At 49.2% G+C, this 70,523-nt stretch overlaps 1 protein-coding gene and 2 long non-coding RNA genes across 4 annotated transcripts in view; 2 read left to right on the top strand and 1 right to left on the bottom strand.

Moving 5' to 3' along the window:
* LOC133228886 (uncharacterized) overlaps positions 1–8,659 on the top strand; it is an 18,512-nt gene extending 9,853 nt beyond the window's left edge. Inside the window, exons 2-3 of the long non-coding RNA XR_009730406.1 lie at positions 6,520–6,666; positions 8,141–8,659. This is a non-coding gene — a long non-coding RNA (uncharacterized LOC133228886). The remainder of the gene's footprint in view (positions 1–6,519; positions 6,667–8,140) is intronic.
* A 19,291-nt stretch (positions 8,660–27,950) lies between these two features.
* On the bottom strand, positions 27,951–42,205 carry TBX3 (T-box transcription factor 3). 2 transcript variants are annotated; one of them, XM_061384913.1, is made up of 8 exons: positions 40,758–42,205; positions 38,854–39,121; positions 37,891–37,950; positions 37,485–37,631; positions 35,156–35,232; positions 33,903–34,060; positions 31,820–32,496; positions 27,951–30,031 (listed from the first exon to the last, which is right to left on the bottom strand). In XM_061384913.1, exons 1-8 carry the CDS (start codon positions 41,144–41,146, stop codon positions 29,561–29,563), a joined length of 2,247 nt encoding a protein of 748 aa, XP_061240897.1. In that variant the 5' UTR covers positions 41,147–42,205; the 3' UTR covers positions 27,951–29,560. The 2 variants fall into 2 exon arrangements, with proteins under 2 accessions (XP_061240897.1, XP_061240898.1); XM_061384914.1 differs by lacking the exon at positions 37,891–37,950 and having other exon boundaries at positions 40,758–42,174.
* A 520-nt stretch (positions 42,206–42,725) lies between these two features.
* LOC133228885 (uncharacterized) lies at positions 42,726–69,489 on the top strand. The gene is made up of 3 exons (XR_009730405.1): positions 42,726–48,182; positions 65,869–65,962; positions 67,446–69,489. It is a non-coding gene; the product is annotated as an uncharacterized LOC133228885 (long non-coding RNA).
* The last annotated feature ends 1,034 nt before the right edge of the window (positions 69,490–70,523 follow it).

Raw genomic sequence — 70,523 nt, 5'->3', positions numbered from 1 at the left:
GGTCTTCCCTGGGTCCAGCCAAGGCTGGGAGGGGTTAGATGCAGTCATGACGTGACCTTAAACCCAGAGAGGTGGAGTGAGTGTGGAAAGGATAAAAATAAAACTAACATGCTTTGCCATAGGAGAGGGAAGAAGGGATCCATTGGTGGATTCAGAGTTTATGGGAAGGTGAAAGGAGGAGTAAAGAGCTTGACAAGAGAGACTTCCCTGGTGGTCCAATGGTTAAGACTCCGTGGTTCCAATCCAGATGGCATGGGTTCAATCCCTGGTCAGGGAACTAGGATCCTGCATGCCTCCAGGTGGAACAAAAAAGAAAAGCTTGACATGAGTTGAAAAAGACACTCATAAGCCAGATCAAAATTCAATCAGTTATTGGCACATCCTGGCTAAGAATATGTGGATCCCAGCTTGGGAAAGAGATGTTAGCCTACAGTGGCCATTCTCCCTTCCTCCTGAGACATCATGCAATGTCTGGAGACATTTTCTATTGTCAGAATAAAGGCGAGAGGGTGTTACTGCTGACAACCAGTGGGTGGAGGCCGGAGATGCTGCTAAACATCCTCCAATGCACTGGAAGGTCACCACCCCAAGGCAAGAATCACCTGACCCAAAAAACCAATGGCACAGAGAGAGAAATTCTGGCTGGGGCTGGAAAGGTGCTCCCGACATCAGCCACCTGCAAGCTAAGGTGTCTGGAGAAAACTCACTTCATCTCACCCAGCCTCACTTTCCTTCTCTACATAATGATAGAGAACAGTGGTACCTACTTCACAGGTTAGTGAGAAGGGTAAACTACTTGAAGAAGCTCTTGATAAATGTTAGTAGTTAAAAAAACAAACATGCATGGTAATTCCCTGGTGGTCTAGGGATTAGAACGCCGAGCTCTCACTGCTGAGGCCTTGGGTTCAATCCCTTTGGGAAACTATGATCTGTCAGACTGGGTGGTGCGGGCCAAAAGAGGAAAAAAAAAAAAAAAGTGGAGATGAGGAGGAGTTTGCAGAGATGTAGCAAGACTTCAAATGCTACAAAGAAAAATCTGGACTTTCTTCTCTCGGTATGTTCCAGGCCTTGAAGGTGTATGAACATTTGCAAAATTTGATATTCAAGATAATTCACCAGTTAAAAAAAAAATTCCTTTAAACACACAACAGTTACTCCTGAGCAGCTGGCATATGGGAGGCGTGAACCTGATGTTGGATAAGGGTGGGGAGTGGATTTAAATTTTTTTTTTCTTTTTGGCCGAGCTGTGTGTCATGCAAGATCCTCATTGCCAAGGATGGAACCCATGGTCCCTGCAGTGGAAGGGTGGAATCTCCTCCACTGGACCGCTGGGGAAGTCCCTAATTTTTTTCCTTTTTTTAACAAGGCATGTATTATTTTCGCAGTTAAAAAATATGATTTGGAAAGCGCCCAGTGATGGTAAAGATATTTAAATGGCAAAGCAAAACAATAAAACACATTGCAAAGAAAATAGAAACCAAAAGTGAAACAGATTAATCTCTAAGTTGATTCAGACACTGAATCCATGGCTCATTCACATACAAGTTTTGGCCATTGCAAAATTGACTGTGTTGCCATTTAAGAAAAAAAACCTGAAGGTTCCTGATGTTGGATACGTATGTGGTGGTGGAGAGGGCAAGTGTGCCTCCGCACGTCCCCCGTAAACTACTTTCGGGTGGTTTTGGAGCTGCATTTGTCCAGTGCAAACCAACCACCGATGCCTATGAACAGCCAGCGACTATATTCTTCAGACCTCCTCAGGCTCCTCAGAGTCTTTGAGTAGGCCAAGGCCAAAGAGACCTGCTGATCCACAAACAGCTTGAGACCTGTTTGATTCAGAACCAGCAAAAGATGAAGAAGTCTTTCCTGAAAGTCATGCTTACCCTCAGCAGATTTTAAATGTATCAGGTTCTGGGGACAATTGGATCAGGCCCTGTCACTCAGAAGACTAAACATCAGAAGCTGGAGCTCACCTGTCGTGTGGCAAGTTGTGAGTGTGCTTCCTGGCTCCACCACTTAGGTGGCCTTGGGTGTGTTACTTAACCTCTCTGAACCTCAGTATCTTCTGTTTCAAAGGGTCGATAGCCTGACGGCCCTGGCAGGATGTTATATAAGTATAGAGAAACCATGGAAGCTAGAGAGTTCTGAAAAATGCCTGATGCCTGCTCTTGTGGGCTTCCCAGGGGGGCATTAGTGGTAAAGAACCCGCCTGCCAATGCAGGAGACATAAGAGACATGGGTTTGATCCTGGGTTGGGAAGATCTCCTGGAGGAGGGCATGGCAACCCACTCCAGTATTCTTGCCTGGAGAATCCCATGGACAGAGGAGCATGGCGGGCTACAGTCCATAGGGTGGCAACGAGTCAGATAGGACTGAAGCAACTTAGCATGTACGCACGCACCTGCTCTGGTAAGAGGCGATCAGTGGTGACACCTTCCACCCACTTTGCCTCCTGGGCAGGCATAGAGGCTTCTCAGAGGCTACTCCTTATCAGCTGAAGTGCTGGGAACACCCAAAATAAAGCTTGTGGAGACTTGTCTTCACTAGCATAGCTGAACCGGCTTTGGAGGTTTGAAATGACTCGATGATTCCTGGATTCTCTCTCGCTCATTTTTTTTTCCCATAGTTTTTCTTTAAAATGTTTCTATTTTTTAAATTTGTTTTTTATCTTTTTATTTTCTTTCTTAAATCTTTTTATCTCTTTTTCCCCTTCTTTCTTTCTCTTCATTCTTTGGATTCTCTCTTGATTTGTCTTTGAAACGGTTGGTAAGGGGCATGATTTGCTATCTGCAGCTCTCTCCTTGCCTACGTACACAGGCAGGAAAACATGAAACAATGCCAGTCATATTCAATGGCAGTACGCAGAAGATGTGACCCGAGAAGAAGCTGAGCGAAACAAAGAAAGTGGACGTGGGGGACTTCCTCGTTGGTCTGGTGGCTAAGACTCTGTGCTCCCAATTCAGGGCACCCTAGGTTCTATCCCTAGTCAGGGAACTAGATCCCATATGCCAGAACTAAGACCTGGTGCAGCCAAAAAAGAGAACGTTTCCCCGGAGGGTCCCAGTCCTGAGGGGCAGAGCCGTTGAGAGGTTAAGGTCCCAGAATCCCAAACAGGATGCTATTTCTCAGTCAAGGCGAGGTGTTCATGTCCTATTGTATTTGCACAGGGAACTCTGCTCAGTGATACGTGGCAGCCTGGATGGGAGGGAGCTTGGAGGAGAGTGGATACCTGTATATGCACGACCAAGTCCCTTTGCTGTCCCCCTGAAATTATCACACATTGTTAATTGGCTACACTCCAATATAAAATAAACAAATTTTAAAGAAAGAAAGAAAGGTGTTCATGAACCACGCTGGGCTTTCTTGACTCAAGTCAGGCCTCTTGGGAGAGCCATCTTGTGGCCTCCTTTAGAATCAGACTTTTTGGGTGATTTGTTTGTCTTCCTTGCCACTGGCTTTTTCCTTCTCAGAGGAAGAGAAATGAAATCCAGAATGGAATTGGAGGTAAATACTGTGTGGGTCGGCGGTGTTGGAGGTTGGCACAGACCAATGCAGTGAGTACTAGTATCCAACTAGCTGAGTAAGTCACTTACTGTCATGACAACAAAAATAAGGGATGGTAATAAGGAGGAGTCGCTATGGATGGCGCGTTGGAAACTGAGGCAGCCCACAGACACAGGAAACAAACATCTTACCCAAGGGGAAGCAGTGGGGAGGGATAAATTGGGAGTTTGGGATTAGCAGATGCTAGCTAGTATATGGGCTTCCCAGGTGGTACTAGTGGTAAAGAACCCACCTACCAAAGCAGGAGACCCAGGTTCAACCCCTGGGTCGGGAAGATCCCTTGGAGGAGGGCCTGGCAACCCACTCCAGTATTCTTGCCTGGAGAATCCCATGGACAGAGGAGCCTGGTGGGCTACAGTCCATGGGGTGGCAAAGAGTCAGACATGACTAAAGTGACTTGAGCATGCATGCTTGCCACTAGTATATATAAGACAGATAAACAACGAGGTCCTACTGCTTCCCTCGTGGCTCAGTTGGTAAAGGATCTGCCTGCCACGCAGGAGACCTGGGTTCAGTCCCTGGGTTGGGAAGATTCCCTGGAGGAGGGCATAACCACCCACTCCAGTATTCTTGCCTAGAAATCCCCATGGACAGAGGAGCCTGGCGGGTTACAGTCCATGGGGTCTCAAAGAGTTGAACACGACTGAGCGATTAAGCACAGCACTGTATAGCACAGAGAACTATATCCGATATTCTGTGATAATGGAAGAGAATGTGGAAAAGAATATATATGTATAACTGAGTCATTTTGCTGTTTACAGCAGAAATTAACACAGCATTGTAAATCAACTATACTCCAATTTAAAAAAATAAATAAATGTATTTTATCTGAATCCTCATAAAAAGACTTCTGACCTGAACAGTCTTATTCTCTTTATTTAGAGATGAGGAAAAATGGATTTGCTCCTGGAGATTCTGAGAAGCCACTGTGGGTTCCTCAGCAAAGGAGGGAGTGGGGGGAGGAGAGAAACAGGAGTGGGATCTGGATAGGTGGAGTGAGAGGGAGCAGCCCTCCAAAGTCTGGGAGACTGCATCCTGCTGGTGCCAGTGCAGCCCCTCTGTGAAGAGAGTTTTAAAGGTGAAAAAACAAACAAACAGATATTTAAATCGAAAATTGAAATGTATTGCCCGAGGCCATAAAACCAGCAAGGTGAGCAGGAAAGTCTTGACCGTGGGGGGTAATCATCCAACCTAGCAATACAACTAAATAGCTCATCTCTCTAATCGCAAGAGGCCTTTTGGAGTCAGAAACCCCATAAATAAATCCAAGTATCCCTTTCTGATCTCCAGGCAAACAAATGGAATTAGCACATCAAAGGCTTGGGTCCCTGTACTGTATGTAAGTAATCCTGCCCCAAGGTGGGAGGTGGGGCAGATGGAAGATCCAGGAGTTCAGAAATGGTTAACTCACTTATTTCTTGGGCTCCATTCCTGACCAGATGTGTGACTCAGGAAAACTTACCTAACCTCTCTGAGCCTACCTCATAAACTTGTTATGAGGATGAAATGAAAATGATGTTATCATGTTGAGTGGTTTATATGTGCCAATCCCAGTTCCAAGATCATTTCTTACATTCACTCAATTCTCCCGATAACATACCTCTTAAATGAGTTACTGCTGCTGCTCTGCAGTCGTGCCCAACTCTGTGCGACCCCATAGACGGCAGCCCACCAGGCTCCCCCGTCCCTGGGATTCTCCAGGCAAGAACACTGGAGTGGCTTGCCATTTCCTTCTCCAACGCCTGAAAGTGAAAAATGAAATCGAAGTCGTTCAGTCATGTCTGACTCTTAGCGACCCCATGGACTGCAGCCTACCAGGCTCCTCTGTCCATGGGATTTTCCAGGCAAGAGTACTGGAGTGGGGTGCCATTGCCTTCTCCATAAACAAGTTACTAATACATTACGTAATGATTAAAATGATTATAGGAAATCTATCTAGCAACATAGGAGACACATTATATTAAGTAGTAATAACAATCAAAATAACAAGAAAAATTTTGGGAATTCCCTGGCAGACCAGTGATTAGGAATCCGCACTTTCACTGCTCTGGGCCTAGATTCAACCCCTGGTTGAGGAACTAAGATCCCACAAGTCCTGAGGTGTGGCTAAAAAAAAAATAAGCAACAAATAAATTTCAAAATACTGTCTACTCTAAGTCAACATTCAAATTCCTGAATGCAAGGATGAAAAGAGAAAGTGGAAAAATAAACCCTCAATTTTTGGTGGAATTGTGCATGGTCCATTATGTCTTTCGGAGAAGGCAATGGCAACCCACTCCAGTACTCTTGCCTGGAAAATCCCTTGGACAGAGGAGCCTGGTAGGCTGCAGTCCATGGGGTCGCGAAGAGTTGGACACAACTGAAGCGACTTAGCAGCAGCAGCAGCAGCAGCAGCATTATGTCTTTGGTTGCTGTTACATAATGAATTTTTCCAGAAATGAAATTTTTATTTATAATATTTATATATAACTATACAAGAACAATTGAATAGGGTTTGAGAAGCAAACATACATACATATAGACACACGTGTATCCCCAGCTCAATCCGGATGCCCCCTGGTGTCCTCACTTTGGGCTTCCCTGGTGGCTCAGATTTGTAAAGAATCTGCCTGCAATGCAGAAGACCTGGGTTCAGTCTCTGGGTCGGGAAGATCCCCTGGAGAAGGGAATGGCAACCTTCTCCAGTACTCTTGCCTGGAGAACTCCATGGACCGAAGGACTCCATGGGTTACAGTCCATGGGGTTGCAAAGAGTCAGACACAACTGAGAGACTAACAGCTTCACTTTCACATAGCTATAGCTATTTAATCACATATAATTGCATCTATAGTTATTTAATTACGTCTCTATACAAATATATAGAGATAAATGTATATACGCATATATATATAAATTACATTTGTGTATTTGTTTTTCTATCTCCCAAACCCTGTTCTTATCACTTTCTCCTCTGAGGAAAACTTTACCAGGAGGCAAATTCTGCGGGCAAATACTGCTGTGAGGGCTTGATCTCACATTTTTGTGAATCATAGACCCTTTGAAGATCCCAGGAATGCCTGTTACTCTCAGTGCAGGGAAACACACACACCCAGAACCCAGAAGGTAGGTGGCTTTCTCTTCATGGGAGCTCATAGCTGTTCCCACAATCCACCCCCTTGAGCCTCTGTGGTTCACAGCTTAGGAATCCATGTTTTCATTTAGAAATCTATCCCTTTTTATTTTCCAGTAAATATTGATTGAGCACCTATTATGCACCAGATGGACCCTGTCTTGAGACATTAAAGTGTCACCTCATGGCATTCACAGGGGATCATTAACCCCCTTTTTATCTGCTTCTGACCTTTCCCTGTGAAAATAGCAGGAGAGATAGAGGGGTAGCTCACATCTAAGGGATACTTTGCTGATTATAAAGGACTTTCTAACATATTCCTTGATGTAGGCTTGTGGCCACAGGGTAAGTAGATACTACTATTATCTCTGTGCAACAAAAAGGTACATTAAAAGTTGGAGAAGGTGGAATGGATGACAGATTTATCTGCATGTAGAGGAGACAAAATTCTGCACCCAGGGGCTTGTTTTAGACGGCAGAGATCACAAGCGATCTTATCGGTTACTGGATAAGGCCAGAGCTTGAATTCAGACCCCAGCAGGTTCTGTGTTACCTTAGGCAAGTTTCTTTAACTCTCTGAGCCTGTGTTTCCTTATGAAAACCGGTGACATCATGGATGTAGAAAACAAAATATGATTGCCAGGGGATAAGGGGGGTGGGGAGGGACAAGTTAGAAGATTGGGACTAACATATATATAATACTGTATATTAAATAGATAACTAATAAGACACTGCTGTATAGGACAGGGAACTCTGTGCTCTGTGATGGTCTGTATGGGAAAAGAATCTTAAAAACAAACAAACCCCACGAAATTCTCCTGACAATTTTAAATGGAATTTTCTGAATCTATAGACCATTTTAGGAAGAATTTACATCTTAACAGTATTGAATCTGCCAATTTATAATCATGGTATGTTTTCTTATATGTTGTGTACTTTTAATGTGGAAGTGTTGCATATCTTTTGTTAAATTCCTTTTAAATGATATTCTAGTTTTTGATGTTTCTGTGTCAGATTTTAATTTCATTTTCCAATGATTTGCTGATAGCTAATAAACATTAAACTGGTTTTTGAAAAAAAAAAAAAGAAGAAAAGAAAACCAGAGACAGGAGTAACATTGACTCATTAATAAAAACAGCAGAACAATAGGGACAGTATTAATACCCAGTAGTCTATGATGTTTTATGATGATAAAATGTTCATGGCAAGAAATTTCCCCAATCTGGAACACATAGAGAATGCTCAAGGCAGGAAAACAAAAAAAGAAATTAATAAATGAAAAAAAAATTTTTTTAGGTAAGGTGGTAAATCTCACCCCTTTGATATTCTTCCCCCCCATTGGTATGGAAAGTTTGGGTTGAATTTTGACAATTCTTCTTCTAGACCCCCTGAACCAAACCCTTACTGTCATAAGAATTGTCGTAAGTAGTTTTTAATGAGTGAAATTATTCTTTTTTCTTGATCCAGGTATCATTTTGCACATCTAAAGCAGGGCCTGTCTAACCACTGGGCATAGTGGACACCCTTTCTCAGATGACCCCAAGAGAGTAGAGCGGGGTGGATCTTGCCAAGTTAAAATGAATGCCTGGGCTTCTCTGGTGGCTCACTGGTAGAGAATCCACCTGCCAAAGCAAGAGACGTGGGTTTGACCCCTGGTCCAGGAAGATCCCACGTGCCGAGGAGCCACTACATCCGTGCTCCACAACCACTGAGCCTGTGCTCTAGGGCCCGGGAAACACAACTACCGAAGCCCATGGGCCCTGGAGCCCATGCTCCGTAACAAGAGAAGCCACCGAAAAGAGAAACCTGCAAGCCACAGCTAGAGAGCAGCCTCCACTCACTGCAACTAGGGAAAAACCCATGCAGCAGCGAAGAACCAGCACAGCTGTAAACAAATAAATAAAATTATTTTAAAAAGATAAAATGAATAAATGCTTAAATGTCAACAAAGTGTAATTTTATGTGAACTTGCCAAGGCATACAAAATTGTATTTATTACGTAATGTCTGTACATTCTAAGATATGGGGTGAAGGCCCCCAAAAGTCAGAATGTGAGACGTTATGCCCCAAGTAATGATAATTGTTGAAACTAGATGAGCACAAGAGAGTGCATTATATTTGGATATTTGGACATATTTCAGATTTTTCAAAACACTTCAGTAAAAAGGCCCTCACCCTTTGAATTCCAGTTCATTGCCAAGTCATGATTCTCAGACAACTTCTGCTTAGTAAAGTTTGAAATATTTCATTGAGTTCATTCCTCAGATCACTAGCCCTTAAAAGGTGGCTTGAGCTCTCAGGAGACAGAAGATTGGATAAACAAATATTTGTTTCCTGGAACATATCCAAATATAATGAACTCTCTTGTGCTTCTCTTTCAGTTTCAAGAATTATCATAACTTGGGCAGGGACCTTTTCAGCATTCTGACTTTTGGGGAGTCCTCACCTCATATCTTAAAATTCACCCATATTTCATAATAAAGACAATTTTGTGCAGTTCCATGAGTTCTGCTTTGGCAAACTGACATAAAATTACACTGTGTCCACATTTACGCATTTATTCATTTTGATTTGGCAAGATCCCCCCTTCCCACGCCATTGCCCGCTTGGCTGATTCACTTCATTGTGAAGCTAGAAACTAACACGACATTTTAAAGCAATTGTATTTCAATAAAAGAAAAGAAAAAAACACCAACAAAGCCCAAATATATGTTTTCTGCTTTTAAAATTCCCGAAGGCACGAGGTCATAGATGAATATATTAGGAAATCTTGGGAGGGGTTTTTCTAAGACTCTGGTGCTATGGTCTCCAATCGGCACAAAGCCATCCCACCCTTGTTTTCAAAGAGAGGTGGTTGCATTTTGATGCCAACCCAGTATCTTTCTTCCCAGGCTGGGAGCTGCCCCCACCTCTCCTGGCAACCCAGTGGCATCAGCTGTCCTCACAATGACATGAGATCTTTATCCCCAATTCAGTCCCCAGCAGGCCAGCTGGGATTGACGAGGAAAGGAAAAAGGTCTCTTTGGATGTTTCCCCTCTGAGTTGGTGCAAGTATGAATTTGTGAAGGTCAGTTTGGTGAAAGGGATCATAAACCTTCAGAATATGCTTATCTTCCCTCCTGACTTTCCAAATCTTGGAATTTCTCCTGGGGAAATCTCTGAGATGGGAATGCTAAAGTGAATGTTACAAAGGTTAAAAGGCAAAAAAAAAAAAAAAACCAACATCACAGTGAAATACTATCACTTGGATAGAATGGTGATATAGCCCTAAAATACATTTTCCAGATTTCACAAGTATTAAAATGAGGGAGGGAGAAGGGCATTGTGGGTAGGGACTTGGAAAAATCTTTTTCCTATTCTAAAGAAATAAATTCAATTACAAAACAGAACACTATTTTTTTGAGGGGAAGCCAAACCATGCATCATGTGGGATCTTAGTTCCCCCACCAAGGATCAAATCCGTGACTCCTACAGTGGAAGTGCAGTCATACCCACTGAACCCCCAGGGAAGCCCCACAAAACAATGATATTTTCACTAAAGACAAAATACACCAGGGTTGTGCTAAGCACCTCAGGGGTGCATTCTTCCAAAAAATCTTTTATCTTTAGATTTCTTTTTTTTAGGAAAAAAACAGTGAGCCCTGTCTACATTTAATAACAAAAGGACAGAGTGATTGGGAAAGAAGTGTCAGAAAAAGTTCTGATTTTGATGCAGGCTCTTACCCTGGTTGAACTGATGCTTTTGAACTGTGGTGTTGGAGAAGACTCGTGAGAGTCCCTTGGACTGCAAGGAGATCAAACCAGTCAATTCTAACGGAGATCAGTCCTGAATATTCATTGGAAAGACTGATGCTGAAGCTAAAACTGCAATACTTTGGCCACCTGATGCAAAGAAGTGATTCTTTGGAAAAGACCCTGATGCTGGGAAAGAATGAAGGCGGGAGGAGAAGGGGACAACAGAGGATGAGATGGTTGGATGGCATCACCGACTCCATGAACATGAGTTTGAGCAAGCTCCGGGAGTTGGTGCCATTATGGACAGGGAAGCCTGGCATGCTGCAGTCCATGGGGTCACAAAGAGTCGGACATGACTGGGTGACTGAACTGAACTGAACTTACCCTGGTTGTCTACAGTTTTTAGATTTTTGCCTCTAATGTCATCTCCTGGAGGGTCTTCTGGTCCCCCTCTGCCTAAGCGGCCCCTCTCACACATCAGTCTGTTCAGTCTTCAGAGCACTTATCACAATCTGTAGTTATCAGGTACATTTTTACTTGATTTTCAATCTCCCTGGCCCCTTTAGAATTTAAGCTGTGACCTTGACCGTTCATGGCTACAAGGCCCAAGAAACTATATATAATGCACAAAGTATGAGGAGCAATGTATTAAATATTGTAGAAGGAACAAATCAGACAAGGACTGTATGAATGGCTGAGTGTACGAGTGAATGAATGAAGAATGAAGGAGGGAGTAAATGAATGAGTAAATGACTGTTGCTGCTGCCACTGCTGCTGCTAAGTCGCTTCAGTCATGTCCGACTCTGTGCGACCTCATAGACGGCAGCCCACCAGGCTCCCCCGTCCCTGGGATTCTCCAGGCAAGAACACTGGAGTGGGTTGCCATTTCCTTCTCCAATGCATCAAAGTGAAAAGTGAAAGTGAAGTCCCTCGGTTGTGTCCTACTCTTTGCAACCCCATGGACTGCAGCCCACCAGGCTCCTCCATCCATGGGATTTTCCAGGCAAGAGTACTGGAGTAGGGTGCCATTGCCTTCTGTGGAATGACTGTTAGGTGAGTCAATAAATGAGTAAGTGAATGAGTGAATGAATATCTGCAAAAATGGTTAGGTGGTTGAGTAAACGAGCAGGTCAGCACATGACTTAGTGAAGGAGTGAGTGAATGAACGAATGAATGGCTTAGTGAGTAAAATAGTAAACGAATGAGTGAATTAGGAAGTGAATGAATGAGTGAGCGACTAGATGAGTGTATAAAAATGGTTGGATTTCATTTGCCTTGACTTGCTCTGTGATTGTGGCGGTGTCATGTGACTTCTCCAAGCCCATTTTCTAATGTGCAAAGTGAGGTTTACGCCTGATGGAAAGGAGTGAAGTTTCTAGAGGAAAGTTTCCAAAGGACTCAGCTCATACTCTGCTCTTGGTAAAAAGGAAGGTGCTGTCAGATTCTTGTTAGAACAAAATGCTGCCCAAGAACTTTGCTAGAATCTGAATTGGAAACATGGCACCGTTTTCTAAGGTGATGGCAATGACAGGAAATTGATAACAGAACTGCACATTCCCAGGGTGACCTCTCCAGGACTGCATTTGTGTTTTGTTTTGTTTTTGGGCACATCATGGGGCAGGCAGGCTCTTTTTCCCTGACCAGGGATCGAACCTGTGCCCCCTGCAATGGAAGAGTGGAATCTTAACCTCCGGACCACCAGGGAAGTCCCAAGATCGCATTTTTAATACGTATACAGGAAATGTGATCTGTCAGAATGGTAGGCTGTAGCCCTTGAGGGCAAGCCCTGCTGAGTGCCTGCAGCAAACCTTATCTGCCATTTAAATCTGAATCGATCAGTTGGCAAACAATTGAATTTCTCAGCTGAAGTCTGGAAATTAAGGATTCTAGGTGAGTGGATCTAGCTGGCATACTCTTACATGCAGAAGACAAAACCTGAAAAAGCTGATTCTGTGAATTCCTAATAATAAAAAGAACAGTGACAAAGGCTAGATGCCAGATGCTGGTCTAGCCACTTTAGATGTATTAAAACTCCAAATCTGTACTCAGGGTTATAGCATGGTGTGTGAAAATGATGGATTCAGAGAGGTGAGTGACTGGCTCAAGGACACACAGCAAGAAAGCTAAAAAGCTGGGTTTTAAATGCAGATCCTCTGGAAGAATTATATTCTCTAGGCCAGTGTTTTTCAGACTTTTTAGTATTGTACCTCTTAAGGAAATTTTTTAGACATTTTTTTCCTAATGACCCCGAGCCCCAGGAAACGTTAATATTACAGATACTGTGACATTAAAAGGAAACGTTAATATTACAGATACTGTAATATTAAACACTGCACATCTGTATATGTACTGTATGTGTATACTTTCTTACACAGAGTAAGATTTTTGGCCCCACCCAGAGTCAGTCTTAACCCTCCTTGAGAATGTTTGCTCTATATTGCCTTCCTCAGCCAGGGGCTCACTGCCCTCCTTCATGTTATTAGCCTGGCTTGAGGGGAGCTGGAGAGGGTGGGTATTGTGGTTGCCATGCTCCCCTCCAAAATGCAGATCCGAGTCATCTAAAGTTCCCATCTCGAATACACATTAAGCCATTTTCATCCAGAAATAGTATTTGGTCCCTAATACCAGCTATTTGGGCTTCCCAGGTGGCTCAGTGGTAAAGAATCTGCCTGCCAATGCAGGAGATGCAGGTAGACATGGGTTCAATCCCTGGGTTGGGAAGATAGCCCTGGAGAAGGAAATGGCAACCCATTCCCAGTATTGTTGCCTAGAGCATCCCATGGACAGAGGAGCCTAGAGGGCTACAGTCCATGGGGTTGCACAGAGTCGGACACAACTGACCGTGCACACACACGCGCATGCACACACACACACACCAGCCATTTATTATTGCTGAGTCCATTCGTTGACCTCAGCATCTCAATCTCATGTTTTGAAATTTCACGGATAGAATCAAGGAGCAGGGAGGTTTTCCAAAAACAAAGTGGACATTTTTTTTAAAAACAAAAGAATGAACAGTGTGGATGCTTTTTGATTCTGAGTCAAAACCTCATGGCCTTAAGTCCTCAGGAGCCCCAAGGGGGATCATGCAAACCCCCCACCCCTTGCCTTCCACTAATCCCTGGAGACTCAGGGGTCTGTCTGAAGTGGTCTTCAAGAGCCTCTGGGGTGGCGGGGTGCCTCACTGGGGACCCACTTGAGCCTCCCGGCCAGCCATGCACAATAAGGCTGCATTCTTGCTTGATTTCCGCTCAGCCCGGCTCTCTCTGACCCTGAGACGAGGGACCACAAACAAGGCTCTTATTGGAGGGGCTGACATGGTGAGGCCAGCTTTTGTGCCTCCGCAGTTCCAGTAGGATCTCCCCCCACCGGCCCCCTGCTCTCAGCCACTTCCTCCCCACTCCTGTGAACTGATGTCAGCTCCAGAAAGAATGGGATTGTTCTCTGGGACTGCCCGGCGGCAGGGCCCATGGTCCCTGCCTGGGAGAGGGAGCGGGTGTGGAATAGGAAGCACCCACCATCCACCACCCCGAAGATGGAAAACTCATTAAACGTCTTGCCAAAGACGCCCTCATCCGCAGGCGCCCATTCCGACGTTCGAGCGAACAAAGCTGGCATTCCTGATGAGGACGGGGGGAACGTTTGCAGTCCCTTCTGAGCTCGTAAAAAAACAGGACGGGACAGAAAGGAAATGGAACAGGGAGGGTGGGAGTGGGGGTCAGAGGGGGCTAGTTTTGAAGTCTGTCCTTGGTTACCAATGTGTGCCCGCCCTATTTTCTCTGAGGTCTCATGGCCTTCAGCCAGTGAAACAGCATCTCCGTGGGTGCCAGGGGACTTTGATGTGAAACACGAGGAATCTTTTAGGAAACAGAAGCTAACTGAAATTCAGCCTGGAATCTTAACTGTGTGAGGTGGCTGAGGGCCTCAGGAATTCCACTGGCCCAGTGTACCCATTTCACAGTGATGAACGTGGAGGTCGGGAGGAAAAGAAGGAACTTACCTGAAGCTCCTTCCCGGACCTCAACTCCTGGTAGACCCTAGGTGCCTCATGTACGACTGTTTCCACAATAGGCTTCTTCTTTTCAAATGTTTATTTCTTTATTTGGCTGCACCAGGTCTTAGCTGCAACACTTGGGATCTTTGATCTTTTCAGCATGCAGAATCTTAAGCAGCCTGTGAAATCTTTAGTTTCAGTATGCAAAGTCTTAGTTGCAGCATGTGGCATCAGCTCCCTGATCAGGGATTAAACCCATGTCCCCCTGCGTTGGGAGCATGGAGTCTTAGCCACTGGACCACCAGGGAAGTCCCCCACAACAGGCTTCTTCTACTCAAAGCTTTCCATTGTATGTCACATCTTTGTGGAACAAATAGAGAAATCTGCTCTTTGGTGACACTCAGAGATGCTGAGAAAACCTCTGGGAATTGAATTCACTTCATAACTTCACTCCATCTGGTGGGCGGCCATCTGCAAGCCAAGGAAAGAGGCCTCAGGAGAAACTATCCCTGCCCACTCCTTGATCTTGGACTTCCAGCCCGCAAAGCTGTAAGATAATACGTTTGTGCTGTTGAAGCTCCCCGGTCTGTGGTCCTGTCTTACAGCAGCCCAAGCAAAACAAAGACCCTCAGTGTTGAGCTCACTTGTTGTATGATGTCTGCCTTAATCTTCCTGGTGACCGTGAGAGTGGGGGATTGTATTTTAGTCACTAAGTTGCATCTGACTCTTTGCAACCCCAGGGACTGGAGCCCACCAGGCTCCTCTGTCCATGGAATTTCCCAGGCAAGAATACTGAAGTGGGTTTCCATTTCCTCCTCCAGGGGCTCTTCCCCACCCAGGGATCAAACCCGTGTGTCCTGCATCCCAGGAGGTTTCTTTACCACTTGAGCCACCTGGGAAGCCCTGAGAGGGGCATAGCATTTCTCTTTTCTAAGTAGGAGGGCTTCCCAGGTGGCGCTAATGGTAAAGAAGCTGCCTGCCAGTACAGGAGATGCCGGAGACAAGGGTTTGATCCCTGGGTCGGAAGATCTCCTGGAGGAGGGCATAGCAACCCACTCCAGTATTCTTGGCTGGAGAATCTCATGGACAGAGGAGCCTAGCGGGGTGACCATAGGATCACAAAAGAGTCAGGCACCATTGAAGCGACTTAGCACGCTAAGTAGGAAAACAGAAGACTGGTTGTCTGCCTGGAGAAGGACAGATTTTGAAACTGGCAACGTGGTGATGGACAGAGAATAAGGAAGAGGCGTACACAGAGGGGAGGGGAGGAGGGCCAACTGAGAAGCTGTGTCATGTACAGATGGCAAAGAGCAGGAACCTACGAGTACACTGATGGGAAGATGGCCAGAGATGCCGGGGGAGAACCAGAGGGCCTGGGGGTCATGGGAACTGAAGGGAGAAAGAGGCGTGGAGAAGGCATGGTCACCAGGATCAGTGGAGCCAGGAGGACAGAAGACAAGGCCATGACCTCGAGCAGCTTCAGTCCGGTGCCGAACGTGGCAGCAGTGGATTTAGTGCCAAGAGATGGAGGCTGATCCCTCAGCAATTCCTTTCCAGGAATATACTTAGTTTGACTTAATCTTGGAGCAGGGACTTTTACACGTTTGGGAAGAAGGGCAGGGGTGCTCAGTCTGAGAATTTGACGAAAACCCTGGACCATCTCCCTCGAAAAATGCCCCTCTGCGCAATCACCCGCCACCTTTGCCTACAATGCCAGGGGGTCATAGATCCAATAAACCAGAGGCCGGGGGGAAGAAACCTAATCATCCAAATATTAGAGCTGGGGTTCAATGCCTTCCTTCCTGTTCTTTTCAAAGCCTCTTTTGACTCAAAAAGAAGAAAATATTAGTGGTCTTTTTTTTTTTTCACTGCTAAACATGACTTATGAATGAGATTTGAGTCCCCTGGAGGGATTATCAATACCTCTAAATGGTTCAGGTTTTCTTTGGAATTACTCAAGGAAACTAAAAAAAAAAAAAAAAACCAATACCAAGGCCAGGGCCTGTCCCCAAAACTCTGATTCCAGCAGTCTGAGGCTGAATACAAATCTGACGTGTGTTTGTGGGGAGGACAGCTGCTCCAAATGAGAGGTTGTCATAGACGCGAAGTCATCAGAGATAATACACCTGCTGAATTTTCATCGTCTCTGTCCCTGTTTTGATCCACACTCAACATTCGTATCTTCCTTTACGCCTGCTGAGTTGGTCTTGTTTTTTACTGAACACTGTGTTCTCTGGCCCTGAAATGGCTTCAGGTCCTGACATAAAACCTTGACCTTCCCGGCCCTTCCTTTGCTTATCTCTAAGTGAGGGGTGAGCCTGCCAACCTCCTGCTTCCCCGAGTGGCGTGAGCAGCAGCGATAAATAAGAAAAGAGGCAAGAAGCTTATGTCCTCGGGGGCTCCTGGTTCTACTTGTTGTCACCGGACCCCAGCTTGCCTTACTCCAGACTCTGTTTTCTTTTGAAGTAAACGACCGCCGTCTATAAAACTTTAATGCAGGGATTTCCCATTGTTGGGGTGTCCGTGAGGCACAGACTTTCTGTTTCACTGTGTGTACACTAACCGACCAGGAGAAGGAACTGACTGGGAGGTCTGGGAGTTGTTGGCTGGTTTCTGGAAATGCACGGGCTTACGTCCACTGGAGCAGACAGTCTCTTAGACTCCATCCCTGATAATAATGGCAGGCGGGCATTGGACTTACTCTATGTCAGTCCCGGACTCTCTGTTGTATCTATATTATCTCCCAACAACCCCATAAAGCAAGGATTACTATCAACCCTGTTTTAAGAGCAGAGAAATGAAGGTTCCTGCAGCTGAAGCTTTTTTTTTCCTCCTAAGGAAACTGGAAAAGGGGTGCGGTGGGGGGATGGGAGGGAAAGGAGGGAGTGGGGGGGTTGGGAGGGTGGGGGTGGAGGATAAGGATGGAGGAGGGTACAAAATGACTCCACAATTCATTCTCTTCTTCTCAGAAATTAGAGAAGGTTTATTTTCAGTTTTTAAAAACTCCTCTACCATTTCCTTTGGACAAATCCACATGATTATTGATTCGAATTTCTCAAAGCCAAAACTCCCCTGTCTAAAGATGTCAAGGAAACTAGTCTGGCAAACAAAAAGCATAAAAGAGAAGTAAAAAATCCTCCTTTTTGTGCCTCGTTTTCTTCTCTAACGGGCGCGCGTACACACACACACACACACACACACACGGAGGTGTGCAACGCTCTTGTGGCTTTGATGTTTTCTACGTGGGGAGCGTTTCCACTGTCAAATTGCTGGGGGGTGGAGTGTGCCTCCGGGATGGGGTTTTGATGGAAACACAAAGGTTATTGACCTCAAACACAAATTGGCTTGGCCCTCTAGAGTTTGCCCGGCTTCTAGCCTGCTCTCCTTAGCTACCGGGGCCCTGTTCAACCCGGGACAAAACAAACAGGGGCTGTCGGGAGAATTGCCTCTTCAAGGGCACAATGAGAAGGAGAAGTGGAAACAATTACGCCAATAATTCAGACCGGGATGTTAAAACACTCACCATACAACCCCGACGTTTACCTAAATTATCTGGGTAATTGCCTCCATTTTCAGCTTGGATTTGGATTCTGTAAATCCTGGGGCTTCCAAATGATAAATAAGGAGGCTCTGCCTGAAGCCAAAGCTGAAAGAGAGGGAGGTAAGTCCTCATGGTAGGAAGAACACAGAGGAGGAGCCCCCAAACTTTGTGATGAAGTCACCCTTCGGATGCAAAACCTTGGGCTCAACACTGAAGTTCTTGGAGCCTCTGTTTTCTCCCCTGACCTTCAGAATGAAGGCTGCTATCTGGAATAAGGTGGAAGGAAGGAAGAATGGGAGGGAAGGAGCCAGGGAGGGAAGGAGCTAGGGAGGGAAGGAGAGAGAGAGACAGAAATGGTTGTAGCCTCTTTTGTGTTTTGAATCATTACAAGCTGTGGAGAGGAATAAACATGACCTTATGGCACCCCCATTCATACCAAAGCAAAGCAAACCACAAAAAAAGTCACTCAAGGCAGGCCTCAGCCTTTGTCTCCCCTCCCGCAGGCCTCCTGCTCTTCTCTTCCCCGAGTGTGAGATCTAAAACAAAGCTGATTCACCTTGAGTCTACACAAGCCCGCACCATTCTCTTCCCTTAGACTCTGATGGTCTGTTATTTTTAAACTTTGTCGGAGATTTTTAAAACCAAAACCGTCTAACTTCACTTCGTGTAATAGGCTCTAGGTTCAACCACCTCATTAGAACTCACTCAAATATCGTATACTAACGCCAATATATGGAATCTAGAAGGATGGTACTGATGATCCTATTTGCAGGTCAGGAATAGAGACTCGGACAGAGAGAACTGACTTTCGGATGGGGGAGGAAGGAGAGGGTGAGATGCATGGGGAGAGTAGCATGGAATGTCTATACACTACCATATGTAAAAGAGATAGCCAATGGAAATTTGCTGAATGACTCGGGGAACTCAAACTGGGGCTCTGTAACAACCTAGAGGGATGGAAAAGGGTGGGAGGTGGGAGGGAGGTTCAAGAAGGAGGGGACATATGTATACTTATGGCTGATTCGGGCTTCCGAGGTGGCTCAGATAGTAAAGAATCTGCTTGCAATGCAGGAGACCCAGGCTCCATCCCTGGGTTGGGAAGATCCCCTGAAGGAGGGCATGGCTACCCACTCCAGTATTCTTGCCTAGAGAATCCCATGGACAGAGGAGCCTGGAGGGCTACGGTCCAAGGGGTCGCACAGAGTCAGACACAGCATGGCTAATTCATGCTGCTGTATGGAAGAAATCAAACCAATGTAAAGCAATCATCCTTCAATTAAAAATAAATAACACACACACACGCAAATTAAGAAAAAAACAACAACAAAAACTACATCTTGCAACTGGTGCCTTTTCTCCAGGACCTGTGCCCCTGCCCTGAGGAGGTAACCTTATTGAGAACCTACTATGTGTTGGGTGTCTCCTCCTGCTGCAGTTCATTTCTATTTCAAAGCAACTTTGAAATAATTACCCTGAGCTTCATGTAACACATTTTGAGTCCAACCCAGGCCGGGAGGCATTTTTTTTTTTTTTTTGGTTTCCCCAAAGCAATTCGGGAGACTTGAGTTCGATCCAGGTCTGGGAAGGTTAGATCCAGATCTTCCAGGACTGGGAAGATCCCCTGGAGAAGGGAAAGGCTACCCACTCCAGTATTCTTGCCTGGAGAATTCCATGGACTGTATAGTCCATGGGGTCGCAAAGAGTCAGACACAGCTGAGCAACTTTCACTTAAAAAGAAAGAGCTTCCCTGATAGCTCTGTTGGTAAAGAATCCACCTGCAGTGTAGGAGACCCTGGTTAAACTCCTGGGTTGGGAAGATCCACTGGAGAAGGGATAGGCTACCCACTCCAGTATTCTTGGGCTTCCCTGGTGGCTCAGCTGGTAAAGAATCTTCCTGTAATGTGGGAGACCTGGGTATGATCCCTGGATTAGGAAGATCCCCTGGAGAAGGGAAAGGCTACCCACTCTAGTATTCTGGCCTGGAGAATTCAACGGATTGTATCGTCCACGGGGTTGCAAAGAGTCAGACACAACTGAGCGACTTTCATTTCACTTCACTTCAAAGGCCTCCAGACTTTCTCCGGATTTGTAGCGCTGTTTTCCATTTTGAAAAATCAGGGGGTAGTAGCCAACCTTTTCTTTAGACATGAGGCCAGCAAACTTTTTCTGCAAGAGGCCACAGAAAGAAAATTTTTGACTCTACAAGTCACAGGGTCTCTTGTCAAAACAATTCAATCTGGCAGCCATACAGAATGTGTAACTGAATGGGTGCGGCTGGATTCCAATGAAACTTGATTTCTGAATACTAAAATTTGAATATCAAGTCATCGGCACACGAAGTATTCTTCCTTTGATTCCCCCACTCCCAACTATTTAAAAGTGCAAAAACCATTTCTAGCTTACAGGCCACATGAAACACAGGTGGGTCACAGGACCTGGTTCTTTCTTCTGACATCTGTATCTTACTTACAAGGGGTGGCCACGAAGCTAGATTTACTGGGATGCAAATCTGATGAGAACAGAGATCGTATCTCAGACACAGCTATTTGCTTAATAAATAAATGGATAAATGAATGACTCTCCCCTTGAAAGTCTTGAAAAAGCGCCCTGCACTTCCCACAATGTACCAGCAGATGGCGGCAAAGGAACAGCCAAGCAAAGGCGCTAGAGTGGTGGCCGTGAGCCGCTTTTATTTCTCATTCTTCCTCCCCTGAGCTCTGCAAAACAGGTAGCTCGAATTTTTTTTTCCCCCCGCCCGAAGGAAAAACCAAGAGTTAGTGTTGATTGACTGTACAGTCCTCCCTTCCTGTTTGAACTTTCTCACCTCCCCTGCTCTAACTCAGAAACCAAGATGTATCAAGAAATCTAAGGAAATAACACTAGAGAGGATTTTATGTCAAATAAACCCAGAGCAGAAATGGCCTGTTTATTAACAAATAGAAAACAAAAACAAAAACGCTGAGTCTTCATCTCCCTGAGTCAGGTCCAGGCTTTTGCCAAACGCTGGTCACACCATGCACACTTTTCTTGTGATTTCCCTTCGGGAAAGTCTTGGAGGCAAGTTTGGAGTGAAGTTGGGGAGAGGGCTGGGGGTTGTTGATTCAGGAGGGCTGAGAAGGCATCCGTGGAGAGAAGTAAGGAGCCCTTGCTTATATCATGAAATCCATCTTGTCTTGATGCCGGGAGGAAATCCATCTCTAAGTGGCCAAGTACCACCAAAAGGTGTGGTTTTTTTAGGCAAAACTTGGGAGTGGGGATGGGGGGTTCCCCTGGGGCCCTATTTTATCAGAGAGGAGGAAACAGGAGAACCCTCCCCTCTCTCCCCGCACATTTTGCCCTGTCTAGGAAGTTTCTTTTAAGTGCTTGTGAATTTTCATGTGTGCTTGATGTGTTTGCCTAAATAAAACAAAAGAGGGAAGCATGACAGAGAAAAATGCAGGCAACGTTTTAAAATGTTTCCACTATAACCTCTGCCTTCTAAGTTAATGGGGTTCCTGAGCATGTTTAGGCTGGCCTCACACACAATTTGGGTAGGTGCCTACTTTGTTCTAGGCTCTGCTGGGCAGTAAAGATAAAGGGAATTTTCTGCAGTGAAAAGAGGTCCCAGCCTTCCCCTTGTCCTTTATTTCACCCAGGGGGGGTGGGGGGGGCAGGCAAGCTCCAGTGATCCTCAGATCCTAAACACTCAGATCCCCACCCTGGTCAACACATACACATCTATCTTCCACAGTTTAGGTCCCTGATTCCACCAAGTGTGGTTTTAATTTAAAAAAAAAAAAAAAAAAACATGAAAAACTAAGCCCTTAGCAAGATCTAAATAAAGATGAAATCTGCCAACTCCCCACGATGTACATGGAGGTGGCTCTAAGGGGGTGTAGATGCAGGGGGACCCCTAACCTGGACCCCAGTGTTCTCTCCCCAAAGGAGACTCCTCTGGGGCTCCCCTTGCCCTGGATTTTAAGGTGGGAGGAGGGTGTGCAGTAAAAAGCAATTTTGTTTTATGAAAAGTGGTTTCCTTTTATTACCTGTGATAGTCGAATGGGGGGTGACCTTAGCAACAGGAAATTAACACAGAATTCATTGGGAGTGATAATGACTGTTCATAATCATTGGGTTGATAAGTTAATATCATTAATTAGTCAGCTAATTAGACGCTGCCTGAAGCCTTCCGGGTCTGGAGGCTCAGCTTCAAAATAAGCCAGGATACAGTGTCCTTGCCGAAGGGGAGCAAGATGGATACACAGAGAGATGGAGCTGGTCCCCAAAGCTACATTCCACATGACCAAAACCAAACTCTCCGAACAAAACCAGAGTCTCTAAACTCTGGAGGTTTTCCTCCCCAAACCCACCCCCTATTTCTTTTTGTCCCTCAAGCACCGAGTGCACCTTAATTTGCTTGGGTTCATATACCTCTGAGAAGCTGAGGAAACTGTAGGGTTTCCTCCCTTAAATCTGTATATATATATACAAAGTACGAAATTTTTGTATATGATTTCTGGGGATCTGCTGAAGTCAGGAGTCCTGGCCTCCAGTTAAGAGCCCTCACCCTAAAGAATGCCCAGTAGCTAAACGATGTGCGCTTTCTGGAGAAGGGGCGCCGGGGCAAGGCCTGGTGTTGATTGGGGCACACCACTGGCAGCCACACGACAAACCGGCTCCTACCCTGGACTGGGGCGTAGGAGCGACTAAAATAACGGCCCGCGACAACTGGCGCTCCTCAGGAGCTCCTGAGAGAGGGGTGCCTGGTTCCGGCACAAAAAGAAAGGGGGTGGGGAGTGACATCGAATATGCCGGTGCTGGGGACTAGGGTGGGCGGCAAAGCGCAAAAGCGGGAGGAAGTCAGTGCCCCGAGCGTCAGTTCCGTGCCTGGGTGTCCTTGACACTTCGGGGACCTTGAAAGGGGCCAGGGGGCGCCCCAGCCTGGGCCCGCGGCGCCGGCGGGAAGAGAGCCTAGACGGGGGGTGGGCTGGCGCGGGCCCGGAGAAGCAGCCCTCAGCTCCGGGTGCCATTCGCCAACCCGAAACCAGAGCCCGGGTCATTAGCGGGAAACCGAAGTGGCGCGGGGGATCGCATTTCAAAAGCTCAAATAGACTGACTGACTCGGATCGTTGGACTGGGGAGGGCGAGGAGGTGTCGAGAGCCGGACGGCTTGGACAGGGCCAATGTCCCTTCTCTAAGTCTCCCCCGTACCCCACACTCTCACCCTCACCCTAACCCAGGACTGGCTCGAAGTTGCAGGATCCGAGGGACACAGGCCGCCAGACTTCATCCCAGCCGCGTGGGCAGAAAGCGCCTTGCACCTGGGGCGCACGGACGAGGGGCCCTTATTCCCTACCCAAGCCCAAGGTGGGGGTGCTGTGTTCACCCGTCACCCCCGCTCCCCGCCACGTCCTCGCCTAGGTTCCATCCAGACCCCGGCCTAGGTCCCCCGGGTGTTTGGGGCCTCCAGATGCCCAGGCTGGGGAGCCTGGGCCACACAGTTCCCTAAGCAGACACCCCCTTTCCTGAGCGGGACCGCGTCCTCGGTAGCCCCCTCTCCCGCCTCTCGGAGGATCTATCTCCCCACCTGCCAAGCCCTCGGCTCCCACCTGGGACCAATGAGTTCAGAGAACGAGAGAAAGTAAATTTGCTTAAGTTCCTGGAAGCTGCTCAGGATCGAACCAGAAAAGAAAAAACGATGCCTGCGCAGGGAGTGTCCCCACCTGCGGTCCCTGGCTTCCGCGCCTGGGCAGATGGAGCACCGCGAGGGCTAGGGACGCAGGTGAGGACCCGAGGGCGGCGGAGAAAAGCCGGAGTCTCGCCCTCCCACCCGGCGGGAGAGGGAAACGAGTTAGCGTGGTCACCCCGGCGCATGACCGCGCGATGGTAACGCGCTGCCCCTCTGGATCCGGACCAGAGCACGGTATCTACTTGCGTGCCCCGCCGCGTGCGTTTGTAAGTGGGGGTTTGTCCCCATTCCACCTTCGCTGCATCCGCCTGGGAACCATGGCCCCAAGCGTGGGGTTTCCTCCCTTGACCCGGGAGACAGGGCCAGAGAATGAGACCCCGAGATAGAAACTGCACTTTCGCCCTGCCGGACAGACGCCAGAACAAATGTAAAACGGTCTCTCGTCTGAAAACCCGGTGAGACACACACTAAAATCCGACACACCCGCCCATAGATTTCTCTACATCCGGGATATAAGCACACCTCCACCTGAACTAGATAGACTGAGTGGTTCAAGTGGATTCCGGGGCCCACTTGGTCTCAAATGCCGGCTCACAGTTTCCCCGGGCGCTCCCGGGTCAGTGCTTTCACGGTTCTGAGCCTCCGTTCCCCCTACTTCGTAAAACAAGGCTTAAAGGTCGTCCGCGCACACCATAGGGTTAATTGTGAGGCGGCGTTAAAGGCGATCTCTTTTGTGGGGCGCTGAACCCAGTGCCTGTCTCTTGCACGTGCCCCGGTCTGCCAGCTCATTTTATTATTGTTGTTTCGTGTACTTTGAACGCCGACATCTGCAACATATACATCTTGATTATACGCATCTTGATTATACAACAACCAGAGGCATCTACATCCGGAACTGTCTTGCGCAGCAACTTCGAAATACAAATTGGAAGAGACGTCTCCTGGTAGGGCACGTACAAGTCCACGCGGACGCACACGCATCTACTTCTAACACCTGTAGCTCCTGGCTCCAGAATGCCCAAAGAATTACCCATAGGTACGAACTTTCTAGAGTTCTGTATCTAAGAGCCAGGTCGCGATCGAGGCCTGGCATCTGCACCCCAACAGCCACTCTTTTGGCTGGCTGCCGTGAGGTCAAAATTGGAAACCAGCGAGGCAGAAAAGCGCACGGACGCGAAGCGTTTCAAGCTTCTCGCAGAGCCCAAAGGCGGCTGCCTGTCTGCTGGCTTATGGGAAAGGTCAGCACCAGGGTTTTCCTTCTTGGATGGAATTTTTGGAAGGGCCTACCCGCCGGGAACTTGCCCCACAAAAGAAGGGTGGGTTCTAGGACAGCTCAGATTCAGAGGGAGGCTCTACACACAGACACACACACTAGCACACGCACGCCCGTGAGCGCACACGCGGCTCCCTCGAGCTTGGTGGGACCCGGGAGGAAGGAGCGCAGGGTCGTGACCCCGGCCTCTGCTAGAGCGCGCCCTTCGGCCCCTGCAATTAGCGCCGGGAGGTCAGCAGGAACTCGGACGCCTTCACCCGCGGCTCAGAGCACAGCAAAAAAAGAAAAAAAAAAGAAGGGGAAAAAAAAAAAAAAGAGCCTGCCCCCTCCCCCGCCGCCGGTCTCAGACGCCCGGGCGCAGCCAGGCTTGGAGCCGATCTTCCCAAGGGGCGGGGGCCGAAGGGCTCAGGCTGGCACCGGCATTTGTCACCTTAAATCTACAAATCACGAAATCGCTCGGCCCAGCAGGCTGCGGTAGCTGACCCCAGCCCAGGCCCTTTACGGACTGCTGCTCCCACGAGCCGGGTGCCTTTCGTCCCCGTAGAAGCGACCAGGGTAGAAAGCAGAAAAAAAAAAAAAAAAATCCAGCGTTGTAAAATAAGGAAGAGATACTGCACCAGGCACAAGGGAGTTGCATCCAGGGGAGATTCTGAGTGGTGTAGACTGGGGAGCGGGGATCCTTTCTCTCTTTATCTACTGATAAGGAACTCGGGTTATGCCCAGCCCTACAGGGTCGGAGGAACTAGTGGAGGTTTCTACACGGATCAGCAAGGTATTTGGTGAGAAAATAATGAGAGGGTGTCCCCTTCACTGAATTTCCGAAGGCTCTTGGAAACCCAGAGTCGGGAAGGACTGTTTTTCTCATCTGAGGCCCAAACAGGAGTTAAAGTGATATTCAGGAAAGAGATGAAGGCGGCTTCTTCCGATGCTGGGGGGGGGGTGGGGGGTGTGCTGGGGTGGGGCCCAGAGAAGGAGGAGAGCCCGGGCTGGGGGTGGAGAGGATGAGAAGGGGCAAAGATGAAACACCCCAGCTCCGGAACCCGGGAGGCTCCGGGGAGTCGAGGAAGCGGCCGTCACCGGGGCGCATTCGTGGGCCAGACAGATAGGTGGCACTCGAAGCCCGGGAAAAAAAAAAAAAGGCGAAGGCGCCGGCCCCGAGTGGCCTCCGCAGCGGCCGCCGCCACCATAAAGCCCGCGGCGAGATTGCGACCGGCGCCAGGTGAGTAATAGGCAACGAAATCCAGAGAGATTGCGAGCCGCTCACCCCCCGTCCATCAGCGCCACAAGAGTTACTCATTAACATCACTATATACAAATAAGATACACGGGAGATTAAATTAAAAAAAAAAAAAAAAGGAAGCACTGGGGTAGAGAGGCTGACCACATGTCTGAGCACCGTCCGAGAATTTGGGGGTGGGGTGAGGAGGAGGTGAGCAAATCGGGACCGAGAAAGGAAAGCATTCGTTCCCTCCTTGAGGCCGAGGCTGTTTTCTGCCTCTCCCCACCCGGGTTAGGGACAGCGCCTCCCGGGCACCCCCAACCGACTGCCACTTTCCCGGGGCGCAGGCACTGCGCTTAATCGTTGGGCCAATAAACAGCCCCGGTCAGCTGCAGCTTCTGCGCGTAGGGCGCGCGCCCTGGAGATCTTCGGGCCCTTCGGAGAGCTAGCGCCCCAAAGGCCCCCAGGCCCCGCAAAGCTCCCCCACGCACCCACCTCCGACCCCGGTGGTTTTCCCTCCCACCCTGGGAGACAGTGCTGGAGAGGCTGTGGGCTCCCCACGTGCCTGGTTGGAGATGGAAGGGGCTATGCCCCCTCTCCAAAAGGTCTCGACCTCGATCTCCTTCCAAGTACAGGATGGGGTGGGGGGCGGGGGGGTGGCGGTTCCTCCTCGCCGGCCATTCAAGAGGCCCCTAAGGTGACAGGGACTTGGGGCCGGGCTGGCGGGCTCCAGGGAGGTGGGGGGCGGGGGCGGGAATGGAAAGGCAGCCGCCAGGCAGGCTCCGGCTGCGTCCTCACGTCAAGGCCCCCCGGGGCAAGAGACGGCCTGGAGGACCTTTCCGTCCTCCAACCCCTGCGACCCCCACCCTACCCCCCGCCCGCCCCAGCACACACACACACACACACACACACACACCTCCGAGGCGAGGCTGGGGGTGGGGAGGCCAGGAGACCAAAGACTGTCACGGCCTCACCATTTTTTATTGAATGTTTCAAAGATAAATCGAACTTCAAAAGGCAACTCCCCAAACAGCCCCGGAGGCTGGTTGGAGGGAAGAACTGGAGGAGGGTGTCAGCCTCCTGGTGACTTTTCCCTCAGAGGGGGGTCAAATATGTGCCCTGGAATTACCTTTTGGAAACTGCCCTCCTCCCTCGCGGGACACAAAGTTTGCGCAGAGCTGGCCGCGCGTCGCACGCACAGTCCGGGCTGAGGACTCGGAGGGGGTACCTTGGGTCAGCCTAGTCCAATTTGAGACACCGGAGACTCCAGGGGACGTTCGAGTTTATCCCTTTCTCGGGCGGCCTGGAGGGTTGCTCCCTTGCCAGGCCGGGGCTAGCCGCGGGGAGAGTCTGCTAGATTTTTTTGTTTTTTCTTTTCTGCACACTGGGGCAAGAAAAAATTGACTTGGATGGTTCAGATTGAAGCGCAGAGAAAGAGCGAACCCCAAACGAAAACGTTCGCGGTCCTCGCACTCATTTTTGATCGGATTCGGCTGGGAAACACTGACTTAGGGAGCGAACATTCTTTTTCCATTAAAACTTAAGTATCTGCAATTGCGATTCTATCCAATTCTAATCAGCCCCCCTTCCGCCTCTCGTTTTGCTTCCTAATTTCAAGGAAAAGTAATTTCAGATTGAAGCGGCTCCCTTCCGCCGGCCGAGTAAGGGACTTTTGTTTTTAGCTTTGTAACTTGACTGACATCTCTTTTGGGTTCAGTGGGGGCGGTCTTAATTATTTAAAGGCAAAGAGAAGGGGCTAAAAAGGAAGCTAGGGAAGAAAGACTTGACTCCACTTTCAGGAAAGGTCCCTTAAAAAAAAAAACCAAACACTTAACAGGAGGCCCAAAGACATTTCAATAAAAATTTATTGAAATTTCAATGAGATTTTTAAAGGGGTGGGGGGAGATACAGAAAACCAAAGAACTCATCAACAATTATAACACAAAATATACCTTCATGAATTTTTGTCTTTAAACCATCTCTCAGCACCTGACTTTTTAACTGTGAATATATGTCTCTAGAGGCACCAATTCAAAACATCAACACTGAGGACAGTAAGTAGTCAATTCCACTTTGTTTTGAAGAAATCAGAGACTAGCAAATACAAATAGGAAAGAAAAATTAGAAAGTCAAACCACAGCCTCTGCACTCTCCACCCCCCCACCCGCCCCAAGCAATCTCAAAAACACTCTTAGGAATTTCAGGTGGGGCTAGGAAGTGGCACCACCTCCCCAGTTTTCGGTAAAATGGCAAATAGCACTTTCCCCCAGTTTTGGACATTAGAAAAGAAATTTTCTTTGCAGATGACTCTTTTGAAAACTATGTTGGTGTCGGTGCAGAAAGTGTGTTTTCTACTTTTAAAAGCGATCCTGTGACCTTGAAATAAAACTGACTATAGGAAAACAAAACCACAAAACCTGACAGCTGCAATCTTATTTACATAGAGCTATATACAATGTCAATAAATTAAAGTTTAATTTTCTGAGCATTCATATTCCACCTATTTACAAGAGTTATCAAATAATTACATAAATACTTTGTCTAATAGTCTCGCTTCTTCTTTATTTTTTTTTTAAAAACCTTGTTATTGCATATACAGGAAACAGAAAAGAACTGCCAGAGGGACAACATGAATCCTGCTACAGAACTTAGATAAAATAAATTCATTTTTGGTATCTTCCCCATCCCTTCCTTTTAAGCCATCCCCCTTAAGGTTGTCAATGATCTAGGAAAAGATAAGGGGTCATATTTTCTCTCTAAAAGCAAGCATTCAAAAATAAAACCCACAAATACATTACTGTGGAACATGCAAGAGACCTAGAGCTCTTAAAACATCACAAGAATTATTAAAAAGACACAGATTTCCTTAATAGAGACTAAACAAGAATGGCAGAGACTTCCCTCCCCAAACAATGCTGCCCAGTAATTTATTTAGAACTGATATGCACGTCACTAGAAAGTTTTTAATCTTCACGAACAGAATCATGTTAATGTATCCATTTGTCCCCAGTATTTTTTTTTTTTTTCAATTTTGTGTTTCCACTTGGGACGGTGAAGGAAAAAAAAAAAATATATATATATATATATATATATATCTTCACTGGGGGAGAAACTTTTCAACACCTCCCCTCCTGGGGCCTGGCTACCTCGGATCTTCCCACAGCTTCCAGACCAGCCCCCAAGGAGTTGCTCTGGCCGCCAAGGCTTTAACTCCTACCCCCAACAGCTCAATGCAACTGGGACGTTTCTGAGCCAGATCCCGGATGTATAAACCACAGCCAAGAAGACAGGGCCTGTTTCTAGCACATTCTCTCCAGGGAGTCCAGCACCCCTTTCCCAGACAAGGCTGCACAAAAAAGGGCTGACCTCACTGCACGCCCGGGGTTTATGTGACATCCCACAAAGTGCACTGCAGACTGGATTGGACTGGAATGAAGAGACTTTTCTGGGGAGGGGTTTACGGGGAGGCGCTGCGGGACCTGTCGGGCTTGGCTTCCAGGCCGCTGACCAACCGCTGGATGTTCTGCAGTTCGCTGGTGGCCGCCTCCTTCTCCGGGCAGAGTTTGGGCGACAAGGACACGGAGCTGGAGGAGAGCGTGGAGGAGCGGCTGTTGAGTTCCGAGCCCGAGTCCACGGCCACCGAGGCCGGGCTGGCGGCCAGGGCGGCGGCCTTGCCGTCGAGGGGGCCCGCTGCGGCGGCGGCGGCGGCCATGGACGGCAGGGCGGTGGTGAGCAGGCCGCTGCTGTCCGGCACCGGCAGGGGGATGGAGTACGGGCTGTAGCGCAGCCGCGGGCGCATGGTGTTCAGGTTCAGGAAAGGGTGGCGGTGCACGGAGCTGGAGGCTGCCGCCGAGGAGGCGGCCGCCGCTGCGGCCATGTACGTGTAGGGATAAGGAAACAGGCTTCCGAAAGGCGACATGGCCAGGCCCTGGGCAAGGAGGAGAACAACAGGACAGAGTGAGCAAGCGGGGCCTGCGCGGTGGGGAGGAGCCGACCTCATCCACCACCCCTCCTCCACCCCCTACCATCCCCTCGGATGAGTCCTTAACCTCACTCCCTGGGATGGGGAGCAGGACGCTCCAACTTCTGCGTCTAGACCCAAATCTGAGCTGTGTTACTCTAAGCCAAAGTACTCCCTAGGCCTCAGCTTTCTTGTATGGCAAAAACGGAAAAGTTCAACAACTCGTATTCTTTCGGGGGACTCTGTGGGTATGAAATGAACTGCTGCCGCCTGCAATATGCTTCACATAAGGTGCTTGGCCATCAAGACTGCTGGAAATTCTCCCATCAGTCAGTTGTTCCACCTGTTAAATGGGGCTACAGTCTACCCCACAAAAGTAGCTGGCTGAAAACCAGAGGGCATAAACTATTGGACATATATTTCCACCCCCCCCCCGCCCCCCCGCCAATTCTTGTTGCCCCACCTCACAGCCCTTCCACTCCATTCTAGAAGTTTCTAAAAAAATAAATAAATCTGGGGAAGATCCTTCAGCAAAAGGCAAAGGGGTGAGGGCAAGTTGGAAGGGGAGAGAGTAAAGGGTATTTGCTATGAACAGAGATGGAGAAATCATCTAGCCCCAGATATGCTGGTGGAGCCCCAGATATTAAAAGTGGAGAAACTGAGGTAGGCCCCAGTATAGGAAGTCACTCAGCTAGCAAGTGGCAGAAGCAGAATTCAAATCCTGGGGCCCTGGCTTGGACCCATTGCCTCAGTAGTACTGTTACTACTTGTTGAGCCAGGAAGCCCCTCACCCACCTGTCACCTACCTACCAGTGATGGCTCCAGAAAGGGCTAGATCAAGAGATGGGAGGGATGGCAGAAGGGCAGAAGCCAGCCCTTTTCTGGTTCCCTCCTCCCTGGAGGGGAGGAGGCAAAAGGCAAGGGCGTGCAGAAAACCTCATAGAATCTTTTTGCCCAGGTTCAGAGCACTTCCAGCCGCCTGAAATGTCTCCCCACAGCTGCCCGGAGTCCCTACACAGCTGTCTCAGCCTTACACAGGCTGCTAGGCCTGCCATAGCCCCAGTCTGTCCTCTGACATTTCCCACGTGTGCACAAACTATTAACCCTTTGGGAAGCAGCTTGGCCTGCTTGCAGTGAGGGATGGGAGGGGGCAGGGAAGTAGCTTCATATTGGAGGGTACAGACTCAACTCATCTGCAGGGAGTCAGTTCCCATCCCCAAGCCATGATCTCTCCCTAGTCTTGGGGGAGGGCTGGCTGTAAAACATTTAAGAGACATTTCAACTCTGAAGCTAAAATCACAGCCCCTGGAAAAGGCCCCCAGAGTCTGAGTGCCTAGGGCTAGAGACTCATGTCCACCACCTACCTACCAGCTGTGTGATCTTGGTTAAGTTACTCAACATTTCTGAGCTCTGCTCTTTCATTTAGAAGGTGGAGGTGATCATAGGATCACCGAAAAACAGAATAGATCAAGCACTGAGAAGAGCGTGCCTGGCACAAAGGAAATGCTGTGGAGAGTTATCTATTATACCACCTAGTTACTCTGCTAGACACAGCCCTTAACTTAGGGGGAAAATTGTTTTCTTAAGTTTTGAGGGGGTGGGTGTGAGGTTATGATGAATCAGTGAAATAAGCCTTGCCCCTAGTAATAATAATAAGTTATTATTAGGCAGGGAGACTTGGTGAGGGTCTGGTTCTAAAAGGCAGGCAAAGGAGAGTGCATGGAAGGAGGGGCTACAGAGGCAGCTGATAAATACCTGAGAGGCCAGAACGTGCTGCTGAAGATGGAAGGGCAGGGTGGCCGACGCCCCCGACAGTCCCTGCGCCGCGGCAGCCGAGGCCATGGCCGTGGAATCCAGGCCCGAGACGCCTGTGGAGGCCCCGGACACGGTGGCCAGCAGGGGCCCCATGCCTGCCGCCATGCTGGAGAAGGCGCCCCCCATGGCGAACTGGCCGGGGTGCAGGAAGAGCGGGTGCCCGTTGAAGAACTGCTGGCCGGCCAGGCCAGGGGCGAAGCCGAGGCCAGGCAAGGGGCCCTGGCCCAGGTGCGCGGCGGCTGGGTCCGTCTGCACGGTGAGCGGCGCGAAGGCCTCCTTGCCCGGCAGCACGCGCGCCTCCTCGGCGGCCTTGGACGTGGCCGCGCTGTCGCGGCCCGGGCTCCGGCGCTCCTCGGCGCCCAGGCCGCGGGTGCTGGACGAGATGGTGGCCGGGCTGTGGCGCGAGTCGGGCGACGCCTTGTCAAGCCGCCCGCTGTCCCGGGCTCGGCCGCCGGGCTCGGCCGCGAAGAGGTGCGCCTTGACGGCCGGGCTGCCCTTGTCCCTGCACGGATCCTCCGACGTGGTGGTGGATATCTTGGCCGTGTCACAGGCCTCAGGGCCGTGCTCCTCTTTGCTGTCAGCCTCCGCGTCGCTCTCCCCCTCGCTGGGACACAGATCTACCGCGGGAGGGGGAACACAAGCCAGGCGGAAGGGCGTTAGCTCTAAAACCTGGGCCAGCACAACTCCAGTGCCCCACTTGGAATCCCCAGCTCGGCCACTTCCCAGCTGTGCAACCCGGGGAAAGCCTCTTAACCCCTCTGCACCTCAGTTTTCTCATCTGCAAAGTGGGAGTGTGACAATACCTCAGACTTCGGAGGAAGGGTTCCACCAGCTAGTCATGTATTTCAAGTCTCTAGCTAGAGCCGCAATCCTCCCTGCAGTAGTGAATTTTACTATTTTATACATGTGGACTGATCTCCTACTAGGTCAGACAAAGCCTTTACTGGCCTTTCCCCCCACTGGATTGCAAATTCACTTAAAAAAAAATAAAAACTGATTTACACTAAAATTCAGGGCAGGAACACTTTCTAGTTACCCGCTTTGTTCCCTGAATGATTGATTTCAGTCCCTTCCACAGATTTGTGGACTCTTTCAGGAAGATTTGTTTGGAGAGAACCCTGACGTCTGAATCGGCAGTGGCAGACTTGAACACCCATCCCCCAACACACACACTCCCCGGAGCCTTCTCTGTTTGCCTGTCTCTGCAGACAGAGATGGGTGATGGCTGAGGGAGGGCGGGGGGCTCACTGCCTGGAGACAATCATAGATTTTCTTTTGCTCTCACCACACCCTCTGTGGGTGTCCTACCAGAAAAAAAAGAAAAAAAGAAAAAGCGATCCCATTTTGTGTTTAAAGCTTAAACAGATTGAAGACATAAAGGACTTTCATTTTATTTCACTTAAAAAACAGGTTTCTTCCCCTTGAGAGCATGTGTGTCTTTCCAAATAAATAGTTCTTGCTCTTTAAACACAGGAAATCAACTGAGGATCCGAGCAGCTCCTCCCCTTCCACCCCTGCCCTCCCCAGCTCCCACTCTCAGGGCTCCATCTCCTATCGTAGGTCTAGGGTGGCTCTAGAGCTGAATTTTTCTCAGCCCCCTTCCCTGTTCCAAGTGGCAGAGAATCTCCTGTGCCCCCCCCCACCCCCTGCCAGCTCAACATGTTTTAAGCTAGAGTTCAAAGATATTAAAAAAAAAATCAGTTGTTACTTGGTTGGAGGTACAAAAGAGAGGGCTGCTCCAGCCCCCCACTCCCAGAGGGGACACAGGAACAGAGAGACCACCCCCTCATCCCTGCCAGACCAATGTCTGGGAGAAAGGAATCTGAGAGCTCAGACTAACTTTGAGGGGCTGGGGACACCCCTGATCACCCTTGGTGAGATTTGGCTTCCGTTTTACAAACTTCTAGAAGGATCTAAAGCTTTGGAGGGGCAGGTTCCCTGGTGGATGCTCCCAGGTCCCAACTCTTCATTCAAACCTCCAAGACCTGGAGAAATCTGAGAAGTCAGAGGTGGCCAGGCTCACCTTTGAGGTTGGATGTTCCTACAGTGGACACGGCCGGGGAGGAGGACTGGGCGAAGCAGTTGAAGGCGGCCTGTTCGCTGGAGGACTCGTCTGAGGTGCCATTCTCCTTTTTGTGTCTGTCATCAAACACCCTCATGGACTGCAGGGTGAGTTGCTTTCTGTGGCAGAAGCGGACACCCGGCATTATAGAGGATGTTCCCCCCTCTCCAAAGCCTCACCCTCTCCAAAAGGTTTGGGCACACACACCTCGCCCGGCCTGCACCCAGGATGACACCAATTCCCAGAAATCTCTGTGCCCCGGGGGGCGGCCACAAGGATCCAAGCATTGTTCGGAACCCTGGGACTGGGCTGAAGACTGTAGCCCAGAGGGAGGGAGGGAGGAAGAAGGCTTGTATTCAAGACCAGAGGGTTTCCCTAGGAAAGGGGCACTGGCTGGGGCTTGCTCTTTAAAAGCCAAGAGCAAGAGGGGAGATGGGAGCTGGCCAGATCGGCTGAGCAGCCAGCCTCACAGACCAACGAGAACAGAGGACTCAAAGTAGTGAACACAAACAGCAGACCAGCTCTGGACTGGTTGCTAAGATTGGGAGGAAGTGGTTATTTCATGGTGTACTTTACTGTAATCGTTTCACCAACACATTAATCGGACTGAAAAAGAATCTAGGTGAGAAATTATTTTTTAATGCCCACCCATTCCCCCAGGGGATAGGTTAAAACTTGGTGCTGATTTTCTAGATTTTCAAAATTCTTTGAAAGTGAGTGGGGGAGGGGAGAGCTTCTTTTATATACCATCCAGCTGTCAGCTTAATGCAAAATGATACATGTCCCCACAGAAGGAGGGAGCCATATATGTCTCCAGGGGCCTAGGTTCTGTCTGAGAGTATTTGTAAGACAAGATTGCAAAAATTCCACAGCGTTTTGTGAATGGCTTAGTCCTTTCCTGGGACTTGCCCAGAATGAACTTAAATTAATTAGGAATTAATAGGGGTCTGTATATAATCTGTTATTCCTGATACTTTTCTTCCAGAGACATCTATGGGGGTGGCCTAGCTGACCTTCTTTAAGGTAATATGGAGGAAGAAGAAAAAGTAGTGTAGTGAAATCTTTAGACTCTTGATCAAGGGGGAGTAAATTGTTTTCTACCCTTCCACCACCCTTCTCAAGAAAAGGGCCTGCATCCCACTTCTAACAGCTGAGTCCTAGGTCTCAGAAAAGTGATTTTCTAAATTGTGTGAGAAATGACTGCCACAGCTCACCTTTTTTCTCTCCTGCCATTTCCAGTGTCCCGGAAACCTTTTGCAAAAGGGTTGTTGTCTATTTTTAACTGAGTTATCTAGAGGAGGAGACACAAGCAAGAAAGAGATATTGGCTTCATTTTCTAGAATGTTCCCAGAGGTTGCCCCCCAACTCAAATGATCCATGTGAAACCTGACTTCCAACCGGAGAAGTCATTTGGATATGCCAGGTTAAAGAGAGAGAGGAGAACACAGCAGAAGTTTGAGGGGGCCTGGGAGGAAAACCAAAGGAACCTGTGCGATGGCTGGCATTGCCTATTGCTGCTGCTAAGTCACTTCAGTCGTGTCCTGTGCGACCCCATAGACGGCAGCCCACCAGGCTTCCCCGTCCCTGGGATTCTCCAGGCAAGAACACTGGAGTGGGTTGCCATTTCCTTCTCCAATGCATGAAAGTGAAAAGTGAAAGTGAAGTCGCTCAGTCATGTTCGACCCTCATCGACCCCATGGACTGCAGCCTTCCAGGCTCCTCCGTCCATGGGATTTTCCAGGCAAGAGTACTGGAGTGGGGTGCCATTGCCTTCTCCGTGGCGTTGCCTATAGGAGGGCAAACCAGGGATTCTGGGCTGCAATGATCCTGCCTGGGCAGCCAACCACATGGGCTTAGAAATGGAAAAGTTGTCAAAAGGGTAACCTGTGGATCTTAAAATTATGCCTTCATTTTGATTTTTTTTTATATATAGGGCAATTGATCATAAAATATGTTATGGTATATTTCCTGCCCAAACACATGCACATACATTCACACAGCACACCTTCCAACTTTTTCTGTACATCTAATAAAAAGATTTATGGGATTTCACTACCTTTGTGCTGGACTGGGTTTGATTTTTTTTTTGCTGGGTGTTGGGGGTGGGGGGGACGTGTTTGAGGAATTACAATATTGACAATTACAGATTTAAAAGGACCGAATGACTGCTGGAAACATTTGTTTTCATTTATATGCCCCTGCCACTGCCATTAGGTGGAGAAGGCCCGTGGCTGCTTTGATCAAAAATGCTATATTTTATTATTCCATTAACAACTTAGATTCACAGGGTACTGGGTCCAGAAGGAGTGTGCATTTTACACGCTAAGGAAAAAGTCGGATGTCGTCTCTCAAATCCCTTTCCTGGGATAGAGGCAGAGGAAGGGGATGATGTACACAGAGTTCGCTGGAGGTGGAAAAAGGGCCCCTGGATGGATTCTTGTTCTTGGAGTCAATTCCTGTTTGTACTTCTTTCAGGGAGAGGAGACCTTGATGTCTTTAGTCTTCAGATGAAGGAAACATAACTGCAACACCCCATCAGTGGGCCACAGAGGACCCACCCATAGTGAGAGTGAAATCAAAATGTAAGGCGGCGTTGTTTGGTGAGCTGGATTGGCACTGAGGACCAGGGTTCAGAAGTTGAAGAGCAGGGGTCCTCAGGTGCCCCCCCACCCCGCCCCCCTACCCTCACCCCTACCCCCAGTAACTGCCTGCTAACAGCCATGCTGGAGACTGGTGGCCTCGTAGCACTTTCTCTGTGTTGCTCTGTGCACACACCCATGACCTTCAGGCCACTATAGCTTACATACCAGGTGCTGTCTGCTCTTCCATTTGGGGGTACTCCTAATCCCCGGCCTCAGGCCCAGGGAGGGGAAAAAAAAAAACCTTCAAATGAAGTGGTAACTTTGGTCATCTCATCTCAAAAGCCTCAGACAACTCAATTAGCATGACCCTGTGATCAGAGTAGTTTTTTTCCAAACACACACATACACACACACACACCATAAAAAACACAGCAGCATAAAAGGTAATAAAAACCAGACCAGCTACTCGGGATTTCTGGCTAGGGGAGAAAATCTGGTCTCCGCTGAGACTCCCCTCCCAAGATCCCTACCGGCTTTTGCCTTCAATTTTTAGCTGGTTCCTTTCTAACCTGATTTCTGGATCCTTCTTCCTGAATGAAAAGAGGAGGAACCTTGAAACAGACAGGGGAAAGCTCGGGGTGGGGGTGGGGCAGGCAACCTTAAGGTGGTTACAGGAGTTTCTCACTGGCAGTGTTAGTTTGGCTTTTTTTTTTTTTTTTCTTCCACTCAGCATTGGATCCCTAGCTGGTTAAGTTTTTTTAGTTTTCTTTCTGCCTCTGCTATGTGCCACTGCCCCCTTCCCCCCAAGCTCCACTGAAAGTCAAATCACAAAAGAAAAATCAGACTCCCATTGCAATGCTCTTACAACTTTCTCATCCTCGCCCCAAAGCAGTTTAAGGGATGAGAGTGGGGGTGGGGAGGTGTTAATATCACCATTAAAAAGGAAAGCAACTTTGGTTACCTTATCATTCTGGTATGCAGTCACAGCGATGAATTCGGTTTCGGGGAACAAGTATGTCCGAAAAGTACTATAAGGAAGTTTTAAGATGTCATTGGCCCTCACGATGTGGAACCGGGGCTGGTATTTATGCATGGAGTTCAGTATAGTCTGCAGGGGCCGGAAGAGGAGAGAAACACATCACAAGAGGATTTATCGGAAGACCAATGGGTTCCTAGGACCCCTGCCAGGCTGACGTCTACCCCACCAACGGCACCAGGGAGCCCACCTTCTCGGAGTACCTCGGTGGGAATCTTCAGCTCCCCACATGTTACATTCTGGAGAATCCAAATTGCTCCTCAGTTTCCAAAGGGTGCCCTCCCCCCACCACCCTCACCATCTAAGTTTGCTTTGTTGAACCCTAGCCTACCTGAGTACCAAAACTATAATTCCCCTGCCACGTTGCTTGATCACTTGGGAAGGCCAAAGTCTTAAAAGATAGAGAAAAACATGCATTTTAATTTACAAAATGATTCAGTCCTTTAAGCGCCCACTAATTGATGAGCCCAATCCACTTAAAGCCCTGAAAGGCTGAACTCTAGAGAGGAATATTTATGCCTTAATCAAATCAAGGGCTTCAAATGCAATTCCTGCTTGCTGAAGATATGTCCATGCCATTCATGTCTTCCTGGGCCTAATCTTTCTGCTTATTCCTCACTTATCACTCTGTTTATTTTATTGAAATGTTGGGGAGGCGTAGGGGCAGGGGGCAAAAGGTCCCTTGCTTGACTTTTACAAGCAATCTAAGTCTCTGGAAAGTTTCTAGGGACTCCCGCACTGAATCCATATATATACTTGAAACACACATACAATTTTTGTACCGGGAGATCTAGGTCTCATTTCTGGTAAACCTGACCTTCACCTGAGCCAGATTCTTTTTTAGTCCAAGGGAAGAAAATCTTTCAAAATCTGTACCCACACCGTCTCACCAACGGAGTCGAGGTTTCAAACCTTAAAACCCTCCCAAACAATACTATGACCGGTTTCAAAATAGAAGTATGATATCGTAAAACAAATCCTTTACGAACACCTAACTTTAATTTTCCATCTTCACGATGGGTTTTTAACTTTCCTGTCAGGTCAAGCAGTTACCAAGACCTGGCCTTGCCACGGAACAGGAGCCGATAAAGTTCTCTCGCCCCTCACTTATTTTAGAACGCCAGGCCTTGTATTATCCGAAGAGAAACACCCCGGAATTCTCTGTGGATCGAACAAGTTTGCTATGCTTTGTAACTGAGAGCGAGGGAGAAACTGATTTTACCTGGAAGCGGAAAGCACTGCCTTTGCTAGGGAGAAGACAGGAAATTTTAGGAAGGCAAGCAGTGAAACTTACAAATCCGTGCTTGTCCGAAATGTTGTTGGTGAGTTTCAGTTTGTGGAAAGTGACAACTTTGGACATCCACTGTTCCCCAGTAGCAGGGCTGTCCGGGTGGATGTACATTCTCTTCGGCATTTCAGGATCAGCCTTTCCTGCTACCATCCACCGGGAATTGTGAAATTTATAGCGACAGTCATCCGCAGCGATAATGTCCATCAGCAAAATATATTTGGCTTTTTTATCCAGCCCAGAACACCTTACTTTAAATGGAGGAAACATTCGCCTACAAGGGAGAGAAGAGGGAAGAAAAGAAACGGGAAAAAAAAAAAAATCACTCAGAATCTTGGGTTTGATCCTCTATGCTAAAATACTTCAATTAAATTTAAAACTTTCTGTTACAAAGGATGATCTTGCACTGGTTCAGAGTATGACGACTGGGTGCAAAATTGCTTCCTTCAGCAACAGAAGAATTAAATACGCTTCAATGTCTCTATTTTAAACGGCCCAAGATTCAAAACAAGTAAATAAGGGGCACTGGGTTTCTCTACATTATCTAATAATTCCTTGTAATTTTTGGTCCCCTGTGTGACTTTTTAGGTTGCCCTCCTTAGAGGTAAATTTTTGCTTATGCCTTTTCCTGCCAGTGTCTAGTTCTAAACAGCTTGGGGCAGGATTTTAGTCGACTTTGGTTAATCAAGGCTAGAATTTTCCACCACCCATGGATGAGAAAATGTTAAACGGATCAAGAAAAGAAATGTCAAGTCGGGACCCCTCTCGGCTGTGGAACAGTAATCCCGATGCTGGCGAAATGAAACTACTTCGGTGAGCTCTCGAAAGGAATTCTGTAGACTGGGGTGGACTCAGAGGCCTGATCACCAGCCTGCCTAGCGCGCTGCTAACCACATTACCCCCACTGCTCGGGACCAGACCCAAACTACAAGACTCCACCACCAAACTGGTCTTTATTTCCCTGAAGTGTTAGCATTCTGTACTTTTGACTTAAAAGGGAGCGGGGAATGCATCACTATGAAACTGTCTTCTGGGCTGGAGGATAAGTGGCAAACTTTGGCCTCGTTCAGCTTGGAAAGACACAGAGAGCTAAAGACAAGAGGAGATTTTCCTTTTATGCCTTCAACTGTATGCCTTGATAGACTTCAATGTCATTAAAAAAAAAATTAGTGACTTTAAATGACAGGCACGCTTTGGTCAGGCCAGGACCTCTAAACAGTATGTAAAATATAGTCGCATATGAAACAGCAGTACGTGTCTCCCTTCTGGCTCCTTGGGTCTGCAAACACAATCTGAATCATCCAGAGTTGCCTGTTGAACTCTCCCTTTGATTACAGACACACGAAGCAGCATGGACAAGCCCCAAATCCCCTTCGCTTTCTCTCTAAACCTGGCAGGGGGCAGGCTCAGGCCCCCTCCAGATCCAGAAGCTAGGCTGGAGGGTTGAAAGGGCAGGGCAGTTTCAGCCAGGCCTCCCACTACCACACCAACAAAAAGAGCTGTTCAGTGTAAATGAAACAGACAAAAATACAACATCTACAAAGACACAGGGATGGTCCAGAAAGGTTTGCACAGTGAGTTTTCCTGCAATGGGGGTACTTTTCTTTCTTCCTGCAGAAGGTATCTGCGTACCACTGAAAAATTCTACCTATCCCATAGAGAATCCGGTATGCAGACCAGGTAGGAAAAACCACCCGCTGCAGACGCCCAGGTAAGCTGAAATTTCCTATCACTGGGGCAAGGCCGGGGAGGTTTCTGTACACAGTTCTGGGCGGGGGGGACTAAGTTTTCCTCTAAGTCAAATAACTGGTAAACCGACTGTTCTGGGAGAAGATAAATTATAAGGAGAAAAGAAACCTCCAGTCGCTTAGGGGAGTTGTGGGGGCGGGGAGGGTGCGTGGCTTGCTTACCTTCCCGACTTGGTAATGACCATCTCCGTGCCCCGCTTGTGGAATTGATCCCAAAGTTCTTTGGCCTCCAGGTGTACCTTGGGGTCATCTTCTACTTCTTCTTCGGGTTCCATGGTCTTCAGGGGCCTCAGATGGGTCTGAGGTCCCAGGGACGAGAATGGGATGCCGGTCTCGGCCGCCCCCACCAATTGATCCATGATCGGCTTGGCCAGGGCGCCGGGCAGCGAGAGCGCCGCCGCGCCGTTGGGAGGCAGCGTCAGAGCGGGGAAGAAAGGCGGCTGATGACCCAGCACCGCGCTCATGGCGAAGTCCGGCGCCCGGTGAGGTAGGAACGGATGGTAGGCCATGCTTGTCCCAGGAATGACCGGATCTCTCATGGAGAGGCTCATCCACTCCAGGCGGGGCGCTGGGCTCCAGCCGGGGACAAGTCCGCAGCTGCTGTTTAGTTTAGTTTTTTTTTTTTTTTTTTAACAGCAGCGCATAGTTTGGAGGGGGGGAAAAAAGCGAAAGAAAAAAGGCGGTGGGAGGATCACAACGAAAGCACCTCAAAGTGAAGAGTGGGAAGTGTCTTTGGGGCAGGGGAAGGCCGCTTTTAAAGAGGGCAAGGCGAGAAATCAGGAGACATAGTCGCTTGGGTGACTGTCCCGGTGTCTGGCGTTTCCAAAAAGCCGCTCCTGGAAGTCGGTTTCCGAGGCGAGGGGAGCGAGCAGGGTCTGGACTCGCGCCGGAGCCCTGCTGCTTGGCTCGAAATAGACACGCCTGCCCTGGGTCCCGGCGATCGCTCCCCAGCCCCCAGTTCTTTGTTGCCAATGCGGACGGCTCTCCTAGGAGACTTTTTTTTTTTTACCTTTTCTTCTCCTTCTTCTTCCCCCGCCCCCCCGTCTCTAGCCTTTCCCTTTGGCTCGAGGGAGGCGTCTGCAGTTGCGCTAGACCGACTGGAACTGCGAGCGAAGAGAGAGGAAAAAAAAAAAGAAGTCTCTCTCCTTAAAAAAAAAAAAAAAAAAAAAAAATCTCTGATGGAAGCCCTCTTCTACCAGCGCTATCAAAACTTGAACTGCACGCGGGCTTCCGTTCGCCCTTCTCCTCCGCCTTCCTCCGCTCCGAGCCTCCGGAGGGTGTCTGGTTTTCAATCCGAATCTTGCTGTGTGTGCTCTGCTCCCGCGCCTCTCTTCCTTGTCCTAAAACGTGAGCGAATTCCCTTCCTAAATCAGCGTCCAGACGCGCAGGGCTGGGAGGATTTAGGGGGGGAAGGAGGAGGGGAATGAAAAGAAGGGAGAGAGAGAGAGAGAGAGAGACCGGAGTGGGAGAAGGAGCGCCAGGAGAGGGAGGGAGCGAAAGAAAGCCAGCTAGAGCTCCTCGCCACCCTCCTCCGCCTCTAGAATTCCCCGGGCGTCTGCTCGGCGGTCTAGAAGGTCGGGCTCTGCTGTGGGCTGCGGGGAGCCGGAGGCCTCTTGATTGGCTCTTTGACGCTTTCGGACCAATTGTGTTGCTGCATAGGCGTGGTTTTCACAGGTCGAGTGCTGGGGGATAGAGCCGAGTTATAAAAAGAAGGTGTCGGAAACTGTAACGTCGCAGCGCCGCAACGGTACTACTGCCTGTCCTGTGAATATGTCAACATGATCAGAGGGAGGGCGGGGAGCCACTGGGGAGCGCGCGCACCGAGTCGCCTCTAGGTGGCTTATCGAGAGATCGCAGCAGCCCCGGAGCTCGCTCTCTTGCTCGCTCGCTCTGGCTCAGTCCATGTCTGAAATGCCTCAGTCATCCAGCCCGGGATCGAGGGAGGAGGCTGGGCAGGAGGGAACACGAGGGAGGGAGGCGGGAGCTAGCGAGCTTGGCCAGGAAGGCGGAGAGCGCGCCGGGCGCCGGGCAGGGGCGCTCGCCTCTCGCGCGCTCGGCTCGCTTCTCCGGCCGCCGCGGGCGTTTCTCTCTCCCGCTCACCCTTTTAACTCGGCTCCGGGCGAGCGGAGCGGACGGCCCCGGCTCCCGTGAGCTGCCATCCGGCCGCCGGGCGCCGCGGAGAGGCGAACGCCGCCGTCTCCAGGCTTGTGCGCGCTCTCCAGCCCCACGTGGAGCCAAGCTCTTCCCGGCCGCCGCTCAAGGGCTCCCGAGCTCGGGTATTTCTCGTTGCCGGTCTGCCCGGGCAGCAGGGCTCGCGCGCGGGCTCCCGAGCACGCGGGTGCGGCCAGATCTCAGCCCACGCGAGGGGGCTCTCTCCCCACCGCGCCCCACCCGAAACTATGCGCGGAGACCCAAACACCCCCAGCACATTTGTACGCGAACACGCGGCAGTCCACTAGGACTCAGCCACCCGCGGAAACCATATACACGCAAACACTGACCCAGCCTGCGCTGTAGCCCCTGGTCTGCGCTCAACTCACTCCGGAGGCGGATTCGGGCTTTTTTCAAATGGATTTACCAGCCCTTTTAGATAAATCTCGTCTTCCATTTGGACTCGGGCTCCCGGTTTTCCACCTGAATGTGTGTGAGAGCAGAGAGGGTATCTGAACAAAGTGAGCACAGCGAGGGACTAGGTTCTGGGCCTGTCCGCGTCCAGCCGTCGCCCTCCCCTCGGCGGTAGGCAGGGTGAGGAGCTGCTGGAATGGGGTGGGCGAGCTGGTGGGCGGAGGTGCTCCAGGCCCGTTATCTTCTCCAGGCTTCGCAATTATCTCTTGGTGCCTCAGTTCTTTTCTCCACCCAGAGACTTATCTCGCCAGAAGTCGGGGGTGAATTTGTAAAACAAATCGTGAAACGCCCCCACCCCAGAGGCGAGGTGACTGGCTCCAGTTCAGGTGTGTGTGTGGGGGTGGGGGGTGCTCAGCAAGGGTGAAGGGGAGGGACGCAACAGGATCTTATCCATCAGACGTGTCGCCGAATTGGTAACTGTTACCGCAGGTCCCTGTCCGGGTCAGACCCACATTTCCCAATTCTAGGGGCCATTGCTGCTTAGATGGAGGGACGTCTTGGGGACAGTATTCTATTACCCTTCCTAAGCTGGGAACTTTCTCCAGTGGAACCAAGAAAGGACTAATTGCGGGGCCTAGGGGGTTAAGAACTCCCAGGCTCGGGTTGTTCTGTGTGTGTGACTGTGTGTAGGTAACCAGCAGAGCCCTTTCTTACATTTTGCCTCGTGTACCCCCTAAACCCTCAGCTTCCAGACTCCGAAGTAGGAGCAAGTGGGGGTGGGGGGTGGGGAAAAATGCAGTTCCATTGTGGGCCAACCGCGCGGAGATAGGGGCGGAACTTTTGAGGCGACGAGATTTTTCCAGCCTCGCATTTTTGACGCACATGGTTAAGAGCGCTTGGCGCCAGCGCTAAGAATTCCCTGAAGTCACCAGAGAGAATAAGAGTGGTTCTGCGAACTCCATCTGGCTTGCCATGTCGCCCCTTTCTCTCCCTTTAGGTCTGTCTTTCTCCTGGCCGGTCTCTCGGTCTCTCTCTGCGGTGGTGGAGCAAGAGCGGCGGGGGTCAGTGTGTCGGCTCAAGATGCCCCCTCCCGCGTCTCTGGCGGCCCGACCCCAGAGGGTGCGAGAAGCCCAGGCCTTTCCCCTTCTGACACCGACCACCGAGGTCACCTCAGGGTTTTCACCAGTCTCCGGAGGCTGAAACCCGCCCTTCCCCCACTCTGCTGGCCGCCGGAGCCTGGGGCCGCACCGCTGTGCTTCCAGCAGCGGCCCCAAACCCGGGGTCTGGTTTTGCCTGCACTCGCCGGCCAATCTCTGCTCCAATGCACCGAAGAGAAGGAAAGTAATTCTGCAAGCACGAGATGACCCCCAACACACATCCACATCCACCCAATCGGTGTTGTAAGCGTCCAGATGCCCAGGAAGAGAGACATTTTACTCGGTCGTCCGCATGCTGGCCTCGCTTCGGTTTTGGACTGTGGGAGGGGAGCTTGCTGATTTCACTTGTAAATATCTCAACTTGCCTTTGGCCTCAACGGTGGAGGTGGACTTAACCACGATTTCGGCCCCTTCTCTCACGTGCCTGTTTTTGCCCATAGCTCCACCTTAACCCTGGGGTCACCCCAGTTGCCACTCCTGACCCCCCATTGCCACTCCAGCGCGCCAGAGAGGAAGGCGGGAGAGGAAAGTTTGTGGGGTTCTGAACCGAAAATGTCGACATCTTGCTAATGGTCTGCAAACTTCCGCCAATTATGACTGACCTCCCAGACTCGGCCCCAGGAGGCTCGTATTATGCAGGGAGGCCGCAGTAACTGGGGATCAAAAGCGGGAAGGTGCGAACTCCTCTTTGTCTCTGCGGGGCCGCCGCGCCCCCCTCCCGGTGGGTGATAAACCCACTCTGGCGCCGGCCGTGCGCTGGGTGATTAATTTGCGAACAAACAAAAGCGGCCTGGTGGTCACTGCATTCGGGTTAAACATTGGCTAGCGCGTTCCGAAGACTTGTGCCATGCCTGGCGGCTGGGACAACTCGCAGACCAGCGCGCCACGGGTCCGGGCTTTTAGGCTGTAGCCGAGGGCTCTACCATGGTTATTTTTCCCCTCCTCCATGCAGACCCCTTCGATCTTCTCGGTCTCTCTCCCCGCCTCACGTTCAACAAAAGACAGACGGAGAAATACTGGAGCAGCCTAGCCTGACCCTGGGCAGAGCCTGAGAAACGGTGCTTTAAAAGAGCGGGAAAAGGGGGCCAAAATTTGAATCCAAGAGGAGGCGCCGAACTTCTGGTGTCCCTACAATATTCCTCCATCTATATTGCAAAGAGTATTCACCTAATTGTAGGCCTGATTTTTTTTTTTTTTTAATTCTCTCCAAATCTGGGATGTCTGAAGTGTTTAAGGTGAAGAATAGTATGAATGAGGATTTTAAAGTGGGCAAGGGGCGAGGAGGAGCCTCAGAATAAATGTTATATGTGCACACGCGCGCACACACGCACGCGCACGCAACCAAATCTTCTATCCCCAGGTCAGGCCACGCAAGAGGCAGAGAAGCCCCCTTTGCCGAAGAATCCCCCCCAGGAAGCCTCTGCAGCTCCCACTTTTCCCTAGGGCATCGTCTGCCTCCCACTCTAAAGGGGGGCAGATCGACCCTTTTGTGACCGAATGGTGTTTATCTGGAGTTTACAAAACCCGGGGGAGGGGCGCGGTGGGGTGGAAGGAGAAAGGATGGTGGATAGGCGGGGTCGTTTACTTTGGCAAGTTTGCTGTAAATATTCTTTTCAGCATGTGTGAGGTCTGGCGAGGGACTATTACACGCTTATTCCCCCTTAAACTTTCGCCCACCGTTTGCTGCGCGGAGCTGTTTTTCAGTCCGAGGTGTCGCTGAACTGGGAACTCTGTTGACATAAGGACATCCAGGGGTTTCTCCGGGAGGGTCTGGGGCCTAATTAAGAAGTTTACTAAGGAGGTCGGTCAAAACGTAAACTTTCTCTGGGGAGGGGCTTTCTGGGTAGAGACAGCTCCCTGTTTCTGGCCAGTGCCCCTGCCCATGGGATCCCAGGCTCTTTTGATATTGACAGACGTTGAAACTGACTAGGTATCTGCTTCAGGACTCCCATAGTCCTTTGCGTTCAATTCCCCAAACCCTGGAGGTGATTTTTTTTAGCGGGCACCTCAGGGAGGCAGCTCCCCCGAGGTGAGGGCCTAGGTTAAGTTCCTCTAGCAGATAGCAGCCAGCACCCTCCTTTCCACATTAGCACCCCTGTGCTACCCCAAACCCTGACTCTTTCACACGCAGCTCTGAAGTCAAAGGAGGACTTCACGGACCTGGGAGGCTTGGTTTTCCTCCTGGAGTTTCGTATCTTTCCCCGCCTTCCCCCTGCAAATTTGCTTTAAGAACCTAGTGCCTCTCAGGTCTGGAGGCTTCAGGATCAGTCTTTTTGATGGAGAGTCAGTTTCCCCATCTTTCTTTCCCTCCAGAGGTAGGCACAAGAGTCTTGGTTGGACCAGACAGGACACCCATTTCTGTTTCTGTTTCTCTTTCTTCTGCTTGGGCTGTCCTCTCTCTCTGTCCACGTCTTTCAAGATTCCATGACTGCAGATCTGTGTTTTTTATTCTGTTTTCTTCTACTTTCTCTTCTCTTCCTGGCGTCTATCTTGTTCTCGGCTTCTATAACTCCTCAGCCTCTACCTCCCAGCCTTCACTTCTCTCATTATTTTTTTAAAAATTTTATTTACTACCTTTTCTGTTCGTTCTTCTTCTCTTCCCTTCCTATTTTCTCTGGCTTTCCTGGTCCTCTCTGGATTCTCTTCTGCCTTTCTATGTTTCTGTATTGCCTCTGTATCCACCCCCAACTCTTCCTCTTTTCCAGAAATCAAGACAGGCTGGAGTTAACCTCTCCCTGGGGTTCAAGCAGACACCTTCCCCTCATATTCCTGGCCTGGATGATAAGGTGTCCTCCAAGATAGAAGAATGCTGGGCCCATTTGTGTAGATTTGAAGTCTCGCTTTCTGCGTTTAGTATTCCCCAAACCACCCTTCGCCCAGGGCTGGCCTCTCACCTCTGTTCCAATGCTCCGATCTCCCATCCTTTCTCTCTCCCCCTCCTTTCCAAGGCAGGAGCCCAGGGTGAAGGGCACCATGGCAGGTTCTAAAGCCCCAGTTCCTAGCCTCTGTCTGGCCCCAGCAACACAGGTCTTTCCTGTAAGGCACATTTCCCTGTCCTCTGACAGCCCTCTAAATTATTGATCAGGGCGATTCAGTGCAAGAGCCTGAAGCATGTGTGTGTGTGTGTGTGTGTGTGTGAGTGAGAGAGAGAGAGAGAGAGAGAGGATTGTCAAAGTTGTCTAGCTTGGGGAAGCAGTATTTTTAGTACAGAGGTTCACTTTGGCGCCAGTTGGTTTATGCTGTTTCTAGAGCATCATTCGTTATATACTTAATCCATGCTTATCATACCTCCCTTTAATGTAAATATGTTTTTGGCAGAGGCAGAATGAAAAGATTTCACCCTCTGCATTATTCTTATTAGCACCCACCTTTCATCAAAGCAGATCGCTCTACAAAATGGCAAATTTGTAAACGGCCAATGATTTAGAGAAGTTGGAAGGGAAGCAAGGAGGGAAGGATGAAGGAAGTAGTGTGTGTGTGTCTGGGGAGCGTGCTTCTTATACATCTGTGAAAGGTTTTTCCCCCCTCTCTCTGTCAGGAAAAGGAACTAATTGTGGTTTCCTAATTTCAAACCAATCTACATCTTCAATACTCTCTTTGTGTGTTTTACCCCATTACTTAAAAAAAAAAAAAAGAAAGAAAGAAAGAAAGAAAGAAACGCGAGATAATGCAATGGATATTTCATAGTCCAGTCGAAATGAGTTCACTGGGAAGAGGCTGGGAATTTTTCCTCTCATCTTATCTGATCCAGCATCTGCAAGGCGCAGAGCCAGAGCTGACTTCGGCCTCAGGCACGGGGCACTGTTGACCACCCAAAATCTTTCTTCTTTCAACATCCTCTTTCCAGATGTCTCAGTCGAGACAGGTAAGGGTGTCAATGGCACTTCAGCAATATGTCCTAAGAATGTAGCCTCAGGGAGTGGTGGGAATCTCGGGGACAGAATATTTCAAAGGGTGAAGGGAAATAGACCGATGTATTCTCCAGTCCCCAACTGCAGACTAGGGGTGTCCACTGACTGAACAGGAGCCCTTAATTCTGTGACTTTCTGCTTTTGCTACTGTCCATTATTTCTGGTGTTGTTTTAGGTGCCCCGGGGTGGGGGGCAGTGGGGTCTTGCCCTTCGAGGGCAGACAAGGCGGAGGGAACAAGAGACTGCGTAAGTGAGAGGGCATGGCAAATCAGATAACTGCTACTACTGTGTGGGAAGTTGACAGGGCAAAGAAAGATCAGCTCCTCTAAAGCTGCTGAACTAAGTGTCCCCTAGTAGCCTCAGACACGTTTCCTCAATTTGAGCACAGTATCCATTACTATTTCCCATACTGGGTTTCAATTAAAAAGGGTGAGAGCGGAGAGGGAAGGCAGGAGAGGAAGGGACCAGTGAGCACCCAAGTGTGTGTGTCTGTGTGTGTTTTTCCTCTTTTCTTTCCATTTCTTTCTTGGAGCCTCTCCACTGCTCCTCAACAGCCAGCCAATCTGCCTGTGTTCCTAAAGGTAATGCCTTCCTGTCTCCCAAATCGAGTAGGTGAAGAGACAGGAAAGGAGGTAACACCGACAGAATCTTTTGTCTCCAGGGAAGCCCGCAAAAGATATAGTTGTGTGTGTGGAGTGCCTTTGGGAAGGACTTTGCCTTGCCTGTGTAGGCATGGGGTTTCAGATATGGGAGGGATATAGGCACTGAAGGTTCCAGCCTTTTCTGTCATATTGGAAACTGATCAAATCCCTCCTTCCTTGTACAGTCTTATGGGCAACCTACCCTTTTGCGGTTTTAAGACACAGGGTGTTTAGCAGCTGGTTTCACCTGCTTCTCTGGTATGCCTGGCAGGTAGGGGGCTTGCTACCCCAGCTTCCAAAGCCAGGATTTGGGTTGTGGATGCAGGGTCCCAACTCTAGGCCTTAGCCCGGCTCTCACTCTCCCACCGAACACACCTCTCAGAATTTGGAATCAAGCACCAGCTCCTTTTCTGCATCTGTGTTCTCTGATCACTGACCCTCTACCAGGGCCACTCAGATAACTGGCCACTAGCTGCACCTCTGTGTCTTAATTACCTGACAGTCTGGGGAACCTTTTCCTCCATGTCAGTAATGACTAGAGACCTCAACAATGGGACCTCATTTTAAGTCAGAGATGTCTTGCTCCTGACCTAGTCATCCTGGCCCCCAAATAAGACATAAATCCTGCCCGAGTTTTTAGCATATCCAGGGAATGAACCAGTAGGAGCCAGAGCGACAGTTCTCTGGCTCTCAACCAGAGCTGAAGGCTTGGGTGACAGTTTTGGCCTTAGAGATGCGAAGAGCCTTTAAAACTCTCCAGCTTGGCCTTGGAATACAGAAGGGTTCCAGAAGTTTCTCTCTCTCTCTCTTTTTAACTTGCAAATTATCTTACTGTCCTTTATTAGGACATATAAGAACTAATGCAAATGTGATGAGCAATAGCTGTCAAGTTTGTAAAAGCAATTTTTTAACTCACTGTTATTCTCTTTTTGGATTTTCTTTCTTTTCTTTTTGTTTTTGAACTTTTAATTTTGTATTGGGGTAGAGCCGATGAGGTGTGAAGGACTGGGAAGCCTGGTGTGCTACAGTCCATGGGGTCGCAAAGAATCGGACACGACTGAGCAACTAAACAACAAGAGCTGATGAATACTCCTGTGACAGTCTCCGGTGAACAACAACGGGACTCAGCTGTACAGAGGCATTCTCTTTCTTTTTAAATTTGTATTTCTGTTTTAGGGGAAGAAGAGAGAGCAAGGGAGCAGGGACACACACAGACATAGAAAGAGGGAATGTTTGGAATTATGAGAGAGCTTTCCTTAAGAGTTGCTTTTGCTGGCGCCCAGGCCTCGGTACGTTTCATCTCCAAGCCAAATACTAAAAATCCTTCTGGCGGGCGCTTGGGAGGGCAGACAGGAGCGGCCTTCCCGATCTAGGAACCAACCTGTCCCCTACGTTTCCTCCTGACGCCCTGTCCTCCTTGCGCTTGGGAAAGGAAAACTTCGGGCCCCAGGACGGAGGGGGAGAGAGTGACAACCTAGGGTTCCCCCTGTAAGGTGCTTTTGGGCGATGGTTTCCCCTCCCCTTCCCCCCAAGCGGGGGGTTTTCACCTACCGCCGCCCCTTCCCCTTCCCCTTACCCCGGTTCCAAATACGGAAGCTGGACGTGCTTCGCTGCGGCTCCAGGCCTCGCCTAGCGCGGTACCTGAAGACGCTCGCGGCCTTGGATTACGGGTGGAGGGGGCCCGGGGCTGCGATCTGGGGCCCCCCAACACCCGCAGCGGCAGGCGGGGAAGCACAGGGGTCCCGGACGAGGCCGGTCCGCCCCGGGCCTCGGTGGCGACAAGGTCCTGCCAGGCACTGGCTCCCCGCGCGGGTTACCTGACTTTCCTCTGCGGCGGCCGGGGCGGGGCGAGTCGGCTTCCCGGGTGGGAGGGCGGCCTGCCTACCCCGCGGAACTCACAAATTCTCCCCAAAACTAAGATCGCTGGGATTCAGTTAGGAACCCCTCACCGCGCACCGCCCCCGCCCCCCCCCCCCCCCACGTCCGATGTGTCTTTTTGCAGCCTGGATTCCTAACTCCCGCCCCACTCCGGTAGAAAAGGATTAATGGGGGGTGGGGGGGCGGGAATAGTAATGACCTTGGGAGGGGGCAGTAACAAGGAAAGAGTCGCGTAGCACTCTCTGTCTCTCAAAGGGGTGGAAAAACCATTGCAAGGGAGAGAGCCTCCTGGGAGAAAAACCGGGCTCGGAGAGAACCAGGCTGAGCCTGGTGAGATTTTCTGCGCGCAAAGGGAGGGTGGAGTGGAGGGAGCCATCTCCTCTCCCACCGCTGGGGTGTGTTTTTACATGTTTTCTCAGCAGCAAGTTCTATAAACAGGTCAGCCCTATGCTGCCAGGGATCTCTGGCTGCCAGTGTAGACGCCTCTCTTTCCCCCTCTCCCCCTCTGCAAGTCAAACGCGCAGGAGATGCGGGTGGGAGTCCGGGCCGGGGGAGGGGCACCACCTTCCACTTCTGACTTGGAGGGTATATCTGCTTTTGAAATAGCTTCTCTTGTCTTCAGAGGGTAAAATATGAGTTCCCAGCATGTCTGAGTCTGGTCTTCTGGTACCTCAAGCAAAATTTGGGGAGGGAAGGGAAGGGAGGCTGTTCTAATTACCTTTGAGCTGAGCGGGGGTGGGGCGGGGGATTCTGTCTATTCAGTCCGGTCCTGCTGGGGTGCCCCTGCGTATTATTAAACCCAGACGCTCCGTCCAGAACTTGGGGCCATGCGGAAAAGATTTACAATTAAGCCAATTGGGGCAGAATACAACCATCCAAAGTTTGCAGGTGTAAATAATGCCTTGCTTTTTTTTTGGCATTCCAAGCGACTTCATTTCAAAACCCACCCCCCTTCCACCCTACCCACCCATGGCTGGACTCTAGTTCTTTTAGGGGAGAGGGGGAGAGAGAGTAGCAGAGTTAGGATTTTTCTATTAGACAAGTTAAAATATGATGTTGCACTCACTTTTATGTCCGTGTATTAATGTCGTGGATAACCAGGACAGGCTCCTCTATTTCATTTCTCTGTCTAGAATTGAGAACTGTTGGAGTCAATGAAAGGCCTTTTGAGAGTGGGTTATGAATTCTTTCTTTTTTTTAAAGGAATGGAACAGATTTTTATATAACAGATATTAGAGTTGGATTATTTTACAGATTTTTTTTTTAGTTGTAGAAATTTGAGTGAGAGAGGATAAGAAAAAAAAAAAAAGGAAATTGCCTTTAGTTGGCATATCAGAATACTGCCTGCCCCAAGCTGCATCTGGGGAAGAGGTGGTCTTTCAGACAGCAGAGCCAGATGCCTCCTAGAGCTTCAGTTTAGATCTTCCTAATATTTGGAGAAGGAAATGGCAACCCACTCCAGTACTCTTGCCTGGGAAATCCCATGAACAGAGGAGCCTGGTGGGGTAGAGTCCATGGTGTCCAAAAGAGTTGGACATGACTTAGGGACTAAACAACAACAGCGATTGGAGAGCTAGTTAAATGATGTATGGGCCCAACTTCAAGGCTACACTCCATTGCATTATTTAAACATAATAGAACGTGTGTGTGTGCTTCTAGGACGTTCTGTGTGGGTACAAGTGTGTATAGTGGGTAGCCCCACATAGGAAATGTGTAGCCCCAGATAGTAGCCCCAGATAGGAACGGAAATCTCAGATTTAAAGATGCTTTGCAATCACACCTCACAGGCAGACTCCCATTTGATCAATATAGACAGAGTTAAATTTGTTTTGCTGCTACGCAGTTACTCCTTTTCTCTTGGAGCAATAGTCTGTTACAAATTACTGGGAAATTGGAGAATGTGTCCCCCACCCCAACTGTTGTTCAGTGTTTTCAGTCTTGCACTAACCTGCTCAATAATATATGTAATGTGTGTGTACACAGGCACTTTTCCAAAAAATTAGCGATAACATTCCAGCTGTATAAAGAGTGATGTTTTTTCTCCCTCTGCAAGTGGGACTCAGTCTGTGGCTGAGTTGCCACTCTGGAGACCTATTCCCTGGGGACTGACACCCCCGAGGATCTAGAAGTAGGAGGCTTTCCAGCCCAGGTTGCATGCAAAGGCAGGGAATCAAGGCGCCTGACTCCAGCCAGTATAAGGTCATAGGTGTAGAATTAGGAAGGCAGGACTTAACATGTCCGCAACAAAAAGAGAGAAAGCGTCAACTCAGCCTGGGGTGAAACCCCTGAGCCGGCACAGGAAAAGTTTCTAAGCAGTGGTGGAACAAACACTATTTTTCGCCTCCTCTTTCCTTTCTTTTTTTTTTTTTTTCCCTCCTTGAAAGAACTTCCCTGTCCAGTGCATATGTTGGGCATAAATAAAGAGGGGGTGGTGGGGGTGGTGGTGATTATTGAACGCTGGGTGAACCTGAATCAGCCTTAAGCAATCGGGGTGTGTGTGAGGAGGGTAGAAGATAGACATGTCCTAATTTGGAGTGAGAGGGGGTGGATGGAGGAAGGGACCGACTCCAGCTTAGAAACCTCGATCCTTGCGGCTGGAGGGACTCGCCAGGAACCTCTGCCCAGGGTGCCCTTGCCGTCTCGCCGCTGGATGGCGCTGAGGGGAGACAGGCTGGCAGGCGCTCGTCCTCCTGTGCCCCCGCAAGGCCTGAGCAAATTTCCGCCAATGCGTGGGGTTGGGACCGTGGTTTTGAGCCAGAGCAGTGACAGTCCTGATGCACCAGGAGGCGGGAGCTGTTTTTGGAGTCGGGGGTGGGAGAGGGTCACCCAGAGTCCCACCAGGTCTGGAAGCTGGACAAAGAGAGTATGGGCAAGAATGGGGGTGTGTGAAAAGATGGTTCTCAGGGCAAACTAGTGCCTCATTTCTTGGGTGTCACCTGTTTACCTAGAAAGGTGTGTGTGTAGACGGGGGAATGGTCTGGACAGGAGGTCAGCTAGATAGGTATGGAGATTTGCAAAGGGTACAGGCTTTGCAGAACCTCATTGTCCAGTGTCACTTTTTGCAAAGGCCAATCTAATGGTCCCCCTCCCCCTGCCACAACCCCCTCTCCCCCTACCCAGGTATGCTCTGTCTAATTGGAGTGGCAGGCCTTCCCGGCTGGAATTGTATCTGGGATTGAGAATCTCAGGGCTGGGGTGCACTCCGATCTCAGGCTCCCTGGGGGCTGGCACGTTGTCAGACTGACCTGAGTCCTCATTTGGGAGTGTCTGTCTAAAGGCACTTAGGACCTCAGGCTGGATGTTCCGCAGCCAAAGGAGGAACTGCGGGCTACAATTTGGAGAAGAATAAATTCATGTTGAACTTACTAAGCACTTACTATGCACCAGGTACTGCGTTAGATGCTGCGATCTTGTCAAAAGTTACTTACAGAGCTAGAAAAAAAAAACACCTTAACCAAAGAAGTTAATCACTCTGGGTGTGTGTTTGTGTGTGAGTCACTCAGTCGTGTCTGACTCTTTTCGACCCCCTTTTGTTCATGGAGTTCTCCAGGCAAGAATACTGGAATGGGTTGCCATTCCCTTCTCCAGGGGATCTTCCCGACCCAGGGATTGAACGTGGGTTCTCCTGCATTGCATGCAGCTTCTTCACCCTCTGAGCCACCAGGGAAGCCCAATCACTCTGGGTAAGAGTGTCTAATATCAGTTCTCCACCTTGAAAGCTCCTAGAGAGATAAGACTCCTCACATCTCTAGCTCTGTTTGGGGGGTGCTCAATAAATCATCTTTCAATACAGGGACGAAAATGAAGGAAGGAAAGGAAAGAAGTCAAACTAAAGGTGATTTTCTGTGCATATGAAAAATAAGTGACCACTTCAAAGAGCACTTTAAAAAAAAGCATCGAATTTGTAAGCTGTTCCCCCAAACAGATCCTGACATGAGAGTGAAAAGATGGTAGTGGGAAGAGAAATTGGGTGTAATGGATAGAAACATCCACTTGGTCATTCCACAAAATACTGACCGAGACTTCTCTGCCGAGCACAGGAGACACGGGTGAAAACATGGGTCTTCACCAGCTTGATGCTTATGGTCCTGAGTTTTGGTCACTATGGTTTAAAAAAAAATAGAGATCATTCCCATTTTAAAGATCAGGAAAGTTGAGGCCGAGGAGAGATAGTGTCGGGAGAGAACTCAAGGTCTTAAAGCAGGAAGGCTGAACTAAAGTTGGCCTCAGCTCTTCTGTGCTCTAGGGAGGCAGAAGGCTGGATGATTTTTGCTCCTGGGGAGTGTGGGGGCCCTGGGAACCCCAGCGGTGCTGACAAGTCATCTCGGGCTGGCTTGGGGGGACGACAGAAGTTTATACCCTGATGAGGTTGCAAAGACCACCCCAGTTCTGCTTGTCCCACCTTCAACCTTGGGACTATGATGAGGGATCTAACCTCCGAACCTCCCATCCATTGTTTCCCGTTTAGCTCGTTCACCTAGCCTAGGACGGAGCAGCTCTGCTGCTTTTTACAGACCAGAATTTGTGGGACAGAAAGCTAGGGAGTCTCGTCCAAGGTCGCCTGGCTAAAGAATGACAGTAAAGAAGACTTTACGACGACCCCTCCCTGCCAGGGTTTTAGGAGTCTGTCCAAACCCCTCTCCTCATTAGTACCCCAGTGCCCTGTGCGGTCGGGGCACCTGCGGTGGGTTCATCAAGTGTTGGTTGATTGAATAAACTTAGTTCTTATTTGGTTCCTTTGTTTTAAAAATTGCACAAACCAAAAAAATGGATCAGTGATCGAATAAAAGGGAGTGGATTGAGAAGCTCATTCCCCTGACTGGCTGCCTGGCGGTGGGACAGCCTTGGGTCACCGGTGAGCCCTGGCAGCGGTAAGGTCACTTTCCACCAGCTTTACAAAGACGGTTGTGATTTCCTTCAGTCTATATTTTCGTCCTAGACTTCGTTGGGGTGATCGATGGAGGAGACAAGCTGACCCACCGTGAGGTCAATACAATCGATGCAGTCCTCCATGGACGCCCTCTCAGAAACCGCTCCAGTGGCTGCGTGCTGGGTTCCACCCAAAAGCTTTCGGGATTTCAGATTTCTTACTCCCGTGCTGAAGTTACCGCACTGGAAGGAGGATGGGGGTAGGTGGGCAGGAAGAAGCCTCCAGCCTCACCTGAGGGAGTCTCTGGGAACTGCAGGTCGGGAGAATCTCTGCTCCCAGGCAGCCGGCCACGCTCTCAGCAAAGTCTGGTAAATTTCGTTCCGGAGCTTCCCGGCCTTGGAATCAGACACCCTCCAACTTTTCCCAGTGGGTCGGCTGTCCTTAGCCCTTGGTTCCTCATCTGCGAAATGGGTTTGTTACGAAATACTGTTTATTGAAGAGAATGTCTGTGAAATCCCCTTGGAGGATGATTATGTTCTAAGACCTTTCCCATACTTTGGCTCACCGAATACAACACTCTGAGGAGGTGGGCGTCTTTCATGGATCTCTGTTTCCCAGATGAGAAACTGAGGCATGCAGAGAGATAGAGACTTGACCGAGCTTGGACAGCTGGTGAGCCCCTCCTGGAGCTGAGATTCACCCTAGGGAGGGTCTAACTCCTCATCTGGCTTTCAACAAGGTCACAGGTGCCGCCTTCGCGTGCACACATACACACACACAGTAGGTACACAAGGGCGATCTTTTTCTTTGCCCTTTAGGGAGCACACATTCCATGGAACCCTTTCCCAAGCACATCTCTAAATTGCTTTGATCCGTAGGTCTCTTCCTTCTGGAAACAAATGCAGTGGTGGTGGTGGTGGGTGGGGGGGAATGTTCGAGTCTGACAAATCTTCTTAAACTCGGAAATCCAGAGCTTTCAAGACATTTTTTTTTTTTTTTTTGTACGAAGGAAGGAGGGGTACGTGTGTGTATGTAGAATCAATATGGGCCAGACAGCCCTTCACAAAGGGACTCCAGGCGGGCGCCTCGGCCGCACGGCCCCCGCCCCACCGCCCGCAGCGAATTAATTGGGCCCTGAAAGAAGGGGCAACGTAGCTTCCAGTTAATTAGTCAAGAAATGAATCAAGCCCCAGCGGCCTGGCAAAGGCCCCTGGGGCGCGGGTTTTGTGCAAGTCAAATCGGTCGGTGGGGCGCTCCCCTTTGGGTCGGGTGGGGCGCAGCGGGGAACTAGGCTTGGGCGCCTCTGGCTGCCCCGCGCCCGGCGCCTTGTACCCCGCGCCCCAGAGCAGGCTCCCGCGCTCCCTTGGGCTCTCACTTTCATCATCTGTTTCCTTTTTCCTGACTCCCTCCGTCCGCCTCTCCTTTTCCTTTTCGTCTTTGCCGTAGCCCCTTCTCCCAGAACTTTGCTCGCGGTTTTCCATCCCGTCTCCCTGCTTCGTCTGGCTCCAAGCTCTCCGTTTTGGGGCATCTTCCTTTAAAGCTCCTGCCTCCGCCTAGCACATCTGGGGCTGGGTGGTCAGGGAATGGTGCCTGGGATGTGGAGAAACCCGAACTTAGGGGACACAGGGTGGAAATGAGCCCTGGCTTTGGAGCCCTGAGGCCTGCTGTGTGTTCCTAGGTACACATTCTTCATCCTTCAACCTAGGATCCAGGTCCCCGGCTCTGGTTAGGAGAACCCTCTGAGATAATGCAGGGCTTTGAAAGGGTTTTATAACCCATGACCCGTGTCCCCAAGCGATGAGGACTTAGAATTGAGGCACACCTGCCACACATAAGCAGCTGTTGAGCTCCAGCAGTGTGTTTTCCTTACTTTGTTCCTCCACTCCTCCTCCAGTCACTCTGGGTAACCCAGGCAGCCAAGATCCCGGGTGTTTTCCATCAAAGCAGCTCTGCTGGAGAGGAGGGAGGGGAGACACAAATCGTTAAACTCAGTTATTTCAAGGTCTTTTTGTGCCATGTACCAGCAGTCTCTCCTGAACTAAAGGGACGGAACTGGGGGCTCAGAGATGTGGACTGATCCTCCTGGAGTCACACAGCAAAGGGGAGGCAAGGCTGAGACTTTCACCCTCAAACACGCGTTCGGTGCCTTGACTCGGTGCAGCCCTTTGAGAACGCAAAGAGCTCAGGGATCCTCAAAGGTCCTGCTGGCCTGACCTCGGCTCCGAACATTTATGTACAGGAAGAGGTTCGCTAGAATCACCTTGCCTCCTCCAGCTTGGAGCTAAGGCCCGAATCTCTCTCCAATTCTGCATTTCTTTCCCGTCTGTCTTTGTCTTTCGAGCTCAGTCTCTACTTTAGTCTCCCACCCACCAGTCTTTCTCTCTCCCCCTCAACCTGCCTTCGAATGCACAGGGCTGAGGTCAGAATCTCTCCCACTTTCTTCCAAATATCTAGGTAGTTGCTCACATCTCGCGGCTTGGAGCGGGGTTGACACCCATCTGCCGCGAACCGCCAGGATCGGAGCCACGGACGCAGACTCGCAGACTCTATTAAATTCCATGCCCTTGCGTCTCTGCCGCCCGGCCCCCCATCCCCAGGCCCTCCCCAAGCCGCATCCACCCGGTCCTAGGAGAGACCCCAGCGGATGATTCGATGAACGCCTCAGTTCCACACAGGAGCCCCGAACCGCGTTTTTTAATTTCTTCCTTTGCTTGCTATTGACCGACTTTGGCTTCGCTCAAGGCCCCGAGGTGCCTGCGCCGCGCTTGGCTTAGCTTCCTGCCTCTCGAGGCAAGCCGGGGACTGCGGTTTCCGCTCGCCAAGTCCCTGCCAGGCGCGCGCGCAGGGGCTTGGCGAGCTTGGCGCGCGCGTTTGGCGCACACTGCTTTGGGCCTCAGTTTCCCCGCCCCTTTCGGATCATACAAGCGCGAGACGAAACGGCTGGGACTGGAGGCATGGCCAGCGGATTGGGTGGTGGCGGGCACCGCAGTTTCTGTGTGTGGAGTGGAGTTAAGCCTGGAATCACGGCCGCCGCGCCTTCCCTGTTCCTCCTCTCCGCGGACTATTACCCACCTCCACGACCCCAGTCTCCCTCAAGTATCACCAGCAGCCTGGTGGAGCTCGGTTGGCGGCGTAGGGATGCTGGCTACCTCAAGGCGAGGGCGAGCCAGCAGGTGCGGGCAGCGCTGGTTCCCTGCAGTTGCCGGCTCCACAGTCATGACTGGTGGCCTTGGGTACATAGGCGGCCTCGGTCAAGCCTCGTTCCATCAAAGTGTTGGCACACACCTCCTACTGAGCTTTAAAAGGGGGCCTATTAGAGCCTTGGAACTTTGGAAGAGTCCCCTAACTCTTCTGAGCCTCAGTTGCCTCCTCTGAAAAATGGGGACGATAGGTCCTGCTGCGGAGGACGAAGGCAAGGAGTAAATGAGACCTCTTGTGTACATCACTCAGTTTAACCCCTGGCACATAGTAAGTGCTCATTAAGCATTAGCTGTTTGGGCACCCTAATCTCTCTGTCTCTATATATCATATAGCTATTTTGATAAAATAGATACACTTAGTATCTACTTAGTATATATGCATTTACTAAATGTATAGACTCAGTGCATACTTAGCATATAACGTGGGTGTGTGCTCAGTCACTTCAGTCCTGTCCGGCTCTTTGCCACTCCATGGAGTGTAGCCTGTCAGGCTCCTCTGTCCTTGGGATTTTTCCTGCAAGGGTACTGGAGTGCATTGCCATGCGCTCCTCCTCAGAATCTTCCCAACCCAGGGATCGAACCCCTGTCTCCTGCGTTGCAGGCAGATTCTTTACTACTGAGCCACCAGGGAAGCCCAGTATATCACATATACACTAAAAATATATGCTATGTATGTCTAGAGTATCTTTAAGAGATATTCTTCTTTTCTTAGACCACTACCTAGCATATATTAGGCCCTTTCTCTATTAGCATTGCTTTACCCAGTTCTTTAAAAAAAATTTGTTTTTTTTTGGCTACACGACATGGCATGCATAACCTTAGTTCCTCCATCAGGGGTCCAATCCGTGCTTCCTGCTTTGGGAGTGTGGAGTCTTAACCACTGGACTGCCAGGGAAGTCCCTCTTACCTAGTTCTGTTTACATCTCAGCCTGAAGCCCCATTCCTTGTCCTCGCCCAAGTTGATCCTGTAGTGATCAAGCCTCCCACTCTAGGCTTCATGTCACTGCAGGCTACTTTCTGGAATCCCAGGATCTCAGAACTGCAAGTGACTCCAGAAAGTGTGTTCCCTTCTTGTCCTTGCACGGGAGTTCAGGCCCCAGAGGGGCTTGGAGACCAGGTTCCAATGCCTTTTCAGCCCCAACCATCTCCATCTCCTGACAGGAGAAAAAAGTGTCTCTATCTATCTCTTGGGATCTATTGAGGGAAAAGCACTTGTGGAAAATAAAAGAATATGGTTGGGTGCCTGGAGCATCCTTGGGCAGAGACCCCAGGGCCGAGAGCTCTGTAAATGAGGAGATGCCTATGTGTGACCTGGGATGGAAGGGGTGCTGGGCCCCTGCGAGGGTTCCTTGATGCCTCCTGGCTCTCAGCACAGCTGTGTGTGGCTGACTCTACTCTCAGGCCCAGACTGCAGCTGCCCGCTTGCTGATCATCAGCAGGAGACCACAGTCCCCTTCCTCGGTCCTCTAGGACATACTGAGACCGCTTCTTTTCAGCCTGAGAGTGAATGGCGTGGTCGGGAAGAGAGAGATGAAAAAGGAGAGATGGTAAGATGGAAAAGGAGGATGACTGGGAGTGTGGGGAGAAGTGAGTGAGAGCAAGAGAGAGAAGGGACGCTTGGGGAGCAGGGAGGAAGGAGAAAACAGAGGGAGACAGACACCCACCCGGAGATGGACAGAAACACTTCATACCTGGAGAGACTGGGAGAGGCAGAGAGAGAGAGAGAAACTCAAGAGACAAAGAGAGAAGCAACTAAGAGGCGCAGAGAGGGGACAAAAGAAGGAAGGAGCTTGGGAAGAAATGTCCCAAAGGAGACAGAAGCGAGCTGGTAGGGAAATGACAGCCCAGGGAGGCCTCCGGCAGCCCAGCCACACCCCCCGGCCCGCCCTCCCGACATGTTATTTAACTTGCCAGGAGATTATCTAGTACAGTATAAATGCCTCCATTAAATCATGATTGAACTCCTCCAACCGAACAATTCCCCAAGTAGCCTCCAGCCCTAGGGGAATATGGTTTTCAAAACCCCTCGAAGCATCAGATACCAGCAATTTAGGAGATAAATTATCATTCACTAGGGGTTTCCAGGGGCCCCCTTAAAGGCCTTTGGGGTGGGGGTGGGGGAGTGTGTGGCTAAGAGCCTCTGTCCGTGCAGGAAAAGACACCGCATTTCTCTCTCGGCCATCGGATTTGCCTGGAAGCCTCTCTCCTCCCCCAGTGCACAGCCACCCAAACCCACAAGGAAGGTTGGGCCCGTAGGGTCCAAAGTTGGCCAAGAAGACGAAACATTCTGCCGGAGTCCTCCAGATTCCCAGAGTGCATTGGGCGAGATGGAGAGGGGCTGTGCACGCAGTTTCTTAGCTGCTCCCTCTGGAGAGGGATGGATGTAGTGGTGATGGAGAATGTCCCCAGCGACACCTGGGAAAGCAGACTTTCATTCAACCAGGTGGGGGGAGGGGGGAGCGGTGAGAGACAAGGAGAAGGGTTAGATACTGGAGAAAAGCCTGGTTTAAGGCAAAGTCTCCCTACTTCTGCGTCTCATCACTCCAACTAGTTGATCAAATAAAGTAGGGCTCATCTTCCCTCTCACCCCATGGGTCTTCCTCACTGGTCTCCCAGTGTGCTGAGAAAGGTATTTTCAAAGGTAGCAAATAAAAAGATTTCCTTTTTATTCCTCTTCCTCCCAGTGCTTCCACCTCCTCTCCTTGCAAGGCTTGTTTGTTTTGCTTTAACAAACAGCTTATAGAGTTTGCTTTAAAGGAGCACTTAAAAAAAAAAAATTGTACCCTTAGGGCAGGCCAAGTGTTAACTGCTTGTGTGTGTGTGACTGTGTGTGTGTGTGCTTAGGCCTCCTGAGTGGGCTTGCAGTTATAAAGGCGACCTGTTTCAGGTGCAGAAAGCTGGGAGAGGGGAGTGGCAAGGAATGCCTGGACAGATTTACACCTGTCCTTACAGCTGCCCTCGACAACACTTACAGCCTCCAGAAATGACCCTTGGTGCCGACTTGTCTGGAAGCCATCAGGGTTAGTTTTGAAGCAGGAGTCTTCAAGTGGGTAAAGCTCTGCCCAGCCCCTCCCAGCCCATCTTCCCTGTTGCTGTCTTCAAGTGCTGCCCCTTCCCCTCCTGCCCACCAGCCCCCTCACCCCTCCCCTGCTTTCTCAGTTTCCTCTGTCAGACACATATCATCATTTGACTTTCTGATCCCTTGGTGCTACCGTCTAACGAGGGCGGGGCAGGGTGCAGAGCTTGCAGCCAGCTCATCGTGGCCAGCCCCCTGCTTCCCCACAAAGAGCTGGGTCTGGCCCCAGGAATCTGCGCAGGGGGGTGGGGTGGGGATTCCTGACTCTACCTTCCAGCCAGTTTCTGCCCCCTGCCACCAGCCCCACCCCAGCCCACCGGCCAGACAGTTTGAGCGACTGACTGATAATATCCAGACGCCTCTGGAATCCCGCTTGCAGTCCTCCCAGTGCTGCTCGGCCTGGTCTGCAGAAGTGGGGGCAGTGGGCAGCAGGCATTCAGCCGTGACACTTGTTGCCACCTCTCAGAGGCCGCTGAAAGGCCCACTCAGCCGGGCCCTTCAGGACGGTGGACCCTGGAGCCAGGGCACTCAGAAGACATGTTTGACACCCATGCTGGGAACTTTGAGTCCAGTCCCCAACTTTCTCTGGCTGGCCCTGGCCCTGAAGAGGTCTAGGAAGCCGAGAGGGGGGCAGATCACAGGCCATCGGGGTGGGGGGCGGGCAGCGCTGGGCGGAGGGGTGGGGAAGTCCAGCACTTTGCCTGAGAAGTAGCAGGCACTGGGCAAGTACCCAGCCTTGAGTCCCTCACTGGCAAAACTGGGAGGGGTGGAGGAGGGAGATGTGAGAGCATCTTCATGTTTATATATCCTGGTCTCACTTTCACAATGATTTCCTTAACATATATTTCAGGCATCTTCTCACTTTTTTTGGGGGGGGGCCATGCTGTGTGGCTGGTGAAATCTCAGTTCCCCAACCAAGGATTGATCCCAGACCCTCTGCTGTGAAAGCTTAGAGTCTGAAACCACCCAACCACCAGGGAAATCTCCATCTGCTGACTTTTTTGAAACACCTATCTTGTCGAAATTGAAACCTTTATCTGGGTACCGTAAATCAAACTCAAGTCTCACTTCCCAGGAGTAGAATGAAAGTGGTGAGTTGTGGAAAGAAAACAATATGACAAGGCTCCGAACAGGGCTAATTGTTAGAAGGGTGATCGAGACAGGTAGGTGGGTGCTCATTTGGGGCTGGACTTAGTCTGAAGGTCCAAAAAAGAACTGAAGTGGGGCAGTGGGGAGGGACCTCCCTGCTGATCCAATGGCTAAGAATTTTCACTTCGACTGCAAGGGGCACGGGTTCGATCCCTGGTAGGGGAACTAGGATCTTGCATGCCACAAGGCACAGCTGAAAAAATAAAACAAAGGAATTGAAAGGGGACTGGCTCTTTTTCTGGGAGATTTAGTCCCATTTAATGCCACTTTCAGCACCCTCCCTTGTACCCTTTTGACATTTTGGAGATGACCACTCTGTGCGCTCTCCTAGCACTTTTTAATGGCACCGAAAGCCAAAGCAGTCTTCTGCTCTGATTTGGGGTTTCTGATTCTGCCGTTCCATGAGCCTCAGGATCATGGTTCAAGCCCTCCCTTCGTTTTCTCCATCACCACTAACGGCTTCACCACCTTTCTGGGCCATGGACTCCTTGGGCAATCTTGTGAAGCCTGTGGATACTGCCTCAGAATTCTTTTTTCTTTTTACAAGAGATGGGATAACAATTTTGAAGAAAAGAAATATTAAAAATATAAAAGTATCAGGACTTCCCTGGCGGTCCAGTGGCTAAGACTCCACACTTCCAGTGCAGGGGGTTTGGGTTTGATCCCTGGTCAGGGAATTAGATCCCACAAGCCGAAAGCAAGAGTTTGCATGCCGCAACTGAAGTCCCGCATGCTGCAATTAAAGAAACTGCATAAGATCCCATGTGCTCCAACTAAGACACAGTACATCCAAAAAGAAAAGCATAGTAATATATGTGTACCCAATTCATTAAATCAGACAATCTAGCCATGGTCCTGATACTGTATATTTGAAATCAGGATGAGCAAAAGAATATTTGGGGGTCTCAGTCATGCCTGTAATATGGTTATGAAAATACCTGTGATTGCTATTGGACCATATCACAGCCAGTGCGAGTCCTCCTGGGGGTGGTCACCTGGATTCACAGTGGAAGAAAATACTAATTTCAGTAAGTCATCCAAGTTCACAGATCCTGGAATTCTCTCTAGGGATACCCCTGGAAGAGTTCATTGGAGAACCCCTGAAGTGCAGAGGGAATAAATTGGGCTCTTGGTCTCTGTGAGGGACAGAAGGAGGTTCTCATGGGAAACAGGCCAGCTTTGAGAGCTGATGCAATCGCCAGATACCACAAGCTCGGGCAGAAAGGAAAGGCATTATCAACAACATTTCAAGGAATATTTCTCAATAGGCCCAGAGGCGAGAGAGAGGTCTGGCTTGGGATGGTTTGTCTCAGAGAGGGGAATTTTCTCCCCAAAGAGGCCACCGTCAGTGTCCCCATCGTAACACACCCACGCTCCGCCTCTGGGGTGATGTTCTGGGCAACTCTATAACCTTCAAAACGTCTGCTTTCCTACCTACTTAACGGATCGCTGCCTTTCCCCCTCCACCAACACTGTAATACCCGCACAGCTACCTTGCCCCAAAGGATTTGTGGACAGGTCTGACCTTAACATCGGGTAACCCCTTCATAAATGTTAAGACACAGGACTGGTGCATTTTCTGCCTTTAGACAAAGCACTTAGTCAAACCTCTGTGATCAGGGAAGGGAAGTTGCAAATGGCCCCAGGACGGTACTTGTTACCGTCCTTGGCGAAATACAGTTTAAAGAACTCAGAGTTTCTGGGACAAGTACTTGGAGGCCTGTTAGGGGATAACCACAAACCGGAATGCTGGAAACCGTCAAAACACCCTCACGTAAATTGAGTGTAGCTTAACACTGAACAATGTAACCTCAGCAGATCCTGGGGTCCCAGCAAAAGGAGAACAAAAGCATTTATGGACCAGCTACTCTGCGCAAGACCTGTGTTCTGTTCTTGGCTTGTGTTACCTGAAGGTCTCATTACCAGGTCTAATATTCATTCATTCAACTCATTCCTTCAGTTAGCAAATATTTACCAAGGGTCCACTATGTATGTGTCTCAGGCTAAGGATATAGCAGCAGCCAAGCACATAAAATTGTCCCTGAGGACCTTCTAACAGGACAGCAAATAATGAGAAACAAAAACAGGGAAAATAAATGTCTGGTAGTGAGAAATCAAATGAAAAACAAACAAAAAATCAGAAAAAGGAGTTGTGAGTGGGGGATGGGGGCTTCATTTTTATTTTAGTTATTTATTAAAAAAAAAAAAAATTAGCCATGACATGCAGCATGTGGAAAATGAGATCTTAATTCTCCAACCAGGGATCAAACCCATGGCCCTGCATTGGAAGTGCAGAGTCTTAACCACTGTCAGGGAAAGTCCTTATTATATTTTACTTCTTTTTTAAAATTTTATTTTATTCTTAATTGGAGGATAGTTACAATATTGTGATGGTTTCTGCCATACATCAACGTGAATTAACCACATTTTACTTTTTATTTACTTTTCTTTTTTTGGCTGCAATACGAGGCATGCGGGATCTTAGTTCCTTGAACACGGATCAAATCTGTGCCTCCCTGCAGTGGAAGTTCAGAGTCCTAATCACTGGACCACCAGGAAAAGTCCTGGGGGCTTCATTTTAAAGGAAGTATGAGAGAGAAGACAGGTGTGGGAGACCCAGCTTTAACTGAACACCTGGTGTATCCTGGATTCTGAGCCGGGCACCCTCTATCCGTCATCTCCATCATTCTAGGTCTTTCTTATTTTCATCCCTGTTTTATTGTTGGGGAAGGTGAGGCTCAGAGAGGTTAAGTGACTCACGAAGGCCTGCCTATTGCAGAGTTAGAATTTGAACCCAGGACTCAATTGCTCTTTCTTCTATCTCAGGCTGCCTCAGACACATTCCCGGGAAGACAGAAGAAAGGAAGAAACAGGAAGGTCATGGAGGAGTGGCAGAAGACCAATGAGTAAACTTGACCCTGTGAGTCCTCAGCTCTGTTTTCTAAGACTGGGGAAACTGAGGCCCAGACAAGACAAGTAATTGTCCAAGGTCACAGAGGAAAAAAAAAAAAATCCCAATAGCTACATGACTTGGCTCATCAGCACCTGTTCTTCTCTTGGGATCATATGGCAAGTCACTTTGGCGGTCTGGGCCTCAGTTTACTTATCTGTAAAATGGAGCCAAATAGATCAATCACCTGCAGTTGATCAACAAGAAAGACAAGATCCCTCAGGAGAGATAATTTACCCTAATACTTGGCACAGAATTGATAAGCAATAAGTATTAGATTTTTTCACTCTTTCTCAACCAACCTGATCCTTGGCACCATTTGGTCCAGAGTAGAGGGTCAAATATCTACTTGTTTTTGTGGTCTGAGTTAGTGATCTCTAAACTTATATATATATATTTAAAATTTTTATTGGAGGATAATTGCTTTACAGTATTGCGCTGGTTTCTGTCATACAACAACGTGAATCAGTCACAGGGATACACATATCCCCCACCTCTGGAACCTCCCTCGCATCTCCCACCCCATCTCACCTCGCTAGCTTGTCACAGAGCACCGGGTTTGAGCTTCCTGTGTCATATAGCAAATTTCCACTGGCTATCTATTTTATATACGGTAACGTATATGTTTCCATGCTACTCTCTCAGTGTGTCCCGCCTTCTCCTTCCCTCGCTGTGTCCAGAAGTCTGTTCCCTATTGTCTGTGTCTCCTTTGCTGCCCTGCAAATAGGTTCATCAGTATCTTTCTAGATCCCATACACATGCATCCAAATATTTTTAATGAAAATTTTCCAACATAAAAGAATAGAGAGACTACAGCAGGAATTCCCAAATACCCACCACCAGTTCAATAATGATCAACTCATGGCCCGTCTTTTTTCATTGATATACCCTCCCTGGATTGTTTTAATGCAAATGCAGACAGTATATCATTTCATTTCTAAATACTTCAGTATGCAGCTCCAAAACACAAGAATAAAAAAATTTTAAAAACGGCCACAAGACTGTTATCACACACGGACCCCATAAGCAATCACTGACAGGTTATTGTGAAATAACCTGTTAGTACTCAGTGTTGCCCGACCATCTCCATTCTCCTTATTTTATCGCAGTTGGATGGTTGCCGTTGGGTTCCAGTTGGGTCTACACTGATTTTGATTTTATACCTCTTACATCCACTTCCCATTTTTTCCCCTGAAAAAAATTGTAAATGGAAATAATGGACTCATTCTGGCTCCTACCGTTTGTCCACCCATAGACTCATTCTTACATTTCTCTGTCCCCTGTATTTCCTATAGACTAGTGGGTTGCACAGAGTCGGACACGACTGAAGCTACTTAGCAGCAGTGGGTAGAAAGAGATGTTTGGTGAGCTTCAGAGTTGAATCTTTTGGCAAATCTGCTTCATGGATGACAGTATGTACTTCTGCTTTTACTATTTATTTATTTTTGGCCAGGGTGCGTGGCTTGCAGGATCTCCCTGACCAGGGACTGAACTGTGCCCTCCTCCGTGGCCGTGCAGAGCCCTAACCGCTGGACAGCCAGGGCACTCCTGGTGGTGTGTACTTCTACCGAAAGACTCACAAAATTGCTTGTATTTCTTCTTGGTTTGTGAGCAGCTGCTGAAGACCATTTTCGGCGTGGATCCATCATTTCTTTAAGGGTTTGCACAACAGTGATATTTCGTGTCTTTCATTTCATCTTCATTATGTGAAATACTCCCAAATTTCTCAAGAGGACACCACATCACTAAACGCTAAGGTTTGAGCAGACATCGTCCACTATCTACATTTTCACGCTTTTCAGTGATAAACCTCTTCGACTGAATTTGACATATGTTATATCACTGAACTGCACTCAACTGGAAATTAAAAGAGATAACCTTTGAAAACAAATGTGCCTAGAATTTCTTCCTGCAGTCAGTGGTCAGTCCATTCCTAATCCGGGGGCTGTGGGCAACTTTGTCGGGAATTTCTTTTCTTTCCCTTTTAAAAATTTTTATTGGAATACGGTTGATTTACAATGCTGTGTTCGTTTCAGGTGTAAGGAATTTATTTCTGCATTCAGTCAGGAAATTCAATTTGCCTCTTGCAAACAAAATGAAAAAGGAGCCTGTGAAGCTCTCTGAAAATGTTGATCGATCTGTGGGACCCTCCCCCCACCCCCCATCTCCCCCTACTTTTCACCAGCGCTAGGAGAAGGGAAGGTCGGTTTGGGAGAATCCTGAGCAGAGAAGGTTTACAAACTGGAAGCTGCTTTAGGGAAAAGTGCATTGTTTCTGCTTTCATTTTTCATGTCAAAGTCCTCACGCCATCACAGCACACAGGAGACTTTAAACAAACCACATTGCCCCCAGGTCTGCTTCTTGAAGGAGGGGATTTACTCTTTACCCCTCCCCCTGACGAGTGTTAACAGCAGAATTAAGGCTGGGGAATCTGGCAGGGGCTCGCTTGCAGCAGGGAAGGTGTGTCTGGGCTTTTTTGCAAGGCATTAATCACTTGTTTATAGAGGGGGAAGAAAAAAAAAAAAAACAGAAGGAAGACAGTGGGGGCTGTTCCCTATTCTGGGTTCCCTTCCAGGCAAACCCTCTCATGGCCACAAGTGAAAGTCGATCAGTCGTGTCCGACCCTTTGAGATCCCATGGACGATACATACAGTCCATGGAGTTCTGCAGGCCAGAATACTGCAGTGGGTAGCCTTTCCCTTCTCCAGGGAACCTTCCCAACTCAGGGATTGAACCCAGGTCTCCCGCATTGCAGGCAGATTCTTTACCAGCTGAGCCACCAGGGAAGTCCACGAATACAGGAGTGGGTAGCCTATCCTTTCTCCAGGGGATCTTCCTGATCCAGGAATCAAACCGGGGTCTCCTGTACTGCAGGCGAATTCTCTAGCAGCTGAGCCTCCAGGGAAGCCCTTGCACCCGCCCTCCGTTCTCCGGCGACTGGCTCAGCTGGTCTTGGTCCTGGGGTCCAGGTTGATCCCCTGGGGAGGTGAGCATGGAGGTGTATCAGTGGTGAGGGCCGGGCTGCCCAACGTGTGCAAAGCTGCAGGCCTGAACTACCTTTAAGTATTTAGAGTCTCACCCCCACCTCCCCACACACGTATACCCCTTTTCAAATGTACGTCAAATCACCATATTTCCCAAGTTGACTCTCCATACCCATGTTCTGAAAACAAAAACAAGAACGCTGTTATTTTCACATAAATATTTACCTAAAGACACTGGTTTTCTGTGCGGAATTGAACTTGGAAACCAGAACTGGAGGTGAATCTACTTTCAACTGTAAACTGGAACTGTGTCATCTATGGATGTATTCGTTACAAAAGGGCACATGTTTTTTTTTTGTTTGTTTATTTTTCCTGATAAAAAATTTTAAATATGTTTATGGGATAAATATGAAATCTAGAGAAAAACTTAGTAACAAACTCTAATAATAATCACTTTCCTTTGTCACCCCCATACATATTCTTAGAATAAATAAAAGTATTGTTTTCTTTTGAGTGGGTTTGTGTGTATATGTGCGGGCCTTCATGCGTGCTCAGTTGCGTCTGGCTCTTTGCGACCCCATGGACTATAGCCCACCAGGCTCCTCTGTCCATGGGATTCTCCAGGCAAGAATACTGGAGTGGGTTGCCATTTCCTTCTCCAGGGGATCTTCCCAAACCAGGGATCAAACCCATGTCTCCTGCATTGGCGGGCGGATTCTTTATCATTGAGCCACCTGAGAAGCCTTGTGTGTATATGTACAGGGTGTCAAATCTAGGAGGTACAAAACGGGAGAGTGAAAAGTAATATTCTTTCCCATAACTCTCTCCATAACTCTATTTCCTCTCCTCATAAGTCACCATGGTAACAACATGTATCTGAGTGATTAATACACATGTGTATCTATATATACTAGTGTATGCATAATTTTCACTGACGTATCACTTTCGTCTACTTTTTAAAAAATATTATTCATGCCAGAATATGTTTTTTTCAGGGTCCCTTTTTAAATACATTAATATAGTGGAATGTTTTCTTTTAATAATTTGTATTTCATTCAACACAGAAGGAATCATCCTTATCAAAAAAGAGAGAGTGAATTAGACGGAAATGGGTAATCCGCAAGGAAATGGTAGCACGTGCAGCTAGAGGTAAATCACAAATATCCACTACGTAAACAGTAAACCTGTTGGGCCAGGTGTTACCCAGACACAAGCCATTTTTCGTTTACTTTTATCAATAATAAATGCGGTCCCCCATCAGCTGGACCTCAAGACTTTTGCCTACCCTGCAAGCAGATCTTGCTAAATGGACAGAAACGGCCAAGCTGAGCAAGTGTACTGAAAACATTTACATATTGAAACCCTCAGCAATTTGGCTACGTGTTTAAGAGTGCGGGCCCCTGAAGGTTCCAGTTGAATCTTCATGCTCTTCTCTGACCAGGAGCGGCTTTACTGTGCCTGTGATGCTGGACAGGTCTTAAAACAAGTCACAACAGTCCCTCCGTGGTCAACAGTCTACTGTTCTGCTGTCTCAAATCCATTTGCGA

This window comes from Bos javanicus, chromosome 17 (assembly GCF_032452875.1).
Source record: "Bos javanicus breed banteng chromosome 17, ARS-OSU_banteng_1.0, whole genome shotgun sequence".
Lineage (NCBI taxonomy): Eukaryota > Metazoa > Chordata > Mammalia > Artiodactyla > Bovidae > Bos > Bos javanicus.
The sequence above is the reverse complement of the archived record's forward strand: the minus strand, read 5'-3'. Positions and strand labels throughout refer to the sequence as shown.

Coding starts and splice junctions, on each gene's coding strand:
- TBX3 (XM_061384913.1), bottom strand. CDS start 41,146: ATGAGCCTCTCCATGAGAGATCCGGTCATTCCTGGGACAAGCATGGCC. Junction 34,061..35,155: donor AATGGCAGGAGAGAAAAAAG/GTGAGCTGTGGC, acceptor CTTCTGCCACAG/AAAGCAACTCACCCTGCAGT. Junction 32,497..33,902: donor AGGAACATCCAACCTCAAAG/GTGAGCCTGGCC, acceptor CTCCCGCGGTAG/ATCTGTGTCCCAGCGAGGGG.